Genomic DNA, 72,089 nt, shown 5'->3' on the forward strand with positions numbered 1-72,089 from the left:
TAAATATAATCATTTACAATCTGTTATTACTGGATCCAGTTAATGTATAACAATACTGAGGTGCACATGGGCCTAGTATGTATCTGCCAGTACAAAGTATAACTAGCATCTAATTATTATTTACACTTAGCCTGTTGCAAATAACTGCTACTTTTACATGGTAAATAGTATATATCACAATTTTCACTGTACATTTTTTCTGTAAATAGCATCTAGAGCTACTTGCACTTAGCCTACTGTAAAAAGGATCTATCGCTAAGAAAGTATGTTAATTCCACTTAGTGTAATAGCCACTGCCGTATTTTTCTTACTCTATTGGCAGATCATTTGTAAAATAAGAAAAATCCACTTAAAATATTAATAATATTATTATTGTATTATTTATTTATTTGCCTATGAGATACCATAAAATGATTAGCTATTAGTTCATTAATCTAACTTTCTGCCAGTTTTCACCTCTATTATTATAACACTGAGAAGAATTACATTTGTATTGAGTCTGAAGTATGCAGATGGCTTTTTTGGCGGGAGCTCTTGCCATGGTGAATCGTAATATCGGCACTCCATTGATAATGGCTTTTTATAGTTGTGGTGCACGATATAGTTGTGGTGCATCACACATTGATGACCTAATACAAGAAACGAGCGGTTTGTGCAAGAAAACGAACAGTATTTATATCTTTTTTACCTTTTGTACACAACCACGTCCAACTGATCAGAGTTCGCGAGTGCTTCCCGATGTGACGTGCGCGCGCGCTCAGGCTTAGTCTGCGCAAGCGCGGAAAGCCCCGGATGTGATGTCTCGCGTATGCACATCACTCATTGTTTACCACACGCTACGCTTTCAATCTGCGAACTCAGATCAGTTGGACGTGGTTGTGTACAAAAGGTAAAAAAGATATAAATACTGTTCGTTTTCTTACACAAACCGCTCGTTTCTTGTATTAGGTCATCAATGTGTACTTATGATGGGGAATTGTTTAATTTTGACTTCTCTGTCTATGCTCTTTTTAGGTGGTGACCATATCCATTATGTGAGTCACAGACAAGAATGGTTGGACCTAAAAATATCAAAATGGGAAATACTGAGGAAACAAAGAAACCTACATCTTGGATGTGCTTGAGGTAAGCTAAAACATATCAAAATTTAATTTGAGAGTGAACTATCTCTTTAACTCAGAGTCAGTCAATTTAGAGTTGATTAAACCAACTCATTTCAGCTGTTCTGTAACCGAAAACTCAAGAGTTTCCCATCTCAGGGTAAGCCAACTCAGAGTTCAAGATTAAACTCCGAGTTGGTTGAACCTACTTAGGCCTAGTCCACACAGACACGGGTATTTTTATAACCGGAGTTTTTCCTCCTGCGTTTAAAAAAAAAATCCCGTCCACATGAAAACGCAAAAACATACTATCTAGCGCTGTCAAGAGATATAACGATATAACCCAAATTGTAAAGTCACCTTGGCCAAACAGAAGCAGTCAGCGGCGCACAATCTGACGTCAAACACAGCGGATAACAGCGCACACTCTGACGTCGCAAGGCAAAAACCCTCAGCTTGGCCGTAGTTTTCAAAAATGTTCGGTTTCGGTGCCCTGAAACTGCGTTTTTGTGTGGACGAAAGGCCAAACCGCGTAAAAAAAAGTCACGGTTATAAAAATACCCGTGTCCGTGTGGACAGGGCCTTTGTGAAACGGGCCCCTGGTCTGGAGACTCTGCAGTCTCCTCCCTGATGGCAGCAGACTGAAGAAGCTGTGTGACGGGTGAGTGGGATCACCTGCGATCAAACATAAACTTCATGATAAATGCAAACAAATGACAGTCCTGTAGTACATAATGGACAAATGTCAGGACAAAATGGCAGTCCAGTGGTTGAAATGTAGTTTTTAAAATAAAATAATAAAAAAGTATTATATCAAATTATGTAATTGGCCAGCGAAGAAAGTCCGTACTGCTGGAGATACAGCCGGAAGTGCCGCTGCGAGATGCCAATGCTGCATTTTGTGTCAGCCCCTGCTAACAATGTACATGTACATTTCTTTTACTGTCTATGCTGATAACAGAGTTAATTTAGCAGAAATCAGCTAAAGCTAACAAATCATCCACAATCCCATTCCAAACACGTTCAGATTCCCCTGACATTTTGTGTCGCTTGAATCCGTCTTCATACTCCTGCTGTAATGACGTATAGCTCTTCTCACCGTCCAATGACAGTGCGTGTTACATTTACAAGCGAGAGAGGGGTTGGCTCGTCAAATCGAGGCGGAAGTTGATTGGTTGCCCCCACTTGTATACTGTCCAATGGCATTTATTTTGTAACTCGATTGACAAGTGGATAAAGAAAATCAATTGGCAAATGCATTTTTAAAAAGCGATTTAAAATGTGCATTTAACAAGATTTATCAATGTACTTTTTTATTGTTTTATTAATCCACGTTTTAAATTTAAAACATGAATTAAATATTTTTTTTTTTTAATTTGTCTATTTATTTATTTATACATTAAAAATATTTTTTTTTTATTTGATTTGTTTTATTAAACATTTAAAAAAAAGAATTAAATAAACATCTTTAAATATGTGTATTAAATTGTCAATTTTAAAAGTTATTTATTAATATACATTTTTATTTTTTAATTATCAAATCAATAAATGTATTCTTCGTTTTATTTTTTAAGTGACTCTTGGCCCTTCATAACTGTGTGTATTATGGTTGTTAAAATCAAGTAACCCATGTCTGTACATTTTAGGCTACAACGTAAAAAAAATAAAATTAAACACGTTTTGAGAAGTTTGTGGCATATTATTGCAGTAAGTGTTATCAACTCGGTATAAAAATCGAGTTAACTAGCTCTTTCTTTTCAATCTAGAGCTCGCTAACAAACATTGCCTGAATGATTCGTGAGGGAGTCAGTGAAACAGTCGCAGTCGTACGATTAAGAGAGTATTAAGGCTGTCTCTTTCTCAAAGGTAGACTTAGTTTAACTATAAAACATACCTGTATTAAAATACATATGTTTTACGTTTTACATAAGTAACCGCATCCTACTCCTGGGTTTATCGAGGGTGGAGAACGTGTTTCGGGAAGCTCGCGGAACTGGTTGTTTATCGGGCGTCACGGCACACTTTGGCACAACTTACACCGATTTAAATGTCGTAAAACTGTTACTCCGGTGGCCCTTATTCTTCCTGTAAGCTGAGAGTACACTCCTCCTTCGCCATGTGTTACCTGACAGGAGTTAGTTTCACCGAGTGTTGTTCTCAATGGGTGTGTCTCTTTCCTGCTTGGGAACTGCTTTATTCTTTCTTTCTCAATGCATTCATCTGTTCTAAAGCCGTCTCACCATCTCTTCCTCATTTGAACACAGGTAAACCCTACAGTTTTGCATTCCAGTCATAGTTCTGAATGTATGTTTGCCAGTTTTCACGTGGAAAACGGTGAGTAGCCTAGATTTAAACGTGTACTGCGCTATTTCAGTTGTCCTTTTGCCTTGGGGAGGTATTTGTCTTGGTATGTTAAGGGTGCACCTTAAGGCTGTAAGCTGGCATCAAACTCACAGGCTGTCTGAACGCTTTCAGTGCCAGTTAGGCTAACTGTTTTGTTGGGGCATGTTTATTTCAGATGTCTTCATGTGTTAGTTTTACCGTACATTCATTTGCTTGGAGAATATGCTTACAAAAATATACGTTTGCCTGAGTTAAATGATAAAGTTTGTTCTTTTAGTATTTATAAACAATTAGTTTGCATTTCATTGTTTGTTTGTTTAAATAATTTGTTGCATTTCATTTTCTCACAGATATTTAAATTTTTTTTTTCCTTGAAAGCACGTGTCATTTGGTAAACTGTGCTGTGCATTGAAATCATAGGCTGTATTTGTGGTCCATCAGTCAACTGTGTGAATGTGACATACATGTGAGAAAAGTGGCACATTTTTATGCTAAAAACTGTTGAATGAAATAAGATTTTTAGAATTTATTTACATCTAAATTTGTGTAAACAACATACTCTATGCACATGCATACAGTCCATTCTTTTAGGGTCACAAAGATTTTTCAAAAGAAAGATTTTTCTAAAATATCACAGAAATATACTAGATTAATTCACAATAGTTCTGTTTTTATTCTGTTTTATCGGACGTCTTTTGGAAACATTAAAAACCCTATAAGTGATTGTAAATCATTAATGTCTATTAATTCAGCTTATGCATTACCCCTAAACTGAGGAATGTTGCCACTGCACCACACTGCACCAAAAGTATTATTTCTACAGACTTACAATATTTCTGCTTCTAATTTTATTTTGACCCAGATTTGGTAAGAGTGGCACATCTTACCCCACTCTCCACAACCTTGTTGCCTGATTTGCTCAGATTCTCTGTTCTACTTATGTAGTTTGCTTGTGTTTTCTTGTACTTCAGAGCTTCAGCATGTCTGCTCCTGCCAGTGATGATGGTGCTGTGTCTCGCCATCTAACGGCCTGTGCTGATATGATATGCAAATATGGTAGATGTGTGCTGATGGATGGGAAGCCCACCTGTGAGTGTATGCTGGGCTACATTGGAGACACCTGTAACGAAACGATCAATAACTCTCTGTCTGTGCCGCTCACCCTCGGTTTCCTGGCTTTCATCATTGGCTTTATCATCCTGTTCTTTGGGATGGCTTTTTTCCGGCAAAGGCAAAAGGCGAAGAAGAGGTGAGACTGAGATCTTTTTTTTATCATTTAATTCAGGATTGCATTTGAAAATGCTGTTCATGCATACTGTGGAATGAATACACCTGATGTTTTTAGTTTAATGTGAATACATTGAAGAAAAAGCTTGAAAAATAAAACTATCAAGATCACTTGCTCACCAATGGATCCTCTGCAGTGAATGGGTGCCATCAGAATGAGAGTTCAAACAGCTGATAAAAACATCTCAATAATCCACAAGTAATGGATTCACCACTGGAGTCCAACAATTAACATCTTCTGAAGTGAAAAGCTGTGAGTTTGTAAGAAACAAATCCATTGTTAAAGTATGTTTAACTTCAAACTATTGCTTCTGGCAAAAAAAAAAAAAAAAGTTATTTTATCTGAATCAGGTGAGAAATATGCATAGATGAACAAAAACAGTCCAAAACAGCTCTAAAAAAATATGTGGGTGGATTTTGAGAACAACAGAGGATGGACCTTTTCACTGGAGGCGGCGTTATTATGGATCATGAACTCATATTTTGGCCAGAAGCAATGGTTTAAAGTTAAAATGAAGTTAATGATGGATTTGTTTCGTCCAAACATGCATCTTATATTTTTACAGGCCATTAATTGCTGGACTGGAGTAGTGTGAATTATTGTGATGTTTTTATCAGCTGTTGTGACTCTCATTCTGACGGCACCCATTCACTGCAGAGAATCGTATGCTTATAGCAAGTGATGGAATGCTACATTTCTACAAATCTGATGAACAAAAAACTCATCTACATCTCGAATGACCTGATGAGTAGATTTTCAACAAATTTTCATTTTCAGATGAACTACTCCTTTAAAGTGTGTGAACTAGCATACATTCAAAGTGTACAATTAATTTTTTTTACTTAAAGGTTACCCCTGTTTTTAAATTTTAAGTATAATTACATGAAATGTTATAACATTTATTACAAACTATAACTTAATGAAACTAGCATGAATACAAAAAGATAATTTCTAAGAATTTGGCATGTTTATTTAACCCTCTTTTTGCTGTACACACGTTTTTAAGGAAATTAATAGCATGATTTCAGTGTTGCGTGATGTGCAGTGATGGAATAGTCTGTAAACCAAATTTGTCATTTTGTCAACAGAGAAAAGGTAGCTGAAGAAGCCCTGTTAAGAAACGGAGCACATCTTTAACATGTTTTAATGCCAAAAAATAGGTTTGTGGTTCTACAACACAATGTCTCAAATGAACTCTATTATGATGGTAACTTACTCTTTTCTCTCTCTCTTTGTGTCCCTCTTCAAACTGTATCTTCAACACATGAAACACTTACACTCCAATTAAATACACTTTCCACCATGACACAGATACATTCTTCTCATGTTATACTGGTGTACATATGTCTTGACGTAGCACCGAATACACTCAGCATTAACTGAAAACTCTTGTATATAAAAAACGTGAAGTCCACAGCACATTTGAATGATTCTAGAACATTGGGTTGGTGTATACCTGCAGGGCAGATGAATGTTAATAATGTTAAACATGCATTGACTGGTTCCTGAAACATGCTCGGTATTTCAGTGCTGTTTTTCTGCTGTTATATTTAGCTCAGTCCTGAAAGCAGACTAGTTTCATAAACTGATAAGCCACAGACAAGTATCTTTCATGAAGAACACCATTTTTGTATGGGTTTTGGTCGTGTTTACTTTTACTTTTGGAGTTTCACAACAACTCTGCATTCAGCCTTTTTAATTTAGTTTAGTTGAGGCCTCATTCAACTGTTAAAGGGGTGGTTCGGGATTTTTGACATCGGACCTCATTTTTAGGTCAGCCTGGTTGTTATTCATCAGTGGAGACATTTTTTTTTTTTTAATTATCCAGTCCTTATATTTGGATAGTTGGCCGATGCTAGGCTAGCGCGAGTCAATTGGTATATGTTAGCCAGCCATTAAAAACCGTTTTACCCACTCCACAGTGCACCAAACGCAAATCAATTATAACACTAGACTATCGATGCAAATGTCCGTTGAGAGAATAATGTTAGAAATCAAACTTTCCTTTCATCTCAATGATCCTAAAGGAACTAGTTTCTCAGCCGCTGCGGAATTTTACTTTGCTCCGGTTAGTAATGATCAGTGTGCCAGCGGCAGGTAAATACACTTGTCATGTGTGGACCGGCTCACTCGGTTGCCTAGGTAATCAATATCACTCCGCTGCTGCTGTCGACAAGGCTTATGATTACAGGGAACAAATTATAACTAATGCAATGTGATGAAAGGTAAGTTTGATTTCTAACATTATTCTATCAACGGACATTTGCATCGATAGTCTAGTGTTATAATTGATTTGCGTTTGGTGCACTGTGGAGCGGGTAAAACGGTTTTTAATGGCTGGCTAACATATACCCATTGACTCGCGCTAGCCTAGCATCGGCTATCTATCCAAATATAAAGACTGGATAATTAAAAAAAAAAATGTCTCCACTGATGAATAACAACCAGGCTGACTTAAAAATTAGGTCCGATGTCAAAAATCCCAAACCACCCCTTTAACATGAATGTCTGTACAGGTTTCTTTCTTGTTCTTTTTTGAATAAAGATCTTTGTTTTTGTTTGTTTTTGTCTGCTTCTATTTCTCAGTCTGAATATCTGATTCAGTGCACTTCAACAATATTTGATATATGCGACTCTGGAGCACAAAACCAGTCTGATGTTCCTGGGGTATATTTGTAGCAATGGCCAAAAAAACATTGTATGGTTCAAAATTATCAATCTTTCTTTTATGCCAAAAATCATTATGACATTGAGGAAAGATCATGTTCCATGAAGATATTTTGTAAATTTCTTACCGTAAATATAACAACACTTAATTTTTTATTAGTAATATGCATTTCTAAGAACTACTTTGGACAACTTTAAAGGTGATTTTCTCAATATTTTTTTTGCACCCTCAGGTTCCAGATTTTCAAATAGTTGTATCTCAGGCAATTATTGTCTGATCCTTACAAACCATACATAAATGGAAAGCTGATTTATTTCCTAAGTATCTTTATCCATGTAAATTAATTAATTTCATTAGTTTGCTATATACTTCTGTTTTAATGCCCCTAGTTTCTATTATAATCAATGCACATGTACAACAGTGTTTTCTTTTAATAAATAGTACTTTAATACACAAACCTTGACCCCAATGGGAAATTACAGTCACATAAAGTCATTATAATCTGATTTACCCCATCTTCTTTTATCTGGATGCATGGCGTTAAGACCATTCCACCTCATTTTCACTGCTGCACTTATATGTATCTGTTTTATAGTTAATGATTAACTTTATTAATTTATAGTTGTAATACATTTCTCTTTTGTTGTGTAACAGACAAGTTTGTTTTGTACTTCCAGACTGGTATATGCTGTCTGCTTACTGTCATACAAGAAGCAGCTGATCATTTATTATGCAATGGCAGAAAGTATATATATGTGATATTAATGTACAGCAACAGGTTTAAATGTAAAAACAAATAAAACAAAAACTAGGTATTTAATACAACAAACTTGACGTTGTGGAGCAATGTACTTCATGTCTATCACTTCATTGTTCACATGACTCACGGATCAGCCGACAATTCAAACATGACCCAATAGAGATAAAACTGACACAACCAGTATTACTAGATACACTGCATCACAGACCTCTTTTGGGTAAAACTTTAGGCTGTTTTTCCACAGCAAAGGAAAATATTGCACAATTCATTGTTCAAATGAGCTTGTTTTATACAATCAAGCAGTATATATCGTGATATATCATTAGCTTACGTCTTCCATTAAGATGCATGAGTTGATTTTAACCTGCATTACAAACATCATCTTTAGGCAGGATTTTTACATTTAGTCTATTTACAACCTTCATGTTGCTTAACATAAGAGTGCAGCTGGCAAGCACAATCAGTAACTGTTGTAAACACGTAAAATACTTGTAAAAGCAAGAAAAAGTATATGGTCATCTACACTCTTAAAAATAAAGCGTTTCTTTTTTTAGTTTTTTTTTCATATTAAAACCTTTTTGGGAGCCTTTCAGTGAAAGCAAAACATTTCTTCTAAATTACCCTAAGAATAAAGAACTTTTGTGCAGTCGAAAGGATGTTAAAGGTTCTAAATGGAACCATAAGTGACAACAAAGAACCTCAATTTAGTGCAGCTGTTCAAACATCTCTCAGGTCTTTAACAGGTGTTACATCTTACAAAACATTCACAGTATGTACTGACTAGGTAAGCAGTTTCACAGGTCAGCATCGTACGGTCTTCCAGTGTAGGATGTGTTGACGGATCCTCTGTCTCGGGGTTTGGCTCTTGGGAAGTCCAGGTCATCGTCTAGTGACTTCTGCGAGTACGGCACGCTGCTATCAGTTCTCCTGCTGGAGCTTCTTGGTACGTTCATTCTCGGCAGAGGCATTGACCTGTCCGTTTTTGGCCGCTGTGTTGTGTAGGTCTGAGACTTTTCTCCGCGGAGGCATCCACCGCAGCAGGAGAAAATGCCGAGGAACATCACGAAACCCCCGAGGACCTCCATGATGCCTCCGATGTAGCCCAAAATGATGCAGTAGCCAACGCGAATGTCATCTGCTTTGTTTGGATCTCTTTTGACAAAGGTGGAATTGAGGCTGTTGAGGAGATAAGTGTACCACGCGATGGGAATAATGGTCAGGACTCCGGAGCAGAAGATAAGGAGGCCACCCAAAGAAGCCAGTATCCACCTGGGTCTTTCCTTCCAGCATCTGACTCCAGGTGTTGCCAATGCAAGGCCCAGCAGTGTCACAATCAACGACGCGACCATCAATCCTTTAGCGATCGGAATGATCTGGCTGTTAAAATAAATTTGGTCGTTGCCTTGCTGGTTGCACTGCTGGGATCTAGACGTTGTGGAGGTCAGGCAGATGTCCCAGATTCCCTGTTCCACCACCAGATCTGAAGGCTGGTTTGCTAGGTTGTTGATGGTGCGCCAGTTGGGTGCGACCGTGCTGGTAAGGTTCAGGATCCACCCGCAGGGGGCCAGGACCATGCCGAATATCAGGATCCCCGGAGTCCGCATGGTTGAGGGTCGAGCTACTGTCCGCTTTTGAAGAGAGATGAGTGTGTCAGCTGCTTAAGAAGAAACATACTGAAACTTGGAGGAGGTAGATCTGTATGATAAGCATCTGAAGGGCGTGGTGTTGAATGCCTGGTTCAAATACAGTCAAAACTGGTTTTCAATGCATGCCGTGTTTCAGCCGAACCTTGAACACCAGTATGCAGGGCTAGGGGATCAATAGAAGAGACTGGGGAAAGTTGTCTCAAAGAAAAGTTGTTTATATTGGAGAGACTATGAGGTTTCAGGTCAAAAGTTTATCTGCATTAAGTTTTGTTTAATAGCAAGTTGTCTTTGTTTGTTTTAACCAAATCAAAAATTGCCTTAAAATAAAATGTTTCACACACACACACACACACACACACACACACACATACATATGCCTTTTCATTTCAGTTTATTCATTTGGTTGATAATTGGGCCAAATAATGTTACAATAATGTTTCTCAACTGCTTTACAGTTTACATTATGCTGAAAGCTAACACGTGATCAGTAATTATAGATTTTATAATAATAATAATAAATTTTATAATGCTGACAAGTTAGTGAACATTCAAATATAATAGAATATAGATTCATAAATATAGAAAGCAATTTAAAAATATAATGTAAAATCACATTTAAATACAGCAAAAAGATGATAACATTCATTATTGCAACGCATATTATTGTATTCAAAATGAACAGTTCGTAAACTTATTTTTATTATATTAAAGCAGCTTAATATATAAGTATATTGTTCATCTATCACAATAATAATACATACAGAAAAATACACAGCCTTCAATCATTTGCCCAAAATTTGATGGGTGGACGTCAATTACAACATTACCGTTCACAAAAACTTCCACAGAGACATTCTGCATATGATTTTGTCCGTCGTAAACACCAGTGACACACATTTCTGCAAACATTCAAAGCCTATGTGAGCAGTGCTTGTGCTAAGATTAGCTTCCTTCAGAAGAATTGATTTGCTTTTTGTATTTGGAATAACTGTACAAACTCTAGAGCTTCCTGATAAGTTATATATTTACACATTAGTAGGCTTCTACAAAAAGACATGGAGGGAAGGCCTGATGCCACTGCAGTGATGAGGGCATCACAATATAAAGTACAATGTACAAAACCAAACTAATGGTGTTAGTGCTCTTCAGTAGAACTTCAAAACCTTACCAGGTTCAGTATTTATGATGGTATCCATCGTTTCCGCTAAAATATAGCTGACATGACTGATAACATCCATGATAACACAGGAGGTAAAACAAGAGGTCACATGATGAATTACAGTTCATCAAAATAGCCTTTCAGTGAACCACGGCTAATAAAAACACACACACACACTAAAATAATGTTTAACATGAACTAAACGTCGTAAAATGTAACGTAAAGCACATGACTCGCAATAAAAAAATATGTGTAAACACCTATGAAAAATCTAGGCCACTTCCTTTTACAATTTTCACTGTAAATTTTACAGGGACTCTTAAGAATTTGCTCAAATATAAGGCACTTACATTGTACATTTCAATGTTAACGCTAGTCTACCTGAAAAAATAAATAAATAAATAAAATCTTCCTTATTGTCTCAGAAAAATCGAGTTGCTCAAAACCCAATTTATGAAAACTTTAACATACATAGTAAACTTACTTTCTGAAGCAACACGTCTTTCTAGGTTAACAAATTATGATTTAGAGTGTACAAAATACATATTTTACCAAAATATTTTACATGAACCTCTTAACTGTCACACTTGTTTTTAAATACAGATGTGAAAGTGCACTATCCAAACTAATTCATGAACGAATACATTTTAATATGACTTTTCTTGGTAAAGCAATGTCAGATTTTAAAATGGTTCTCACATGAAGAATTTTGAGGTTTTAGTCTTTCAATTGATATATACTTTATGATGATGATAATAATAATAATAATAATTGTGACAAAGTTCAAAACTGTCATGGTTTAGATTTTTGAGGAGCAAAAAATTAATCTGTTCCTACATCAGTTGTAACAATAAACAATGGCAAAATATCTTTTTAGGAGACTTTTCCAACAATATAGAGGCTAGTTTGTCATGATTAGGATTTATTTGTAAAATCCTTTAATAAAGTAAATTTAGGCTTCCTCTGAGGGGACAGTAGACAGCTGAGAGGTTAAATGTCTTAATAAATCTAATATAGCCTATATTAACGGGATAACCACTAAACAGAACTGCTATTAAAAAGATAAACTAACTGATTTCATCTGATAGACAATCGCGCTTTTTTACGCGGGAAGCGATGGTTATCATAGTGATTTTCGTACATTCGCAGTTTGTTCACGAGGTTAAAAGTTAAGTTCTTTCACAAATCTGTGTCGCAAGGTCGTGCTCTGTAAGCAGTGCTAGTCGTCGGTCTGCTGTCCTGTTGTTGTCTCTTGGCCCGTGTGAAGTCCATCTCGCTTTGTTTGGAGTAATAGGGGACGCTGCTGACGCTGGGAACCGCGTCCACGCGCGCTGGAGCGGGATCGCGCTTCTGACCGCCGCAGCGCCGGCACAAACCGAGGGACATCACCAGCCCACCGAGGACCTCCATGATCCCGCCGATGAAGCCCAGCACCAGGCAGTATCCCACACGGACATCCGTGGATGTGGAGAAGATGGAGTTCATGATGTGAGTGTACCACGACACTGGGATGATGGTGAGGACTCCTGAGATGAAGATGAGGAGACCTCCGACCCCAGCGACCGTCCAGTGCGGTTTCTCAGTCCAGCATCGCACTCCAGCTGAGGCCACGCCGATGCCAATGAGATTGAGAATGAGCGAGGACAGCATCAGAGCTCGCGCGATTTGGATGATCTGCGCGCTGAAGTACTGCGTGTCCTGCTGGTTGCACTGAATGTCCCGGGACGATGTGGAAGTCCTGCAGATGTCCCATAATCCTTGCTGGAGGACCAGGTCGCTGGGTTCTCCCGGGATGTTGTTGATCGTGCGCCAGGCTGGTGCCACGGTGCTGGTCAGCTCCAGGACCCAGCCGCAGGGCGCGAGCACCATCCCGACAATAAAAATCCCGGGAGTTCGCATGGTGACGGCTTCAGGTCACAAAAATAGCCTTGCTGGCAATGGATGGATTTGTTTCCGGTTGTTTAAAAAAGTAGCTGGGCGGCAGAAACTTCTCGCAGGAGGATCCCGTAAAATCGGGCTATTGTTGAGCGTCACATGACTGTCTACGCTTGTCAACATCATAATCGCTCCAGGTTCGACAACCTGTCCTAGACGCACCTGTGGAGCCCCGCCCACTGAGTGTTACGTCACGCGAGACACGAAAGATTCAGGAGAGACTCTGGTGCTGATGATGATCATTTGTTCATTAAGTACTAGTAATTGGAAAATGCTTTAATATGCTTTCAATTACAAATTATACAGCCCACTTTTTTCTACTAAACTTGTAAAAATAAAAAGTATTTTTATAAATAATATTTTTGTATGGGGAGCCAAATTACTAAAAATTAAATCATTAAAAAATGCTGAAATATATAAATAAATCGTTAAGTACATAGTTAAATAATTCATTCATTGTTTAAACCATTTATTTATTTGTTTAAATAATTCATTTTCATTTAATTTCATTTTCAGAGTTATGTGCCGACAACCATAATCTTGAAAATTAAATGTGAACGAAATAAATGAAAGACAAAATAGATGAATTATTTATTTATAATATGTATTTAATGATTTAATTATGTATTTAACCATTTATTTACATATTTCAACATTGATTTAATTATTTAATTTTGAGTAATTTTGCCCCCCATATTTTTTTTGTTTTTCTTTTTTTAATTTGTCATTTATTTTATAACCTATATTTTTAATTTGAGGAAAACTATAGTTATTGTTTTGAACATTTTGTACATTTTTGAGAATAAAAAGGAAATAAAAGAAAAGAAAATGGCAAGAATTATATTATATTAGTTCAGTTTAAACAACAAGTTAAATGATCAGGTGCGCAAACCACGGCTGTGTTTGCCACCGCGGAGCCACCAGCAGCAGCTGTTCCACTCTGTCCAGCCGTATTCTGGATAATACTGCTGGGATCAAACAAATTGGGGGAAAAGCATACAAACTGGTCCTGGGCCAACAGTGAGCTAACTTATCCAAGCCCAGGGGCGATGGGGGGCATAGGGAGAACCATAGCGGGCAATGCGTAGTCATGTTCGACGCGAATAAATCCACTCTCTTCTCCGAAAATCTGCCATAAGAGATTCACCGTTTGGGGGTGTAATCTCCATTCCCCTTGCTCCAGAGTCTGTCTGGATCGCAAATCCGCTCCGAAGCTCAAACGTCCGGGGACATGAACAGCTCGGATCGACAGAAATTTGTTCTGAGACCAAAGAAGAACATGTCTCGCCAGCCTGCACAGGGGGCGAGAGCGTAATCCTCCCTGATGATTCAGGTATGACACAACCGCTGTGTTGTCTGATCTGAGCAGTACATGACGGCCGATCAGCAGATTCAAGAAATACTGGAGAGCCAGAAAAACTGCCAGTAATTCCAACCTGTTTATGTGCCAACTGCGTTGTGCCGCTGTCCACACTCCATGGGCTGGGCGCCCTTGACAAACAGCTCCCCAACCGGTCAAAGACGCATCCGTTGTGACAGTCTCTCGGAAAGCACAAATCCCCAGCCGTAGGAGAAATTCGGTTGACATCCATAGTTTTAATGACATCACACACCTCCGTGTCACCGAAATCGTCCGATGCGGAAGACAACGGGGTGAAATATTTCGTCTTTTCGTCCACCACTGAAAAGGGGCATGTGAAGTAATCCCAGACGAATTATGGGGAATGCCGCTGCCATTAGACCTTAAGTCTGAGGCACAATCTCGCTGTCACTGTGCGACCCACTTTGAAGTGCCACACGCATGACGCAATCGACTGTGCGCGCGGGAGAGAAAGCTTTGCTGTCATCGCGCGAGAGTCCAAGTCTATTCCCAGAAAGGTTATCCGTTGAGAGGGGATTAAACACTTTTCTGGAAATTCGTGTGTTTGAGTCTGCGATTGCGCTAACACCAGCCAATCGTCTATGTAGTTCAAAACATGAACGCCCTGGAGCCGCAACGGCGCCAGAGCTGCGTCCATGCATTTTGAGAAAGTACGGGGAGCCAGAGCCAAGCCAAAGGGAAGAACGCGGTACTGATACGCTTTGCCCTCTAAAGCGAATCTGAGGAACTTCCTATGTCTCCCGATGATCTGAATATGAAAGTATGCATCCTTCAGATCGATCGTGACAAACCAGTCGTTTGGTTGATTATGAGACAAAATAGACTTTACCGTCAACATCTTGAATTTGCTCGGCCTGAGTGCAAGATTCAGACGGCGTAAATCCAGAATGGGTCGCAATCCGCCGTCTTTTTTTTTTTTTTTTGGTACCACAAAATAACGGCTGTAAAATCCTGACTCCATCTGAGAGGGGTGTACTTCTTCTATAGCCCCTTTGCTCAGCAGAGCTGACATCTCCTGTCACAGCACCGCTATTTCCATCGGTTTCACCACCGTGGAAAGAATTCCGCGGAAAGAAGGCGGGCCTCTTCGAAACTGAATGGTGTATCCGTGACAAATTGTGCATAACACCCATTGAGAAATGTCGGGCAAGCGTTCCCCTGCGGTCCGAAACAATACTAGCGGTTTCCAAATTTCCGCTTCCTGCAACGCTGTCATACACGTTAAAATGTCCGGGCACGAAAAGCTCGTGGCGTTTTTGCACAGGGGAAGTCTATGCGTAAGAGCCGTTGTGTATAATCCTGAAACGTGTCCACGGCAGGAATTAGGCCAACAGATTGAACATCGGGATCTGCCGCTAGCGAAAAAGCAGCGGCTGTGCGAGCCGTCATAAAAGGGTAACTTGTGCAGGACCCTTGAATCCCCCCTCGAATTCTGAAAGCTGGATTACGCAGAGTGTCTGAGGGAACGTTTGGCGTTACAGCTCGATCCAATGCTGCTCGAAGCGCTGTTTGCGGCGGGATTTAATCCAACAAGATAAACATCGGGCCACGCCGCTAGCGAGAACGCGACGGCTGTGTGAGCCGTATAAACTGGCCGTCTTTGTCAGCCTCTTGTGCCGTCCCTCAAACTCTGAAGGCTGGATTGTGCAGAGTGGGGTAGGGTAGTTTATCCACCACGTGGGTAACCACATAAATAGCTCACTGAGTTAGGGGAGGCGCGTTTCTCCTGTCCGCTCGGAGGGAGAGAACCGCATGTTGGACAAACATAGTTTGAAAAAGCAAATCTGCTGATTAACACGCTCGAGTGGGGGAGAGCGAGCAAGTGGAAAAACTCCAGTGCATCACTGCATTCATGGTCAAGCCGCACATATCGCCCCTAACCAACACCTCGTGCGGGGCCTCGGCGACCGCAGAAGCGAAACGGTGGGGGTTAGACGCGAGGCGACCTATAGAAATACACTCCAGAGCTTGGATTCCTTTTTTTTTTTTTTTTACTGTAGCCGTAGGCTATCACGGATAGAACATGTAGAGAGGCTGCTAACGAACCTCTCATGAGTGCCTCCTCGTGATAAAACCATTATACGGCTCTTACCTTTCGTTGACTCATCGCGTCCGCGAAGAGGAGTTAACACTGCTCGTAGAAACCGCTGGAGAACGCGAGATGAATCCTAGGGCACAGATGATTCGCTTCCCTGAAGGAATGAAATCTGAGCGAAATGGCGCGCGGCACCCAGGTATACGATGCGTACGCATGCGTAGGGCGGTCTCAAGCGCTATTTGGCCAATAGGATTGGCGGGATGGTATAGGGCTTCAGACATTCGTCACACCGAGGGGTGTTCCCATAGCCGGTGACGTCACCGCAGCATCGAAGTGACCTATGAAAGGGAACTATGTTAGGCTGGGTTCTTTGGGTTATTTTTAATCTCTTTTATCTTTTTTTAAATCTCTTTTCTGAGTTTCTGTTATCTAAAAGGTTCAGTGATATGACTGTCATTGTCAGCCAGACAGTGCTTGTCAAGCTTGTCTGCTTTGCTCTGTAATCAATATTTTTCGAGTGCATTGTTTTCGCAATTTATGCTGCATTAAAACCAATCCAAACATTAAAATTAAATAAACGTTAAAATGGAATAAAAATATATAGAATAAACAAACATATTTTATTTCAGCTAGTCGCAAAGGCAACATTTATCATTATCGTTTATTTAAATTATTGTCTCTTTATCATTTAGTTAAACCTGATCTAGCATAAAAACCAGCAGTAGCAAATAAAACTATTATTAAAAAAAAAGTAGCAAATAAAACTATTATTAAAAAAATATTGCAGTTTTTTTGTTACAAGAAAATACTATTTTAGTCTTTATTTATCGCATTTAATTCAATGTGTTAATTAATAATTAGTGCTGTCAAACAATTAATCGCGATTAATCGCATTCAAAATAAATGTGTTTGTTTACAGAATATGTGTGTGTACTGTTTATATTTATTATGTATATGTAAATACACATGCATGCATATATTTAAGAAAAATATGTTATTTTCATATTTTAAATATATTTATAAATAATATTAATTATGAATATGCATACAGTATATGCATGTAAATACATAATATACAATATATACATGCATGTGTATATTTACATATATATAGTAAATATACCCAATACGCATACATATAAAACTTTATTTTAGATGCGATTAATCGCGATTAACCATTTGACAGCACTAATAATAATTAAGTATATAAAAACTATAAAGACATATTTAGTGGGGTAAAAATACACACAAAGCTAAAACTAATTTCAAATCTTAATCAGAAAATATTAGAGTAATGATACTAAAATAAGGGTGCTCTAGAATGCTTTATGTGCTGCATTCTGAATGTGCTGGCACGGTGTCATTTTCTGTACAGGTTGTTGCATCATTTTGGAGAAAGAAATGCGGATGCACACTCGAAACCATGAAAGCATGTTTGAAATAACATCCTGGCATTCAGTAACAGTCACTCTGAAACTACAGCCGTTCCATGAACACGCCTCTAAATCATGAATGAATGTACACTGCTTTATGTTTATACCTTCCTGTTTCATCACAGTTAACAGCTTATCTGCTGACAGAATTGCCTAAATGCATTTCTTTCCCTGCCCAAAATACTGGCTTAAACCAGTCTACGTTGATATGTTGTTCCTGGCTTGTTTAAGATAGTTTATCTGGTTACCCAGCCTAGCCAACCGGCGTTTAACTGATTAAACTGAAAGGCAAAAGCAGAGGAAACATATTTTACAACTTAGACCAGAAACCACCTCATGCTGGTCTTTTCAGCAGGTTACTTTCTTACTTTCTGACCGACTTGTTCTGTTTTGTACAATTATGTTCATCGCCATAATGCATTTGTGAGTTGCAAAACAAAGTCAGCAGGGCCTTTGTTCCTACTGTGCTCCACCTATATGACTCTCGACACATGTTGTGACATGTTTTGACAGATCATCACAGATTGTGGTTTGGAATGATGATAAACCTGACTAAGTAGTCTCAGCAAATGTAATAATGATACAACGAAAAGACAGCATGTCATTTTAGCCTGTTAGCCTTGATATGTCTAGCAACTGTGCCTAATCCTGACAGTGAACAGTAATCAGGATGTTATAATTAGGCTATACCCAGTGACTGATATTAATATCCGATACATTAACATTCTTATGATAATTTCGATGATATAGTCTAGTCTAATGTTAGGATTCATTGAGAAAGAAAAAAACAACATTTCCATTTAAGAACTATGATAATTTTCTCTGAAATTGGGCTACTACATAAATAGGCTGTACTTTTTTGGGACTCTCTGTTGTATTTATCCATGATCTTGTTTTCCACCAGTCATTTCAGATCTTCGAAATTAATAAATGTCATTGTATTTAACAGAATGTTTCTCTGAATTGTCTCTTCGGTGAATTCTCTTAAGATTTGCTTCCACCTAGTGGTTAGTTTTAGTCATAACACACTTTGCACATCGTATCATATGTTTGCATATACTTCCTATATGTTTATATTTGGTTCCCTCCCAACATTTGTGTATATTAATAACACCGTCTGCCTAGAAAGCACAGTTGCCGTCTCTTTATTTGCTCATCTTATATGACCCATTATAGATGGTCACAGTGCACCTGCGCGTGAGGATGTCCTCGTCACTCACACGAGAGCGATAGAGAAAGTGTTCAACAGTCGCAGCGGTACACGCAGAAAAAGGAAGAAAAAAATGATGCACTTTTCGACGCTGGTCATATTAGCAGGTATGTTTAAAATGGATTTTAGACACAAATTCAAGTGTTTATTTTTATATTATAGCCTATGTATTTTCTGTTATAACTGTTTATTATTTATAGGCAACAAATAGCCTGCTCATATCCATCCAAATTATTTAACAGGCCTTTAAATTTAAATTACACTGCTTCTGCTGTTGTAGTTATATTTATATGTGACGTGTAATAATGTGCAATATTAAAAAGTAGCCTACACTATTTCATTCAAAACACTTGTGCGACTAAAATCGTTTGACGAAACTGTAAAGTATGTGTAACTCATGAATGCGTGTTACTTTAGTTTTTTGTAAAGCGCAATGAAGGTAAAATCTATAAATGTATGAACTAACGTGTAACTAACTACTAAACATTTACAAAAGCGTTTCCTGTATTAAGAAACAGTTTCAGTTTTATTCTGCAGGTGTGTTTTGTTGACACTGGTTCAGAAATGCATTCACTAGCCTGTCAGTATATTGTGCGTGAGTTAATATAGGCTTCTCGTGGCTTGTTTGTGTTTGTGTGGCAGGTTGTGTGATGTTTGGAGGCTGCACAGAGAGCACTGTAACACGAACTACAGTTGCGACTACATTTACCTCAGATGTAGCGACATCTCCTTCACTAACGCACACAGCACCAGCAGATTCCTCTCAGACTCAGTCAACGAATGGATCCGTCTCCACCGTCCACAATACAAGTCAGACAACCACTGAGTCCACACATAATGTGAGCATGAGCACTACGAACAGCTCCACACCTGTCCAGAAAACATCAAACACAACCTCTGACTATAACGCTACCTCTCCAGCGACTGAGCTCAGCAACGCGACCAGCAACGCGACCAACGCGTCGACCAACGCGTCGCCCACAGTCACTTCGGGTTTGGAGACTAAAACGCTGACAACATCCTCCTCAGAGAACCATACCTCAGAGAAAACAACTCTGGGAAGCACAAAACCGGTGATTACTACTGCCAAAAACACAACTAACGTTACAACAATCATTTTTACGACTAAAACGGTGCCCACTACTTCTGTGTTAACATCACCAACAAAAACAACAGCAGCAACAACCTCAAAACCGGTCACAACCAAACCCCCAGCTTCTGCTGACCAAGAAAAGAAGCATCCAGAGGCCCTGAGCTCAGGTATGCATTTTTTGGAAATGCGTGTAAATATTTCATTTTATTTCAAAGAATATTCATATTTTAATACAGTGTGTTTCACGCAAGTTTTGGCCTGTTTACATATAGGTTAAATAAGCATAACCTTTTGATTGTTATTTGACCTTCTTCTCCAGATCTTAAGCAGGTCAAGGAGTATGTATTTTATTTCCTCATAAGGCTTTATATATTGTTGCGTATATGGTTATATAAACGGGGTCAGTTCTGGGAAATATACAACCTCTTTTATTCAAGGCACTTCAGTATTTTCCAAAGCGTAGCTGCTTTAAGCTGAAATGTATAACCATGCGTCCCTAAAATAGGTTTAGGATGAAATGTCTAGCATGAAATTCATTAGCTGAAAATTACAAAATGACAACCCTAAAGCCTGTAATAAAACTATATTGTCAAATGCAAAGTTCTTGGGTATCAATCAAGGTCAGAGATGGGTCACAACAGGTTAGTGTTTTCAACAACCGGATTTGTTATTTTGTACACATCCAAAGCACTGATTCCCAAACACTTTAGGAGTGTTAATATTTAATACAGTAACTGAGTGACTGAACCATTAACAGTTCACTAGCCTTTTCCTGTAAAGGTTCAATTGTTCCTCACCCTTTTCATAGGCATCTATGATGTTTGCACTTTGTGCTGTGTTGATGACTTATGTTCAGTGACAGCTAAGTGTCACTGTCTGAGATGTTTTGGAATTTGAATGAGAACTTACTGGAAAAGCTGTGGCTGAATGTGACAGTGTCATCTGGACACTTAAAACTATCTGAATGTCTTAGCACTGACTAACAAGTGTCATCTGCAAACAATATGTTCGAGCTTTTCTCAGAAGAACTCATTTTTGCTCAGTCAAGTTTAGTTAAATGGTGTTTGTCTTCAATTTGAACACTAGCTTATTTAAAAAAAAAAAAAATTTTTCATTTCAAATCTGACAGATTTCTTTTCGTGAATTTTTTTATGAACTTGAAAGGTTTCTGTTATCTTTTCTCAAAATTAATTACACCTTGTCTGATATTTTGTTAATGCGGTGACATTGACATCTTTAAGCATGTCTTATACATTTGGCCGCTGTATGTGAAAAGAACAGCTTTTTCGCTCAGCTGCGGTTTGATTAGCCTTTTCATTATACTGAATAATTGATAGTTTGTATTGCATACAAGCAAGTAATTTTACTAGTCATATATCTGAAATGGCTTTCATGACTGACTTCTGTATATGTCGTGTTTGATACATCAAATTACATATTTTCCTTATTCTTTTCTAGGAAGTGTTGCTGCCATTGTAATTTGCTTTATTGCCATTGTACTAATTTTACTTGGTGGTGCATACTACTTCAAAATGCGGTGAGTCAAGCAGTTTCCTTCCTTTTTTTACTTCCAAAGTATCTTATGGTGAATTTCACAAAGTTGATCAAATAAACTACAAATATAGTCTGATCTAGGACTATTGCATTTTTATTATTATTATTATTATTCAAAAAATGTATGACTTTAAAAGAGTGACATGACATACAGCCAAGTATGGTGACCCATACTCAGAATTCGTGCTCTGCATTTAACCCATCTAAAGTGCACACACACACACACACACACACACTGTGAACACACACACACACACCGTGAACACACACACACACACACACACACACTGTGAACACACACACAGGAGTGAGCATCATTCATGCTGCGGCACCTGGGGACCAGTTTGGGGTTCGGTGCCTTGCTCAAGGGCACCTCAGTCGTGTTATTGCTGGCCTGAGACTCGAACCCACAACTCTAGGATTAGGAGTCAAACCCTCTAACCACTAGGCCACAACTTCCCCGTAAAAGTAGTGCTGTCAAACGATTAATCCCAATTAACTGCATCCAAAATAAACGTTTTTGTTTACATAATATATGTGTGTATATTTGTTATATACACAAAAAAATATATATATACATACACACACACACACACACACACACATTCAGCATATATTTGGAAAATATTTACATGTATACATTTCTATTCATATATATATATTTTTATTAATTATATACATGCACGTGAGTGTATTTATATATACATAATAAATAAAACATAATACACACATATATATGTAAACAAAAACGTTTATTTTGGATGCGATTAATCACGATTAATCATTTGACAGCACTATTTAAAATAGACCTTTGTTTTTGTCATTAATTTTGTGGTAAATATTATAATGAGTTTGTGACTCCTTAACGTTTAATTAAATACTAAGGTATAACAGAGAGAGTGTTCATTTTCCTGATTATTGCTAATTGTCAGTATCTTATGATTTGTTTGTTTGTTGCAGACGCTCTTCTTACGGACGTCTCTTGGATGATAGTGAACACAGCTCTTTGGGGAATTTTCTTAACCCAGTGTTTGATGGCTAAATGGGGAAGCGTTCATGAAGAAACATTTTTTTTTTCTAAAGAAAACATCCTACACGTCTCTTGCAATTTATGGTAACATCAGATTCAGTATTTTGGATCTAAAATTAGATGCACTGACCAGAATCATCAGGACGTTTCAGAGTGTAGGCAAGACTTTCTGTGAGTATTAGTATGAAGGCAGGTTGCCGGGGCATTTTGGTCCCGTTAAAAGAAAATTTTAAGTGATGTTTTAATGTATGAAATGTAATGTTTGTGTAATGTATCGTCTTGGGTATATTTTTCAACTTCTTCATGTTGCTTGCTCTGTTTGTCAATGATAATATTTTTTTTTTATCAAAGCCTCACATCTCAAACAGGCCAAAATGTGATCATTATTGGTCTCAAAGAGTGACCTTATCATATACCATAATTACAGCTCTGGCCTCAGCTGTGGCCTCCTACTATTCATCCAAAGACAGTCTCTGTTTTAAAAGTGAAGACCATTTAACATTTCTGTAACCTCAACAATAACAGATTTTTCCCCTTGTCATTATAATGGCAGGGACTCAACAAGCAGCATGCAATTAAGCATTTAAACAGTCAAGACTGTTATTAGAGACATAAAAATAAGCCATCAAGCAAATTGAGGCACATTACCGAAACATCTGGTGTTCTTGGCTGTTTGAGATGGGGTTTAGTTAGTCGTGCTACAGCAGTTTGCCACGTCCAGATATGCGTTTTTGAATGTTTAAAACCATTTCTGTAGTTTCCTCTCCTAGTTTTTTGCTACCTGTTTAACAGAAACCACCGTTTCCTGTTTTTGCAAATGCTCTAGTTTCAAGAATGGTATAAACCACAGGAGCACTGCCTAAATCTCTGGTCTAAAGCAGCAGCAACTGATTGTAAAAAGGTCAATGTCTATGTAAAAGTATTAAAAATCACTAATATATCATATAATAGATTTGTTTTTCTTATTTCACGAGTACTTTATTGGACAGAACATTTGTTTAAAATCAGAGGAGTTCCTGTGTGTTATACATTTTCCTGTGTGATTAATGTTTCATGCCACTTTCCATGAAGATGTTTTAGACAAACTATATTTAGATGGTGTCCCAAATTTTTGTTGCAAAAATGGCAAAACTCATATGAATAAATGAGTGGAGAATAAAACAGCTCATATAAAACTGAATTTGACCTTCTGAGGTTGAAAGTTGCCATTTTTTGATGGACCTTATCTCTCAGGCCATTTGATTTCCATTTTGTCACCCAAAAATGAAAATCTGCTCAATATATACTCACTCTCAGGCCACTTAAGATGTAGATGAGTTTGTTTCTTCATCTGAAAATATTTGGAGAGATGTAGCATTCTATCACTTGCTCAGCAGTGGATCCTCTGCAGTGAATGGGTGCCGTCAGCATGAGAGTCCAAAGAGCTGAAAAAAACATCACAATAATCCACAAGGACCACTCCAGTCCATTAGTTAACATCTTTGTGAGGTTTTTTTTTTAATTCATTTTTTGTGGACTATTCCTTTAACGATTCCCTATTTTGTTCAGAAAATTTCAAATTGAACATTTTATGCAAAGACTATGCAGTTTGTGCCCTCCCAAATATAGCTGTGACCTTGATTATCAGAAACCTGACCTCATTTTAATACAGGACAAACAATAATTTTCTACTAAATTTAAAATCACATGTTAAACATTCAACGTTAACATACAGTAACTAAATCTAAATCTCAAGAAATGAAGCTAAAATCTGACAGACCTGTTTATTCTTGACTGCTTCTTATATATAATGCATAAAACAGTGATTCCAGATGATTAATAGAAGTGAAATTGAATGCTTCCCATTTTCAGATCAATGATCTAGGATGTTCAACATTATAAGCTAAATCACATTTATACCTAATTTCTCCTCCATTTCAGCAGTTTCATTATCTGATTGTCTGTTGGTGTAAAACAGCAGGGATGAGCAGACAGGTTCTGCTCATGCTGTTCTTATTCAGATGGCGGTGTCACGAGCATGGAGTGTTTTTTAGTGTGCTCTTGTAATAGGCTGATAATGAGTGGGCCTGTCATTAACACACAGCTGAGATCTAATTGCTGTCATGATCGAGCATCAAACTGTGCTAGCAAAGCCCCAGCATTCACTCCACTTCAACACCTCATAACCCTGAGTTTATTTTAGCTTTAACAATGCCTCATAATGTCATTTTCATTTAAAAACGAGGTTGAAATATTCTAAAATGTTTTTGTCTGTTTGACTTTTTCAACTTTTAAACATTTATTTTCACAATCACAGGCATTTCTGTCCCTATGGTCTGTACTGTATCAACTGTATGTAATTTTCTGTATTTTTATTTTAGAGCCCCCTGCAGTTAGGTGAGTGTATTTCACTGTTGTAAATATGCCATTCTCGAAATTACAGTGGATAGCTGGATATAAACTTACAATTCTGAGAAGAAAAGTCAGAATTGTGAGATTGTTGTAGTTGTAGTTACCTTTCATTGATTGCTGTGCATGTGCATTTGTTGCTGTTGTATACAGTAATCGTCTGTTTTCGCTGAATTTTAAAAGTTCACTTAGAACTGAATGGAGAAAGAGAACTTTGTTCAGAATGATTATGTTTCATGAAAGTTTAATATATTTAACCACATTATTTTTTTTACTGATACTTACTGGAGCACTGAGACAAAGACCAAGGATAACACTACAATGGCTGTCTTCAAATTCTACTGCTATTATCATAAAGCACATTCTAAATAATAATAATAAGTAGAATAATATCCTTGCAAAGTAATTAACAAAGCATAAAATAAAGAAAGAAATTGGTCAAAGGCCTATGTTCTTTACTTCAAAGATTATATTCCTAACTCAGAGCGAAAGCTGTCTGATATGGGGATATGGTGTCATCAGTCATATTAACTTGATTTACATCAAATTACAGACATTTTACATCAAGGTATAGACATTTAACTTGTATCACTTTGATGCGCAGCGGAGTGAAGTAAAGGTCGGTGGCGCCTATACATTGTAAAAAAAAAAGTTGCATCAACTTAAAAAAATAAGGCTTAAGTTGATGCAACTTTTTTTTTTACAGTGTATATATTATAACTTTTTTTTACTGCAAATATCCGTAAAAGCTATGGAAAGTTGCATTTTTTTCATAAAATTACTGTATAATTGACAAATATATTTGTTTTTTTCTACCATGATTTTGGTAGAAAAATACGTTGTTTACTGTAAAATTTAGGGTTACAAAACCAGTATACCGTATTGTCTTTTACAGATTCCACATTTTTTTTACGGTATATTCCTGGCAACCACAGCTGCCGGTATTTTACCGTAAATTTGACAGTTTTTTTTAACAGTGTAGGCTACCTTGTGTTTGTTGGGAAAATATCCAAAGCAAAGATTTTTGTATAAAAGGTCATATAGACGATTTACCCAGGAAGCTTTTATTCAGGGATATTGGTAAGGATATTGTTCAGTAAGATCCTTGAGAAGGCAGTATTTGATCAAATACATGATTATGTATCACAGAATAATCTGACATCAAATTATCAGCATGCTTTTAGAAAAAGCTCCACTCCACATGTACAGATTTAGCACAAATGACAGATGATTGGATCGAGGGTTGGATTAAAAAAAGATAATGTCTTATACAGCTGCATTTGACCTTATTGATCATAAGCTTCTTTTGGTAAATTGGAGAGTTATAGATTTAGACTATCAGTAATTGCTTGGATGGAAAGCTATTTGGATAATAGACCACTGAGGTTTTTTTTTAAAGGAAGTTATTCGTATAGATGGCGAATTGAATGTGGAGATCAACAAGAGTTCTATTTAGGACCACTTTTGTATTCCATTTTTACAAATGATTTATATCTGGTATTAAAAAGTGCAAAATTAACAATGTATGCAGACAATACAGCAGTTTATGCATCTGCACAAATGTCGGTTGAATTGATGGCTGTTTTGAATGAGGAGCTGGAGAGTATAGAAAATTGGGTTTTAGAAAACAAGTTGATACTAAATACATCTAAAACAAAGAGCATGGTATTTGGGTCTAATTATTCTCTATGGTCCAAACTGGAACTGAAATTATATATAAATAAAGCACTTATCCCGATAGTTCTTCTTCTCACAGCTGGACTGTTGTCAGATAATATGGGCTAATGCTACAAAAAAGGATTTGCAGAAACTCCAGTTGGTACAAAATAAGGCAGCAAGATAAATCCTCCAATGTCCGTATGGTACAAACATTAAAAGTATGCACTTTATCTTATATGGCTAAGAGTGGAAGATAAGATGATTGCTTCAGTATTGTTTTCAACATAGAAGGTTTTACGTTTTAAAAAACCAATGGATGAATATAATCAATTACAATCTAACGTTCAGTTACATGAATATGCTAGATGAGCAACAGAGGCTAGATTTCTACCCCCTAAAGCTAAAGCAAATTTTCTTAAATGTACAGTAACATTTAGGGCAATGAAATCATGAAATCTTTTACCATTGTCATTAATTAGGATTACACACACAAAAAAAAACTGATTTTAAAAGGCAGGTAAAGGCACACCTTGGAATTCTGTACTTATATGAGTTTTAGGTATAGGAATTAATTGAATGAGTAATACGTTTTTTATATAGCTCTAGATATTAGAAGGTGTGGAAGAAATGTTTATAGAGATGCTTTGGAATGTGGAGAATTTTATTTGCTTCTTTTTTCTTTATTTGTAATGTATGTAATAATGTATGAATGTTAAGTGTTGTGTGGATCCCAGGAAGACTAGCAATGCTTTAGGACATAGCTAATGGGGATCCAAATAAATAAACAAATAAATAAACATATATTAACCACATGACCTAAGGATGTCTAAAGATACCTGCATATATGTTGATGATGTTAACAATTTAAACAATATCTGTTTTATTTGTGTTTACCTGGAGAAATTTATATTTGTAAAAACAGGAGTGGCCCCAATACCAAGCCCTGGGGAACACCAAATGATTAATGAAGACACTTGATAATTTATAGCTACCACAAATTTTTGGTTTGACAGAAAATGGTGCTACTCCAATTATTCTGATGCATTGCCTCTATCTGTCAATTATAAATGAGTAAAAAACTGTGTCAAAAACCATGTTCAGAACAAATGTTGCAGTAGGTACATTTAAATGCCTTATGAGTAGTACATCAAAAATCTGTCCAATCAGATTACACCATAGATGAGACAATGAAGCAATCACAGGACTAATTAAATTTCAACACCAGTTTATTACTGTAGATCTTGAATGTTGTATAATGAAAACTGACATGTTTCATATCATTTTGTTTATTGAATTTACATCTTAAGATGTCTCAGAATAAGAAAGTTTTAAATTGTCAAGTCTAGACATCATTACTGTCTTGTTAATGTCTCTATAAAACTGCAGGTGTATTTGTCAAGACTTTCCTCAGTAATTATGGAAAACACTGCTGTCCTGTTATACAGCATCTTTGCATTCCAAAGCTCTTATGTAACATGTTTAATTCACTTGATGAAGATATACATTTTTGTTTATACTTCAGTTTATACCTACAATAACACACACACACACACACGTTTGTTTCTGTGAATTGTGGGGACTTTCCGTAGACTTGAATAACTTTTATACTGACCAAATTATATTTTCTATCCTCTAACCCAACCCTAAACCTACCTCTGTTTGCAGACATTTTCAGATAAACATAATTTTGTATTTGTGATATATTTTGTCCCTCGTCGTGGGACACACACAGGATGGTGTATATATATATATATATATATATATATATATATATATATATATATTATATATATATATATATATATATATATATTTTTTTTTTTTTTTTTTGTACCAATAGAGGTCAGCATCTCTCTTTCTAGAAATTTTCACATCTAACACCATTTATCTATCCATCTCTCTATCTCTCTATCTATTTTTTCATCCTTTCGTTCATTCATTCATACATTCAGGACTCAAATTAAACTAAAACAAGAAGAAATTTTGGCTGAAAAGACTTCTTGTATGCAGAAACCTCATCAAGCCACCCTCATTAAAAATTGGCTCTTTATCACTTCACATTTATGAAGAAAGAGATCTTTAGTCAGAAATATTGTATTTTAATTAGCTGAAGTGAACCTAATTATTTTGGAGGAACTCACGCATACTGTGGCATTGAGACAAAACCCCAGTTATAACACTACAATGTATTCATCACAAAATGATACATTTGTTTTTATTATATATGCAGTGTCAGATTATCACAAGTAATTAAAGAAATGAAAGAAAATATTGTGAATTGACTTATTTATTTTCTTGTGTAATAATGCACTATGCACGTCTTTACACAGAAAAGCATAAAATTCATTTTCCAATCAGACTGTCAAACTGTACATGTGATCACATTTTGTGTAATAATCACACATCTATTTAAATTGCAACATCAGCTCATTAGGACTTCCCAATAAAAACATAATAAAAAAACGACAACTGTGGAATAAACCTTTGGTAAATCTACAGTGTGGCCAAAAGTTTTGAGAATTACATAAATATTAGTTTTCAAAAAGTTTGCTGCTAAACTGCTTTTAGATCTTTGTTTCAGTTGTTTCTGTGATGTACTGAAATATAATTACAAGCACTTCATACGTTTCAAAGGCTTTTATTGACAATTACATGACATTTATGCAAAGAGTCAGTATTTGCAGTGTTGGCCCTTCTTTTTCAGGACCTCTGCAATTCGACTGGGCATGCTCTCAATCAACTTCTGGGCCAAATCCTGACTGATAGCAACCCATTCTTTCATAATCACTTCTCGGAGTTTGTCAGAATAAGTGGGTTTTTGTTTGTCCACCCGCCTCTTGAGGATTGACCACAAGTTCTCAATGGGATTAAGATCTGGGGAGTTTCCAGGCCATGGACCCAAAATTTCAACATTCTGGTCTCCGAGCCACTTAGTTATCACTTTTGCCTTATGGCACGGTGCTCCATCGTGCTGGAAAATGCATTGTTCTTCACCAAACTGTTGTTGGATTGTTGGAAGAAGTTGCTGTTGGAGGGTGTTTTGGTACCATTCTTTATTCATGGCTGTGTTTTTGGGCAGAATTGTGAGTGAGCCCACTCCCTTGGATCAGAAGCAACCCCACACATGAATGGTGTCAGGATGCTTGACTGTTGGCATTGACAGGACTGATGGTAGCGCTCACCTTTTCTTCTCCGGACAAGCCTCTTTCCAGATGCCTCAAACAATCGGAAGGGGCTTCTTCTGAGAATATGACTTTGCCCCAGTCCTCAGCAGTCATTCACTATACTTTCTGCAGAAGATCAATCTGTCCCTGATGTTTTTTTTTGGAGAGAAGTGGCTTCTTTGCTGCCCTTCTTGACACCAGGCCATCTTCCAAAAGTCTTGGCCTCACTGTGCGTGCAGATGCGCTCACACCTGCCTGCTGTCATTCCTGAGCAAGCTCTGCACTGGTGTCACTCCGATCCCGCAGCTGAATCCTCTTTAGGAGACGATCCTGGCGCTTGCTGGACTTTCTTGGATGCCCTGAAGCCTTCTTTACAAGAATTGAACCTCTTTCCTTGAAGTTCTTGATGATCCTATAAATTGTTGATTTAGGTGCAATCTTAGTAGCCACAATATCCTTGCCTGTGAAGCCATTTTTATGCAACGCAATGATGGCTGCACGTGTTTCTTTGCAGGTCACCATGGTTAACAATGGAAGAACAATGATTTCAAGCATCACCCTCCTTTTAACATGTCAAGTCTGCCATTCTAACCCAATCAGCCTGACATAATGATCTCCAGCCTTGTGCTCGTCAACATTCTCACCTGAGTTAACAAGACGATTACTGAAATGATCTCAGCAGGTCCTTTAATGACAGCAATGAAATGCAGTGGAAAGGTTTTTTTGGGATTAAGTTAATTTTCATGGCAAAGAAGGACTATGCAATTCATCTGACCACTCTTCATAACATTCTGGAGTATATGCAAATTGCTATTATAAAAACTTAAGCAGCAACTTTTCCAATTTCCAATATTTATGTCATTCTCAAAACTTTTGGCCACGACTGTATATATACCTGATACACCCAACAAAATAGAGGTTTACAGATGCCAGCTCAGTTTGCTTTATAATGTGGTACATGCATCAACATTGTGTATCACAGTGAGTAACTAAAATGTTAGTTTCTTACAGTTTTTCTCAGTCGCTTTGGTACATTTCTCGAATCATTCTTGACATTTGCAAAACAGTAAGTGTATTTCTCAAAACAACTCGTACAAATAGCAAAACACCATGGATTACCTGCAAAAGCCAGTCTCTTGCTCAAAATCCTTAGTTCATCTCTCAAAAATACATATCTATGTCAATGAACATGTCAGTGCCATCAAATGACAAGTCCTTGTGTCATTGTGTAAGGATAAGTCAAATTGCTTAGTCATGTTGTCAGTATAACAGTGTACTCTGGAGGGATGTTCTGATGTAAACTATGGCTACAGTTTTGATGACAATTATTGTAAATTGTAGGTTACACCTTAGTGGGAGTTTGATTGCAAGAGACTGCACAAGATTCACATTTATGCTTTTACTGTTTGTACTGTAATTTGTTGACAGACCATCTCATTGCGAAAGGAAAAGGAAAAGACAGCACTGCATAGTACAAAGAAAAAAAAAAGTAGAAATGTGAACATAGGACAGTCTCCTTAGGGAAAACTACATGCAGTGCTGTAGGAATCACAGTGCACTCTTCCTCCACTTCCTGACGTTCCGGTCTGTTGGGCCACAAATTCTCATCCACATCACAACAAATATCTTGTCTTGCGATGCAGCGTGGAAAGAATCTTTTAGAGTGTCTTATCCAGCCTCTGCAGGCATCTGCTGTGATGTCATCACATGCTGCATCCATGGCAGCCAGAAGGGTCATCTGTGTATGTGTTTTTTTTTATTAAAAAAACTGTAATAATGTTAATATGGTGAACATCTGATCTGGTGTCAGGTCTGGTGTCAAATCTACAGGTATGCTTGTATAGAAAATGGTTGTGTAACATGCTACAGAATTCACTCATGATCTCTCAAGATCATTTAAAATAAATGGTGCTGAACACTTACATGCCTTTTTTTTTTTTTTTAAATACAGTGTTTCTTTTTCAATGTGGTCTGTGGTGATCTGAAACCACAGGCATTTCAGCCTTTTTGTTTTATTTAGGACCTGGAATTTTTACACAAACAAACAGAACAAGTGATGTTCACAGCTATGCCTTCAAATTTAATATAGAATATTCACACAATCTAGTAATTAAAAGCCCATTTATGATGTTGATATATGTGTGCTTATATGATGCATTTGTTTCTGCTGATCTGAGCTGGTAATGTGCAACAACATTGAGGTAAACCTTTATCTCATGACTTTACAACAGTGTAAGTGCTAACAGTGAGGAAATCAAGTTAATTTTTTTCAGTCTTTGATCCATTTAACCACTTACTTATATAAAGTGTGCATTTCTTGCCAGATGTTGTTTGAGAAAAAAAAATGATGTGGTTACTGAAGATTTTACATTAGGTAACAAAATATTACATTATCTAAGCTTGCTGCAAGAGGTTGACTTTTCTCAGCCAAGCAGTTACGTTTAACCTGCTGGACTCTAGATGATTTTATTTTAGTGGATGTATAAAGTTTCAAGTTTTCAGGCAGCAACCACAGGTTTAGTTTTCCACTTGACGTTTGACATCCAGAAAATGTCACATTACCCTTTGTCTTAATTTTCAACAGTATTTCTATTGTTTCATGACTTAAAACATGGTGAAATACTTTGCTTTAACACATCTGTCTTTAAAACAAATGGCACTTGGTGGTTATGTAAGACAAAGACATTTACAGTTTTAGGTGTGTCTTTAGTTTCCAAATATTTTTTGGTCACACTGTATAAAAATAAAATAATGAAATGGTACCTGGTGCATTTTGATCTTCACTTTAAAGTTAGTAAAACTTATAGTGTCATATCAAGTTCACACCAATGAGGAAATGTACCAGGCGAATGTTAGATGACAGAAACATTTCACTTTTCTTTAAAATGTTTCATTAACTGTTTGTAAAGATGTTCAGTTTTTGAAACAGCTTACTAAATGTATGAACTCTTTAAAAGAACAGCACGTCAAAAAATGACTGTTTGACTTTATTTTGAAGTGCCCCTTTTATGGATTATGAAAGGTTCATATTTTGGTTTTGGGAGTCCCCAACAACAGGTTGGTGTGCATGCAAGGTCAAAAACACTTGCATTTTCTTATCATATGCATTTATTTCCACTTTACTTGCTCAACGATAAATTTTTCCAAACTGCTCCTTTGTGTGATGCTAATCTGCAGTGATTGGTCCGATTGGATCATGCCTGTAATGCATGATAAAGCACTGTCTGTGAGCAGCTGTGCTGCTTTGTGTACAGTGTTACTTGGAAAATAACAGCTATTTTTTACTACTCCAAAAGCTGCACCTACTGGCAAAGAATGAATTTGCATTTTCATTCAGACCAATGTGATAAGGCCCTCGCCGCCAGACTTTAAAATCTCTGCCTGGTGTGGAAGAGCACAGCTAAAGTGAGAGAAGGAGCCAGGAGACTGACAAGTAACATGTAACTAGAGGGTGTCTGCCCACTGACTGGCTACCGAGAGGGGCACAGTAGGCCGCAATGGCCCCCATGTAGATCTTCAGGGTGGAGTTGGTCAACCCTGTGGAGAGAACAGCCTGCAGGAACTCCAGAACTGTATATACCAGGCTGTTAACTGGGTCGAGCTGGCGGTCTCCGCACCAGGAGGTGAAAAGTTTCCACCTCAAAGCTCAAAGCGTACAGTTTCCTCCATCCTCAGAGAGTGTCTAATTCTTTTCCATTACCAGAGCCTGCTCAGGGCCCACCAGTGTGTGAAAGGCCCCGTTGAATTGAGGCGGAGAAGAACCAAACTGGATTCTGTGGCCTCTCACTACAATGTGCAGGACCCACTGAGACACGTTTTGCAGTAGTTTTCATGCTGCCAAATAGTCTACTAAGGGAATCAGCCTCTCGAGAGATCAGCCTCTTGATCTCTGGTGTCTTCAGAGCAGTTAGCTTGGTGCCCTGAACCGGCGCACCGGCAGGGGATGGCCGAACTAGCTGCTCTGGAAACCTCCATGGAGGTTGCGAGCCTCTTAGCACCGCTGCGTTTCCAGTTGGTAACTGAAAGAAACACTCGCCGGAGACCACTGCACCATCAAACACCAACAGGGTTGGCAGGTCGATCTCCTGAGACCGCTCTTCCCCAGAGGGAAGTACCCTCTGAGGTCCTGAGCCACAGCATCAGGACTCTCAAAGCTGAAGTCTCCTATTAAAAACGATGGTCCTCAGACCCACGTCATCTGTTAGGAAGACTAGACCAGAGCCTACTCGGGGCTGGACCAAATGAAGTGCACTTGGCAGGGGCTCCAACACCGCCTTGTGACCTCCAAAGGGAACCAGTCTCATGAGACTGGCCTCTGGTCCACCTAGAGCAGCTGTTCTAGCTGCTCTAGAGATCTCCGTAGAGGTAGCGAGCCTCTTACTACCACTATGTTTCCTGGTAGTAACTGAGAGATGCGCTCACCGGAGACCATTGCGCCCTGGAACACTGGCAAGGTAGGCAGATCAATCTCCAGAGGGCACTGGGAAGAGATGGGCACCGTGTAATGTGGTGTACACCACTCTCGCCAGAGGGAGCTATCCAGCGAGAATGATGGTCCGCAGAACCAAGTTCCGCTAGAAGCCTTTTTGCTTCTGACTCTAAACTCTGCAGAGTATGAGAAGTGACACCCCCAGAATGAGGGGCTGGAACACGGTAGGGTTAGAACTGCTCCCGCCCAGCAGCCCTTGCTGACCAGGAAGACAGGTAAACAAGTGCTCTCACTTGAGAAATAAACACATGTTAGGAAAAATTGTTAGCCTGAATGCAATGCAATGTAAGTCGCTTTGGATAAAAGCGTCTGCTAAATGCAAAATTTATTTAATTTATTTTTATTTAAAAACCAAAATGATGTAATATACACATGCCTCTGCAGCGTGCGAACGCTCAGTCACACAAACAACATCAGTCTCCTCAGAGAAAGATGGCCGCTGCAGCTCTCTCTCTCTCAGAACTTTCTTAACCAAGTGTTCAATGCATTTCGCTCTACAGCCCCGCACTTTCGCCACCGAGGAATCAAAGGTGGCGTTCACCCTCACGTTACTGTCGGGCAAGGCCGCCCTATGGGGGATGGCGGTGTGGGAGAATCAACATCCGTGTTGTGCCTCGTTCCACACCCTCTCAGAGGAAATGAGAAGGGTATTCGACCGTGCCGCGGCCGGCAGGGAAGTCGCTCATCAACTCTCTGAACTCCATCAAGGATCATCTTCGGTAACAGACTATTCCATCGAGTTCCGCACCCTGGCGGCCGAGTGCCAGTGGAACGAGGCTGCACAGTGGGATCGATTCCTGCATGGGTTATCCGACCGTGTTCAAAAGGAGATCTACCTCCTCGAGCTGCCCCCCACACTTAACGGACTCATAGACCTGGCTCTACGAGTGGATACATGGATTAACCGCCTGGGTCGCCAGCCCAGTCCAACATGACCAACCATCTCTCCTGTCAGGGGGTGCTCGAGTCGAGAGAACGCGGTCGGTCTCGTCGACGATCACGAGCCCATGCAGGTGGGTAGAGCTCGGCTGTCCCGGAGGGAGAGGGAACGGCGGAGGTCCCAAGGACTGTGCTTATACTGCGGAGGCTCAGCTCATAACATCTATTCATGCCCAGTTAAAAGAGCCAGCCCGGTAGTAAACTTGAGGCTACTATCGGGTGGGATCTCCGATGGGAAGTCCTCAACTACATCATCGACCCTCCTTCCGGTGAAACTGCGGTGGAGGAATCAATCTCACGAATGTCTCGCCCTTCTGGACTCCGGAGCCGAAGGTAATTTCATTGATTCTTCACTTGCACATCACTTGAACATTCCTTTCCTTCCTGTGTCTCTCCCCATCCATGTCACCACACTCAACGGCCAGGAACTGCCTCACGTCACTCACCATACTGAACCCATCACACTGCTCACGTCTGGAAACCATCCCGAAACCATATCCTTTTTTCTCATGGACTCCCCTGTTGATGGGCACTTTGAATACTTGATGATGCCGTTCGGGCTCTCCAACTCGCCCGGGATTTTCCAAGCGCTCGCTAATGACGTGTTGAGAGATATGGTAGATCAGTTTATATATGTTTACCTCGATGACATACTGATTTTTTCTTCATCTCTCCAGGAACACGTTCAACACGTCAGACGAGTGCTCCAGAGGTTACTTGAGAATGGGCTTTTTGTCAAGGCGGAGAAATGCATATTCCATGCACAGTCTGTTCCCTTCCAAGGATATATCGTCTCGTCCGAGGGAATACGAATGGACCCTGACAAGGTTAAGGCTGTGATAGATTGGCCATCCCCAGATTCCCGTAAGGACCTACAGCGGTTTCTGGGGTTCGCCAATTTCTATCGGCGTTTCATTCGCAATTTCAGCCAACTAGCCTTACCTCTGACAGCCTTGACCTCCCCCAGTACTCCGTTCAGGTGGTCTGCGTTCGCTAACCTCAAGAGCCACTTCGTTTCGGCTCCCATCTTTGTGGCCCTGATCCAACACGGCAGTTCGTGGTGGAGGTCGACGCGTCAGAGGTGGGGGTAGGAGCAGTGTTGTCCCAACGTGCTGCTTCGGACGATAAGGTACATCCTTGCGCGTTTTTCTCTCATCAACTATCTCCTGCTGAACGTAATTATGACATTGGCAATAGAGAGTTGTTGGCCGTCAAATTAGCATTAGAGGAGTGGCGTAACTGGCTGGAAGGTTCAGGGATTCCTTTTATTGTTTGGACCGATCATAAGAATTTAGAGTACATTAGAACTGCCAAGAGACTCAATTCCAGGCAGGCTCAGTGGGCACTTTTTTCGGTGACTCCCGAGTGTATTTTACCTGAGAAGTTAGTGGTCTCAGCACTCGTATGGGAGGTCGAGTCGAAGGTCAAGACGGCCTTACAAGGGGTAACGCCTCCGTCCGGTTGTCCACCGAAACCGTTTATTTGTGCTGGAGGAGTTAAGGTCCGAGGTTGTCCAGTGGGGTCATTGTTCTAATGTAGCTTGTCACCCAGGGATAAGTAGAACTAATGGGTTGGTTAGACAACGATTCTGGTGGCCACACTTTGTTCTTGCAGCTCGTGCATTTTCATGAATTGGTGTTCTTCCCAGGGTAAAAATCCTCAGAGATGGAATCGGATCTGTGCTATCTTTCCTCCAAGAGTGCCTGGACAGGCATCTGTCTGCCTCCACACCTTAGGTCTACGTAGCTGATATGGTGACAGACCAGTAGTTGGTAGATGGCTAAGAGGCACCCAAAGGATGCATCCTCTAAGGCTGCACCTCATCCCATCTTGGGATTTCTTTGTGGTCTTTCAGGCCTTGCAGAGATATTCAGTTGAGCCCCTTCAGTAAGTTGAACTAAGTGACCTCTTTATGAAGATGGCCTTCCTGACTTTGCTCACTTCTATCAAGAGGTTGGCGAGCTCCAAACCCTCTCCATTAGCGAATCATACCTTGAATTCGTACCGGCAAACTCTCACATTGTTCTGAGACCCCGGCCTGAGTGTTGTTCTCTGAGGAAATTTAGTTTGAAGGATGAAAATAACTATGTTTTTGCCAGCTATTTCATCTATGGAGCGCTGATTTCTGCTCATTCAAAATCGGACAACTATAACAAAAGAAGTAGCACTTTAAGATTGCATTTGTTTGAATGCATTATTGAGAGAGTGACTGTGTGTGAATAAGTGTTGTATCTGTTTAAATTATGCTTTCACTCGAGAATATTCAGTATCTTGAACGAACAAACAAATTCCTTGAGAGCTATAATTTATCCATTGCCATCATCATAACTTTCACATTCTTTCTGATTTGAGTGATCCATCTATATCAAGCTAGCTAAATATGCTGAACATGTAAATTCTTGCAAAATATGTAGTTATATTATGGATAATTAATAAATTATGCGTTTATTTAGCGCTTTATTGTGTATTGTTGTACACCCAAAGAGATTTACAATCATGTGGGGGGTCTCTCCTCAACCAACAGCAGTGTGCAGCATCCACTTGGATGATGCAATGGCAGCCACAGGACAACAGTGCCAGTGTGCTCACCACACACCAGCTACAGGAAAGCAGAGAGAGTCATAAAGCCAATCAAATGGTAGGGATTATTAGGAGGCCATGACTGATTAAGGCCAGGAGGGCAGTTTAGCCAGGACACTGTGGTTACACCCACTCTTTTACAAGAAGTGCCATGGAATTTTTTTTTAATGACCACAGAGTGTCAGGACCTAAGTTTAACGTCTCATCCGAAAGACGGTGCTTGTTGACACTATAGTGTCCCCGTCATCTGTGTATTAGGGTATTAGGTTCAATGTTACGCATATATAACTCCTGCCATTCATGTACTGTAGGTGGCTGGTATATAGGATGATGTCAGATTATATCATCCCCTTTGGACAATTACAATTCTGACTTTGACATCCTCATACATCACTGATGTTTTTGTGGTTGGTGAAGTATCCATCCTGAGCAGCTAAACTTGTTTGAGCTGTTTGCATGATACCAAAAACAGGAAATCTCACAGAAAAATCTGCATATCCATCATCATGTTTGCAGCCAGAATGATCTTACAACAATGAAATTCTGTTCACAGTTGTTTTCCATTTAAGTGAATGATACAAGCCGACTGACATGTAGGATTAAGTTGGTTTCACTGCAAAACTAGTTATACAAAGGAAATGTCTTTAATTTTTTTAAATGATGTCATAGACACTTGTGGCTGTTGGTTAATTAGGCTGGATAAATGAGGTTCAAGTTCTAAAACTTCTCAAAATACAATGTATTTCTTAATTAAAAATTCATACTAATTGTAAAAAAATACAGGTGTACAGGTGTATCTCAATAAATTATAATGTTGGGAAAAGTTTGTTTATTTCAGTAATTCAACTCAAATTGTGAAACTTGTGTATTAAATAAATTCAATGCACACAGACTGAAGTAGTTTAAGTCTTTGGTTCTTTTAATTGTGATGATTTTGGCTCACATTTAACAAAAACCCTATCAAACAAATTCACTCAATATTCTCAACTAATTAGAATATAGTGACATGCCAATCAGCTAATCAACTCAAAACACAAGGTTTCCTGAGCCTTCAAAAAGGTCTCTCAGTTTGGTTCACTAGGCTACACAATCATGGGGAACACTGCTGATCTGACAGTTGTCCAGAAGACAATCACTGACACCCTTCACAAGGAGGGTAAGCCACAAACATTCATTGCCAAAAAAGCTGGCTGTTCACAGAGTGCTGTATCCAAGCATGTTAACAGAGAGTTGAGTGGAAGGAAAAAGTGTGAAAGAAAAAGATGGACAACCAAACGAGAGAACCGCAGCCTTACGAGGATTGTCAAGGAAAATCGATTTAAGAATTTGAGTGAACTTCAGAAGGAATGGACTGAGGCTGGGGTCAAGGCATTAAGTGCCACCACACACAGATGTGTCAAGGAATTTGCCGAACCACAGACAATATCAGACGCGTCTTACCTGGGCTAAAGAGAAGAAGAACTGGACTGGGTTCCCTACGGGGTATTGTCAAAAGTAAATTGAGAAACAAGAGACCAAAAAATGCAGATGAGCTGAAGGCCACTGCCAAAGAAAGCTGGGCTTCCATACCACCTCAGCAGTGCCACAAACTGATCACCTCCATGCCACGCCGAATTGAGGCAGTAATTAAAGCAAAAGAAGCCCCTACCAAGTATTTAGTACGTGTACAGTAAATTAACATACTTTCCAGAAGGCTAACAATCCACTAAAAATGTTTTTTTTTAAATTGGTCTTATGAAGTATTCTAATTTGTTGAAATGATGAATTGGTGGGTTTTTGTTAAATGTGAGCCAAAATCATTTAATACATGAGTTTCACAATTTGAGTTGAATATCTGAAATAAACTTTTCCATGACATTCTAATTTTTTAAGATGCACCTGTACTTGTCATTTTTTTAAAGTGCCGGTACTGCCCATCACTGGTGGTAGATGACATCAAGTCAATTTAAGTGTTGTGTATTGCATTCCAAGAGTTGCACATTTTGTCCTTACGACACTCTGTATTATGGCACATGAGCAATAAGCTCATGTTACGTGTATACAAGTGATTAAGAAGAAAAATGTGATGTCAGTGTTTAAAACAGAACACAGTCATCTCATGAAGATATAACAAAACTGGCAACAAGGATAAGTGTAACGAATAAAAACTCCATAACTATGGGAAGAAGGAGGAGGGAACCGGCGGACAATCGAATAAAGACTTTAACAACAAAAAAAACACAAAACAGCGCAACAGCCCCTCGCGGACTGTCGCGCACAAATAAAAAGCAAACACAAACTAAAACCCAGGCCTGGTCCTCTCTCGTCCTTCACTGTTGTCGCTCCAGTTTTATATCCTTCCATCTCCTCCGTGGGACTCGAGACCGGTGGGTCGAACAGGTGTCATTCATCTCCAATCACTCCACCGGCCTCGCTCCTGTTCCCACGTCTCTCGGCCCCGCCCCACTCGTCACATACCCCCCTCGCAGGCCGGGGGGTACTCCCAAGACTGCGCTCTACACCCCCCCCCTCCCTCCAGAGGGACCGCTCACGGTGACCTGCGGGAACCTGGGGGTAGGACAGACGAGGTGAGAGAAAAGGAGATGGAAGGAGGAGCGACAGAGACGAGAGAGGGGAGAGAGGAGAAAAAAAAAAATTCCGGTTCCCAGACGCACTGCAGCTCGGCCCTACACCAGCTGGGTGATCTCCTCCGCGGTGCCTGGCGGTGGCACTGGACGGCCCTTGGTGGACGGCACGACACTCCTCCGCCGCCCGGTGGACGGCGACGGCTCCTCCGGTATTGGGCAGCCGGCAGGAGTCCCCCGTTCCCTGCTCCTCCGGATTCCTTCACGGAGGCAGAAGGCTCCGGCCCCCTGGCGAACAGCGCCGACTCCTCCGCTCCCTCACGGACCGCAGCCGCCCCTCCACATCACGGGCGGCTGGCCAGCCCCTCGCAAACGACTGTTGCGCACAAATAAAACGCAAACACAAAATAAAGTCCAGGCCTGGTCCTCTCTCGTCCTTCACTGTCGTCGCTCTAGTTTTATATCCTTCCATCTCCTCCGTGGGACTCGAGACCGGTGGGTCTAACAGGTGTCGTTCATCTCCAATCACTCCACGGGCCTCGCTCCTGTTCCCACGTCTCTCGGCCCCGCCCCACTCAGAAGCAAATAGGCAAAAGTTCATCAGAAGCAAATAGGCAAAACGCAAGTGCGGAGCTCATCGCACAGGGATAATAAATTGTGAACATCATGAAGATGAAACAAACCACTGTGGGAGGAAAGAGACAACTAGTAGAAACAGTAAAAGAGTAGAAACAGACCAAAATAGCAGGTCAAATCAACCGTTCAGCAATGGAACTTGTATAATAAGTGACTTAATATTTTGTCAAACATAATGAAGCAAAAAATAAAGTGTTAGTACCAACATTCTGCAGTTTAAATGTTATAGCATATTTTAACTGTGGAACAGTACCTCTTGCTGTTATTTGAATCTTTTTGTTGGTTTAACCAGAGGACGGAAATTCAACAAAATAGATTTACATCAAACTTACCTCTAAATTCAGGCTGATCCTGTTGCCCAAGAGCTGTTGAACATCATGACACACAAGGGCCTCCAGTATAAACTGTAGATATCAGTGGCTACCTTTCGGAATAACTTATGCCACGTTTCCACCGAAATTACCCGGAACATTTGTACCAGGAACTTTTTTTCCCAGGAACTTTTTTCCCCCCAGACCTGTTGCTTTCTGCGTTTCCACCGCGGTGTAAAGTACCGGGAAGATTAGGCAAATAGACTGGTGATGTAGATCTGCGCGCATTTCTCAATACAAAGTACGCTGATTTTGGACGTGCATTCTCGGTAGTGCGGACTTTGTGCATTCGACTCGGGAGTGTGATGTCCGCGACGACGCAAGTCCAGTAAATCTGCAAACAGCAGCGTACTTGATAACTTCAGTCAGCTGACCATGGCTACTGCTATTTTCCTCTCTGTATATTTACAATAAAACGAAATAGGATATCAAATACCACTGCCTCCTTTCATTTTCATTTAAGCATAATAACAGCTGCAGAAATGTACTTAGTTCAGGGATATGTGTACTGTATATATACAGCCATTACAATGAAACGAAATATTATATAGATTTGCCTTTTTTATTTTCATTTTAACATATAGATAAATTGAATACAGACCAAAGAAAACCTGTTAGATTTACCCCGCAGCTGAATGATATTTTATGTTTAACCACTAAAGAGACATCAGAGCCAGCGGCACACATCAGAAGGTCTAGCCGAGGTGAGGCTGCTTCTCGGCGGATACATGATCACTAAGCTCCCGCTGGCTAAATAAACCACAGATCTGAGTTTTAAACAACTACATTCTCGCCTGAAATACTTTCAAAATTACATTTCATGACACAAAAACAGTAATATTTTGAAAATGTTGATCCGAATAAATGGTGGTTGAACTCAACCAATGCTGCGTGAACTCAACCAATCAGGATGTTTAGCGGCCAAGTCCCGCCCCCGAAAGTTCCGGAACTTTGAAAAAGTACCACCTCGCCAGCAGGGACTTTCTGAGGGGCATTTTTTTTACCCGAACTTTATTTAGTTCCTGTGGTGGAAACACACCGAGTACCAGGCCAAAGTCCCTAGTTCCTGGGTAAAGTTCCTGCGGTGGAAACGCGGCATTAGGCTCCAGCATGGTTCCAGCATGCAATGGACAAGATCATGACTGTCTTGAATGGAGCACAGTGTTATTTCAATGACCTGTTAATCACAGAAAAGGATGATGAGGATCATCTCAGGAATCTTAATGCAACAATGCAGTGGCTAAAAGAGTTTGGCTTTCGGGTAAAGAAAGACAAATGTGAATTCTTCCAACCCACCACTGAATATCTTGGACATGTAATTGATAGCGCTGGTCTACACAAAGCACCATCAATGGTAAACGCTATTGTGGATGCACCATTTCCAAAGAACGTAAGCCAGCTGAGTTTATTCCTAGGGCTAGTAACTATTCAAAGTTCATGCCAAACCTGGCAAGCAGACAAAAACTGCCACAGATTTGTCATACCTTTTGGTCTAAATCTCTCATGGCAAGTGGGGAGAGATAACATACAAAGTCAAACCTTATTTGGTTAGACGAATTGAGCTGACAGTACAGTCAATGGTCCTAGAGCTGTAGTCATTGTGCTATTAATGTAAAGAACAGAGAAGCTAGCATTAGCTCAACAACTACTGAATGCGCATTTAATCTGCCATAGTTAGCATCTGTAACACATAGCATATATGTACTACTATGTGTATTTAGAAAATTCACTGTTTTATTTGCCTGTATGTTGCATGTAAAATGTATTATTATGAGTGGCCTTTTTTATTCTTAAATATGCATGAATTTTGTAACTATAAAACTTTACATTATAAACGGAGCTTATAGTTCATTGTTATGCATTAATAACTTCTGCCATTCATGTAGAGGCCAGTATATAGGATGATGTTAGATTATATCATTCATTTGGAAAATTACAATTCTGACTGTTTCACATCCTCAGTCATCACTGACGTCTTTGGGGTTGGTGAAATATCTGTCTGAGCAGCTAATCTTGTTTGCTCTGGGCATATGAGCTGTTACGCGACATCAAAAACAGGAAATCTCACAGAAAAATGTGCGAATTCATCATCATATTTGCAATCAACAATAAAGAACAATGAAATTCTGTTCACATTTGTTTCCATTAAAGTATGTGATACACACCGATGGTCATGTAGGCCAGTGGTTTAGGCTGATTTTGTTGTAAGACAAAATCAAAGCGGAAAAAAGTATATGTCTAAAATCTATGAGCGTGTCTTTAACTTTGGTAAATGATTTCATAGGCCCTTGTGAATCTTATAAGTGTTTATCCATTTTATGACAAGACAAGATTCAGGTTGTATAATGTTGAGGTACAACTTCTAAAAAATGCAATGGATAATGCAATTCATAGTATCTGTATTATTTTTATTTATTTTTTTACTTTGAAAACACACATACTCGGGTTGGGTTTCCAGATTTTCTCGGGACATTCCATAAACGTAATAGTTTTTACATTGCACAAACAGTATTTTCTGTCCTCTTCCCCTAACCCTAAACAGCTTAAAAACCAGTGGTCCATCAAGATCCCTCAAGCTGTTTTTAGAGCACTGGAGCGTGTCCAAAAAAAATTTAAATAAATAAATACAGTCACAGATCTGTCAAGTACAATATAGTAAATCCTGTAAATAAGTATAAGTAAATTCTAATAAGTAAATAAGTAAATAAGTTCTGAGCCTTTCACTGTTACCAAACTAAACAAATAGCAGTGTGTGGTTTGTCTAGATAATTCAGTGAGCCAGTGGCATTGCGTGATTTAAACTCTTGTTTGGATTACTATGCACTGATTGTAGTAGGGATTTTGCTAGGCATTGTGCAAGGTTTGGTAGAGTCAGGAAGTTGCATAAATGTTTACTTGTCACATCGTCATCATGGGAATTTACTGGACAAAGCCGGTTTACTCACATCCATCCAGTATTTAAGACACAGTACCACAGATGCCTGAGTAAATACAGACTGTGACATTGTAATAACTTGACAAGAACATCTCTTCAAGGTAAACATTCATCTCTGAGTTATATTATGTTATGTTTATGACTTCTATCTTTGTATCTGTATCTTTATTAGTGGTAACTTAATAATCAATTAATAAAAGCAAGCTTCTAAATACAGTTTTAATCTATGGTAAACATAATTTCACTTAACCAGAGAATAATCATTTCACATTAGGTTCTTTTGATGCTTTTATTTTTCAGGATGAAGACATTACGTGCAATGCTACTGATGCTGTTTGTTGCATCAGTCTTTTCAAAACCAGTACGTTTTTTTTCTGTTAATCACATACAACATGCAGTACTATTATCAATGAAATTATGTATTAATAATTGTAATTATAACTGTTTAAATCCTCAGTTTGGTTTGCGCAGAAGATTTGATTCATCGGACTCTGTGCGATCTAGATTCAGTTCAGGGGAAAATGATTCAAGCAGAGAAGACAGGAAGGATTCACAGTCTGATGGGAATTCTGAATCAAACGGGTGTAAATCAAGTGATTCTGAATCTTCGGAGGAAGTTATCAGCGTTGTGTCAAGCACATTCCCTCCAGCTAGCACAGCAAGTCCATCGACCGCTGGCAAGACAACAACAACAACAACACCAGCTACCACAACACAAGCCATCACACAATGTGTTACTGAAAGAAGGGGTGATGATAGTGTTGTTATAATATCTTGCAGTACTTCTCCATAATCATCAGTTGAATGTTTAAAGATGTACAGTTCATTACAATATAAAGTCAAGTTTATGTACTGATAATGAAGGTCTTGATACTGAATGATGTAACTTTTAAAATGATTTACTTTTAAACTTCATGTCACTATTATGGTTTTAATTGCTTATTTGGAATTTTTAAAATCTTTCAAATACAATTGTCACAACAGTTGTATGATTTAACACCCTTTAACACACTGTTTTCCGATGGGATTTATTATTGGTTGTACTTTGTCTGAAGCAATAAAATACTATTTACCAGCATACTGAAATGAGAGTTCAATACATTTTTTGCAAATTTTTCAGCAACCAAATGAATTATAATAGTTATTATTATTATAACATTTGTGTAAATGGCATGGAACCCACTATATGCTATTTTTCTAATTCAGTAAAATAATTTACATTTGTTAATATTATTATTATTTGTAGTAAGTTCATGTGGGCAAGGAAGAGGACAAAGGGGTCGGCAGGACTGCTGACGTATTTATTAAACAGAAAATAACTTAAACTTTGCAAACACCAAATGGTGACTTCTATTCTGACACGTTGTCACAGCACTTTCGATTTACTCCTTCCGGTTTCCGTTTCCGGCTTCGCGTCAGCAGTCCGTCTCTCTCTCACTTGCTTCCGTCTCCCCTGGCGTTTTATACTCTCTCCACGCCAATTACTGGAACAAGAAACAGGTGATGATAATTTCTGCCCAAACCACTCACTTACCGCTCGTCTCCTGATTCTCTCTCCCGCTGCAGACTTCGCTAAACCTGGTGGCTGGAGATCAGATGAGCAAATGAGGAAGCCAGGGTGGAGCAGGCGGAACTAGAACCCTTCCCGGGCTTAACTGGGGAACAGGAGCCCCTTCCTGGGCCTTACATGGGAAACAGGAGCCTTTCCTGTGCCTAACATGGGGAACAGGAGCCCACCGTGGGCTTAACTCGGGGAACAGGGGCCCACCGTGGGCCTAACTCGGGAACAGGGGCCCGCCGAGGGCCTAACTCGGGAACAGGGGCCCGCCGAGGGCCTAACTCGGGAACAGGGGCCCACCAGGGCGGAGCAGGTGGCGTGGGATTCCACCAGGGCGGAGCAGGTGGCGTGGGAGCCCACCAGGGTGGAGCTGGTGGCGTGGGAGCCCACCAGGGTGGAGCAGATGGGACAGAATCCCACCAGGGCGGAGCAGGTGGAGCTGGAACCCACCAGGGCGGAGCACAGGACCACCACAGCCAAGCAGACGAGACAGAAGCCCACCAGGGCGGAGCAGAGGACCACCACAGTGGTGTCGATTGCACAGGAGAGCAGGTCTGGTCAGGTAGGACTGAAACAGAGAACATAAACAGGTTAATGGCGGCCTCCGTGGCCGTGATGAGATGGTAGATGGCCTCCGTGGCCATGACAGGGCAGGTGGTGAGTTCATGGATGGCCTCTGTGGCCATGACAGGACAGACAGTGAGTTGGTGGATGGCCTCCATAGCCATGACAGGACACGACGAGAGTTCATGGATGGCTTCTGTGGCCAAGACAGGGCAGGCAATGATGTTAATAGACGGCCTCCTTAGCCATGACAGAGCAGAACAAGAGTTCATTGATGGCTACTACTGACACCTCAGAAGGTTCTGCAGCATTTGCTGGTACCTCTGGAGGTTCCACAGAAATAACAGTCTCCTTGACAACAACACAACAGGCTGAGAGAACATTGCTGGGTACAACAGATAGGATGTGACGAGGGTCTGGAAGTTCAGCTGAGACAGGATGAGGCTCTGGATGATCTGTGGTGGTACGATGAAGCTCTGGAAGACCTGCTGAGATGGGTTGAATTTCTTTGAGAGCTGCTGAGACATGACAAAGCTCTGGAAGGTCGGTGGGGATTTGACTTTGCTCATGAAGACCAACGGTGACTTGATTTGACTCATGAAGTTTACCTCTGGCTTTACTTGACTTATGGAGATTAATGGTGACTTGGCTTGATTCACAAAGATCATTGGTAACTTGACTTTGTTCATGAAGATCAACTGTGGCTTGACTTGACTCATGAAGATCAACTGTGGCTTGACTTGACTAACGGAGATTAATGTGACTTGGCTTGATTCACAAAGATCATTGGTGACTTGACTTTGTTCATGGAGATCATTGGTGACTTAACTTGACTTGACTCATGGAGTTTAACTGTGGTGTTACTTGACTAATGGATGTTAATGGTGACTTGACCGGACACTGGAAAGTCCACGGGGACCTGACCGGACTCTGGAAAGTCAACGGAGACATGACCGGACTCTGAAGGATCAACGGGGACCTGACAGGACTCTGAAGGATCAACGGGGACCTGATCAGACTCTGAGGGATCAACGGGTCCTGACCGGACTCTGAAGGATCAACGGGGAACTGACCGGACTCTGAAGGTTCAATGGGGAACTGACCTGACTCTGAAGGATCAACGGGGAACTGACCTGACTCTGAAGGATCAACGTGGAACTGACCTGACTCTGAAGGATCAACGGGGAACTGACCTGACTCTAAAGGATCAACGGGGAACTGACTTGACTCCAAAAGAGTTTATTAGGTCAGTAAACACAAGTCCTTATGCATCATTTGTATTATCAGCAAGAATGTTAAAATCTCTGACAATTAGCATTTTATCAATGTCAACCAAAAGGTCTGAGGGGAAATCTGTAATTGATTTTAGGAATTCTATATACAGCCCTGATGGTCTACATACAGTAGCTAGAGCAAGAGATACAATAGATTTATTATGCATATCTGAAAGTGTAACATTAAGTAGAAGTATTTTGAATAAGTGTGACGAGTCAGCTGCCTCCTCCCTGATTTTCACCGGCACCCCGTCCTAAATCGCCGCCCTTCACCAGGCTCCCGACTGGAGTGGGTGTGTGAGAGGAGGGGCGCTGGACGAGTCAGGGCTGGCGGCGTGTGATGGGGCACACCTGAAGGAAATGGAGCCTCATCACCAAAAGCCCAACGCGCCTCTCCACGGGAGACCGGTCTCTTCCCCGTGCATGCACACTGGTGTATAATATTTGGTTTCTGTATTCCCTCATCCCAATCATTACCTGTCTCTAGACAGTACTTTTGCAACATAGATTTCAGTGTCTGGTGAAATCTTTCCAGCGCGCCTTGACTGTCCGGATGATAAGCACTAGACGTGCGATGGGTAATTACTAGGGTCTTCATTACCTGATTAAATACATTGGACATACAATTTGTACCCTGGTCACTTTGTACAATTTTAGGCAACCGAAATGTCGAGAAAAGTCTCACAAGTGCTTTCACAATGCTCGGTGCCGTAATTTTTCTTTAAAAAATCGCCTCTGAAAACCTAGTAGATAAACACATCACAGTTAGTAAAAATTGATTACCACTTTTTTTGGGAAAGGGCCAACACAGTCTACTAGTACATTTTCAAACGGATCTCCTAGCACAGGGATTGGTTTCAATGGAACAGGTTGAACAATCTGGTTTGGTTTTCCAACAACTTGACATGTGTGACAAGAACGACGATAGCAAACTACGTCCTTTTTCAGTCCGGGCCAAAAAAATGCTTTAAGATCCGACTATAAGTTTTCCGAACACCAAGATGTCCTGACAGTGGATGATCATGCGCCAAACATAGCACATGTGGTCGATATAAAACAGGAACCACAATCTGATAAGAAACCTCCCAATCGAAATCTTGCTTTGGTGATGCACACCATTTTCGAAGCAACAAACCATTTTCAACAAAATAAGCATTCTGCTTACTCTTAGTCAGATCAAAAGAGACAACGGAGTTAAAAGCGATGGTGAGACTTTCATCCTCTTTTTGGGCAGAAATTAATTTCTCTCGTGAAACTTTTAAAATCAACGAATCTGAATCAGTCAGTAGTTCTTGAGATTGTTCCATTTTCTTTTGTTTAGGAAAGTCAGAAATAAGTTATTTTTCTCCATTAACTACAGCAGGAAAAAATTAGTCATTCAACTCCACTTCTTTTAAACTTCGCAACTGTGCACGGGTAACCGAGCACATGGGAAAAACATGAGGGTATGTTTCACCCACCTCATTTGTCACACTGACTTCTGGTTTATCCTAAAACCTCCAACAAGGGCATAACTTTCCCTCCAGCCAAGTCATTTCCCAATATGAAATCCACTCCTTTCACAGGAAACGAAGTACAAACTGCCACTCGAACAAACCCAGTACACAGATCACTTTGCAAATGCACATTATGCAAAGGCACTTTTACACATCCCATCTCAATGCCTTGTACAATTACACTGGATCTACATGAAGTTACATCAGAAAACTGCAACTTATTCTCCACGACAAAAGATTGCATCGAACCAGTATCCCTAAGCATCTTAATTTCCTTTGTAGCTCGCAGTGAATTAGCTTTCGAGCACACAAACTGGACTCCGGGAACATCAACAATCGGTTGCAAATTTTCAGAACGTGTAGGTACAAAAACATTTTTGTGAGTTAAGATAAACTCATCAGCTAGCACAGCAGCAGATGACATCGAAGTTACCTTTTGTTCATTCAGGTAAACTACCACTTTCTCAGGCAAACAATTTTTAAGCTCTTCTTGTAAAACTAGCTCACGCGACAAATTAAAATCATTTACTTTGTTTGCCGCACACCACTTATCAAAGAGTGTACCTTTATCTCGAGCAAATTCTACAAATGTCTGGCTAGAAGTTTTCTTATAAGTTCTGAATTTCTGCCTATACGCTTCAGGTACTAACTGATATGCACGAAGTATGGCAGACTTTACAGAATCATTCTTCAGACTATCTTCAACAGATAACGTAGAATAAACTTCCAAAGCCTTGCCTACCAATTTACTTTGAAGCAACAATGACCAAACTTCACTAGGCCAATGGAGTGACTTAGCAATCCGCTCAAAGGCATTAAAATAGGAGTCTATTTCTGATTCTCTGAATTGAGGAACAAGAGCAATGTGCTTACTCACGTCAAATTTGCAGTGGGATGACTCAGCCACCGGAGAAACAGCAGATAAAGGAGCTGAAACTGGCCGTGCAACAGGCTCTCTAGCAACCTTAGCGTCAAGTTCAAGCTGGCGCAGCCTCACCTGCGTCCTCTCTGGAACCCAAAGAAACAGGAGATAACGGATCAAAGGGTGGCAAACCAGCCTTCGTATCTGCTTCAGCCTCCACCTCCACTTCAACGTTAATTCCGCCACTACATACGTCTTCATCTCCCAAGCTAAAAGAAGCCACTGCCACATCGCTAGGGCTGAGTACACCGGCATTTTCATCCGTCACAACTCCTGACGTCAGAAGGACATTTAGCTCGACTAATTTATCTATTATTCGACTCTTTATATCAGCCTTACGATTCTGTCTATTGACTGTCAAACTAAAATGATCAGCTATCGCAAACAAATCCTGTTTCCGACATAAGTTAAGGTGTTCCAACGAAGGACCCTTAACAAACTCTTCTAAACTAAACATATTTCAAGTGCATTACAAATGGAAATACCTTCAAAAAAACATTACTCACTGCCTTTTACCACATTTCACAACTACTCAAATCAACACTTCCCTTTGCCACCACTCCAACATCTTTTAACATGCAAAATTATATAAAGGCATACTTGACCACTTCTCTTTCCTAAACAGGGAAAAAAGAGATAAGATATAAAATCCTCTGATGAAATTGTTTTTACTAGGGGTTAAAGGAGGTAACATTAAGTTGCATATTAAAGAAATGAGGCAGGGAAAAAGGTGGCAATGAAATACATGACACAACTGCACTACAAGAAATATTTATTGCCCTCAAGGAACAACAAGTTAAACAGACAAGACAAAGGAGAGAAGGGAAGTTAAAGTGGCACTTAAATCATAAAATGAAATATAAGCCCCACTAACTAACTAACTTCCCAAACCCCTAAACTAATAAAGAAAGAAAAGAAAAGAAAAGTCTTCTACGCAAAAGCGTCATAAACTAAACTAACTGCACTAAAGCCAAAACATACAAAAACAAGCGCACACAACTAAACTAGTGTTTCTAATACATCCAAGATCACTACGTGCAGATATGTAGGTCACGTTACTCACTAAACTCTTCCACTCCTTCCTTGTCTTCCAAACCATCAACAAGCTGACAAAACATCAGATCAGAAAGCAGTAAAACGACAAACGCACACAATAGTCTTAGCAGAAAACGTCCTTCCCGCTCTTTCTCCTTTTAAACCTCTTGGATGAGAGCATGATTGACAAAGGAAACGATGTTAATGATGATTGACAGCAAAGATATCCAATAGAATCCAAGGAAGGTGGTACCTAAGAGCATGAGAGTGAAAATGGAGAAAAGAAAAAAAAAACAGCACAAAAGATCACGGACCATAACAAGCACGCTCTGGGAAGCTTCCTGTGTTGGCAAGACGGCGTTTCAGCGGCGGTCGTTCCAGTGTCGAGTGGGTTGCACACTTCAGGCTGCACTACCCCCTGTCATGTTGCAAGCGGCCATCTCCCCTGTGCACCTCTGCACTAAAAGAGCATTTCCTAAGAGCAAATTTCCTCTAAAAGAGCGCCATTCTCTGGCTGTGTCTGGCAGACATGAGGGACACCGACAAGGTCTGGTTCCTCAATGCCCCTGTGTCCCAGACCGGCCTCTCGACATGGTCGAGAGCTTTGCCCAGCAGTTCTCGGCTGCCCAGAAGCAGACTGAGGCAATACGACACAACCTGCCCCGGCGGGCACCTGCTGCCTCCTCCCATCCGCCGGCCGCAGTGCCCCAGCCTGCTCGTCGAGGGCGGCCCCCTGCATCTGCCCCCGCTCCTGCGCCGCATCCGCAGCAGCCTCCAGCAAAGCAGCGCTGTGGAGCCAGGCATGGGCAAGCTGGCGGTAAACGAAAGAGCAAGCGGCACTTTTTACACCGCTCGGCCTGTTACATATGAGACCGCTCCAGCACTGGCTTTATGGCCGAGTCCCAAGGTGGGCGTGGAAGCGCGGCCCTCACCGGGTCCAAGACACCGGCCTGTCGCCAAACCCTCACCCTGTGGTCAGATCTTGCGTTTCTCCGGCCAGGGGTGCCCCTAGAGCAGATCTCCAGGCATGCTGTGGTTTGCACAGATGCCTCCACCACCGGCTCGGGGGCCACGTACGACGGGCATGCAGTATCAGGGGTTTGGACGGGCCCGCAGCTGCAGTGGCACATCAATTGCCTAGAGTTGTTAGCAGTGCACCTTGCCTTGAACCATCTCAAAGGTCTCTTACGAGGCAAGCATGTGCTGGACCATGTGCTGTCTCGAGCAATGCTCCCGGGAGAATGGCGACTCCATCCCCTGACGGTCCAGCTGATTTGGAGACGATTTGGAGCCACTCAGGTAGACCTGTTTGCTTCTCCAGAGACCTCTCACTGCCAGATGTTCTACTCCCTGACCGAAGGAACTCTCTGCACAGACGTCGCGAGGAGCACTAGTTCGGGGAACCAGGTCTGAGTGGGCCAGTACAGCGGCACCAGTCGACGATTTGTGCCTAGAGTTTGGGCCGGCTGACTCCCAGGTAATTCTGAGGCCCCGGCCTAGCTACGTGCCCAAGGTTCCCACTACACCCTTCAAAGACCAAGTGGTGAACCTGCAAGCGCTGCCCCTGGAGGAGGCAGACCCAGCCCTGGCTTTGCTCTGTCCCGTCCGAGCATTAAGGTGCTACGTAGACCGGACACAAAGCTTCAGGACCTCATACCAGCTCTTTGTCTGTCCAGTGTTATCCAGTCTCACCCAGTGAGGTAGTGCTTTGACAATGGTGAGTGGAATTACTTGTTCTGAGCTCCAGCCTACCCCTTATAGGGGCCAGGCGGCTCGCACAGGGCACTGGAAGAGGCAGCACCCATGCCGCTTTGGTAGATCCCATTTTGCGTCGATCACCGACGTGGCCGAGAGCGAGAGTGATCGACTGAAAGGGAACGTCTCGGTTACGTATGGTAACCCTCGTTCCCTGAAGGAGGGAACGGAGACGCCATGTCCCGTCGCCATGGTTGCTGTACTGCCGCTGAGTTAACGGGTCTCCGGCTAGTAGTAACACTCGAGTTGCTTCTTTGATGTTGTTCAGATAAGAGAAATAATTACTGCTCTCTAAAACTCACTGGTATCAGAGTAATTTACATATAACTCATAGATGACAATGCAGCGTCTAACCATTAATATATTGTTGTTAAAGTAAAGAACAGAGATGCTAACACTAGCTCAACAACTACTGAATGCGCATTTAATCTGCCATAGTTAGCTTCTGTAGTACATAGCATATGTACTGTACTATGTGCATTTAGAAAATTCACCATTTTATTTGCCAAATGATGTTGCATGTAAAATATAAAATGAGTGCCCAAAAAATATGCATATTTTTATGCTTACAATATGTGAGCATGAATTTTGTTTCTATAGAACTTAATTTAAATTGAGCTTATAGTTAATTTTTATGCATTCATAACTTCTACCATTCATGTAGAGGCTGGTATATAGGATGATGTCAGATTATCAGATCATCCATTTGGAAAATTACAATTCTGACTGTTTCACATCCTCAGTCATCACTGACGTCTTTGGGGTTGGTGAAATATCTGTCTGAGCAGCTAAACTTGTTTGCTCTGGGCATATGAGCTGTTACGCGACATCAAAAACAGGATATCTGAACAGAGATTTTTTTCCTTTTCTTGATCAGGGACACTCTTATGTGTCATTGACCGACATGTTAACCATTAATTGGCTTATTTACATCAGATTTTAAATTGCATTTCAGTTGTTAGCATGCGTCATACTTTAAAGTATAAAACCAGTGGTCCACTGAGTTCTCTCAAGCTGTTATTAGAGCACTGGAGCGTGTCCAAAATATAAAAATACAGTCACAGGCCATACTTTCACATTTGTGGATCTGACAGTTCTGTATAGTAAATGCTGGACATATGTTTATACAGATTACGTTTAAGTTCTGAGCCTTTCACTGTTACCAAACTAAACAAATAGCAGTGTGTGGTTTTTCTAAACAATGCAGTGAGGCAGTTGTGTTGTGTGATTTACAAGCTTGTTTGGATTACTACACACTAGTAGGCATTTTGCAAGGCATTGTGAAAGGTTTGATAGAGACTTGGAAGTTGCACTAATGATTACTTGTCATGTCATTATCATGGGAATTTACTGGACCAAGCCCTGGTTTACTCACATCTATCCAGTATTTAAGAAACGGTACCACAGATGCCAGAATAAATACAGACTGTGACATTCCAGCAACTGGACACGAACATCTACACAAGGTAATCTCTTTGTTATATGTTATGTTATGTTATGTTATGTTATGTTATGTTATGTTATGTTATAGTTATGTTATAATCATGTTATGTTATGTTATGTTATAGTTATGTTATAATCATGTTATGTTATGTTATGTTATGTTTATGGCTTTTAAATGTATCTTTACTGGTAAAAACTGAATAAACAATGAATACAAGCAAGCAGAACTTATTACAACCATTTTTAATCTGTGGCAAACACTATATAATATATATAATATATTTATTTTTTCAGGATGAAGACATTACATGCAATGCTACTGATGCTGTTTGTTGCATCAGTCTTTTCAAAAGCGGTAAGTATCAAGCAATATGGTTTATTTGTTTGTTTTAAATAAAGTGTTACTGTTAATAACATACAGCCTATTATTATTAATGAAATTATCAAATGTTTAAATCCTCAGTTTGATTTGCGCAGAAGATTTGATTCATCAGACTCTGTGCGATCTAGATTCAGTTCAGAGGAAAATGATTCAAGCAGAGAAGACAGGAAGGATTCACAGTCCGATGAGAGTTCTGAATCAAATGAGTCTAAATCAAGTGAATCTGAATCTTCGGAAGAAGTTATCAGAGTTGTGTCAAGCACAACATCAGCTACCACAACACAAGACATCACACACTGTGTTACTGTGGATTTGACAACTGTAAGAAGGGGTGATAATGATAATGTCAATATAATACCTTGCAGTAATACTATTTAATCATCTTTTCATGCAAAACAAACAAAAGTTGAATGGTGTTCTGTATTTTACAGTATAAAGTAATGTTTATGTTCTGATAATGAAGGTCTTGATACTGAATGATGTAACTTTTAAAATTACTTTTAAATTGCATGTCCCCATTATGGTTTTAAGTGTTCATTCAGAATAAAAATATTTCAAGTGCAATTGTTATAACAATTTTATGGTTTCAAATCTTTCAATATTATGCAAGAAGAAATAAGCCCATGTTTTCTAGTGGGGTTCATTATTGGTAGTACTTGGTCTAAAAGTCTTGGTAGTACTTGGTAATATGAGAGTTCAGTATATTTTGGAACTTTTTCAGTAACCAAATTAATTTTTATTATTATTATTATTATTATTATTATTATTAATTATAGCATTAGTTTAAATGACATTTTTTTTATATAAGTTTATTTGTATAGGGACAGTACAAAAGAAACATTATCCCAGTCAAAACTATGTTAAATAGAAACAAAGAATAAAACTACTACTCAGAATAAAACTACCACAATATTTCCCTTACATACATTCAAATACCTCCCTGAATTATACCTTACATTACACTTATACATACAAAAATTCTTACATTTAAATATGTTTGCAATTCTGGTTTATTTTAAACCACCGCTTTACCTTCAATGTTAAGGACTTTATTTCAAGTATTGCCTTAAACTCAATTGGCAACAGGTTCCAGAGTTTGGAGCCCTCAATAGAAAAGGCTCTTTGCCCTTGTGTAGTTCTACAAAAATGTATCCTACAATTCCCACCTGACGAACTGCTAGTAATTCTACTTGTATCATCCTGTCTCTTTATCAATTTACATAGAACAGATGGTGCTTTATTATGCAAACATTTAAAAATCAATTTTATATATGACAGCTTTTTAAAATGTGTGAAACTTAACATATTACATTTGTTAAAGACGTTGTAATGATGCCATCGATTTGGCTTTTTATCCATTCTTTTTAGAGCACGATTATACAACATTTCAATTTTTTTGATTAAGGAGTCACTTGTTTGAGTCCAAACTGTTATACAGTATGAGATGCGGGACAAGATCATTGCATGCATAAAAAGATGAGCTCCCTCATTTGAGATATATTTTCTAATAATTCTAAAACCGTTTAGGTTACTCCTTACCATTTTTGATAGCTTTTTTATATGTTTATCAAATTTAAGTTGTGAATCTAAAACAGTACCTAAAAAATTAAGCTCATCTACCTCCTCTATTTCTTTATTATTTACTCGAATTATTACTTTTTCTTTTTGCTTTCTATTAGAAAAGCACATAAAGACAGTTTTCTTAACATTCAGCGTAAGATGATTTTCCTGGAGCCATATAGATATCCTTTCCATTTGTTTATCTAAAACTGCAGCAACCTTGGCAGATGACTTAGCCGATGTATAAATTACTGTGCCATCAGCATAAAGCTGACATTCAACATCTGGGCAATAACATGGTAGATCATTTATAAACAAACTAAAAATCAAGGGGCTTAAGATTGAGCCTTGTGGTAGCCCCATTTTATTTCTCATAGACAATGATTTTGTATCCTCAATTTTAACACACTGATCTCTTAGATTTAAATATGAGGTAAACCACTCAATTGAATGTTTACTAAAATTAAATGCACTTAGTTTAGATAAGAGAATAGTGTGGTTAACTGTATCAAATGCCTTTCTTAGATCAATAAATACTGCTCCCATCACATGTAACCTACTATATACCAATTTTCTAATTTAATAACCCAAATAACTTTATTTATTTACTTGTCTGTTTATTTATTTATTTATGTTTGTGCATGTGTGTGTGTGTCTGTGTGTGTTTGTGTGTATGTGTGTGTGTGTGTGTCTGTGTGTGTGTGTGTGTGTGTGTTTGTGAGAGAGAGAGAGAGAGAGAGAGAGAGAGAGACAGAGAGGGAGAGATCAAAAAAGTAGGACCATCTTATGAAGAGTTTTGTCTCAACAATTTACATCACAGTAGATTAGTTTAGCATGATCTGCATGAACAGTATGAGCTGAAGATATAACTATACTTATTAATTATTAATACTCATAATTAAAATGTGAAATCTATGAAATTGAAAAAGTTTGAAATGGCTTTTAAAGGAAGCATAAATAGTTTTGCCAGTATTGGACTTTGTATCTTACCTTTTTTGCTTGTTTGCTTGGTTTTTAGTAGCAAGTAGACTGCTTTATTTTACATCTTGGCCTCATACTCAAATCGAAAGGTCTGTTTTTGTTTTTAGTTTAATTATATATGAAAAGTGTCTGCTAAACATTACCAGACGGTGGAGGAACACAGTAGTTTGGTTTGGTTTGATAGCTCTATGATTACCAGACTTAATTAAACAAACTGTACGCCGAGAAGAGCATCACATTAGTGAAGCAGAACTAATGTGCACCATGCTGTTACTTTGTCAACACCAATGTCATTTGTGGTAAAGAATTAAACATTTTATTTAGTATAGTATTTATATTCATAATAAATGGCCCAGACTATCTACACACCCACAGCAGGCTAATTACAGAGCACTAGACTCCTCCAAACTTCAAAGTTTGACAAATATTTGTCTGGAGCCTGCACATCCAGACACTGGCAAAAGAATGTTCACTTTCAGAAATCAAAAGGGTTTTGATATATCTAAAGGTAAGTCTTGTAATTTAGACACTCGTATTGCTCTAACTATTTGAAAGGTATTTCTGTGTGCTTTTTTCACATTTTATTATTTCAATAGTCAAGTCACCTTTATTTAGATAGCGCTTTAAACAAAATACATTGCGTCAAAGCAACTGAACAACATTCATTAGGAAAACAGTGTGTCAATAATGCAAAATGATAGTTAAAGGCAGTTCATCATTGAAACCAGGCTCAGTTGGGGGCCAGTTCTCCTCTGACCAGACGAAACCAGTAGTTCAATTCCAGGCTGCAGCAAAGTCAGATTGTGCAGAAGAATCATCTGTTTCCTGTGGTCTTGTCCTGTTGGTCCTCTGAGACAAGGTCTTTACAGGGGATCTGTATCTGGGGCTCTAGTTGTCCTGGTCTCCGCTGTGTTTCAGGGATGTAGAGGTCCTTTCTAGGTGCTGATCCAGCATCTGGTCTGGATACGTACTGGATCCAGGTGACTGCAGTGACCCTCTGATCTGGATACAGACTGGATCTGGTGGCTACGGTGACCACGGAATAAGAGAGAAACAGACAAATATTAGCGTAGATGCCATTCTTCTAATGATGTAGCAGGTACATAGGGTGTTATGGGAAGTGATCCCGGTTTCGGTTTACCTAATTAATGCAGCCTAAAAATCCTTTAACGGATTTAGATATTAAAAGCATATTAGTATGTTATGTGTAAGCCAGGTTAAAGAGATGGGTCTTTAATCTAGATTTAAGCTGCAAGAGTGTGTCTGCCTCCCGAACAATGTTAGGTAGGTTATTCCAGAGTTAAGGCGCCAAATAGGAAAAGGATCTGCCGCCCGCAGTTGATTTTGATATTCTAGGTATTATCAAATTGCCTGAGTTTTGAGAACGTAGCGGACGTAGAGGATTATAATGTAAAAGGAGCTCATTCAAATACTGAGGTGCTAAACCATTCAGGGCTTTATAAGTAATAAGCAATATTTTAAAATCTATACGATGTTTGATAGGGAGCCAGTGCAGTGTTGACAGGACCGGGCTAATATGGTCATACTTCCTGGTTCTAGTAAAAACTCTTGCTGATGCATTTTGGACTAGCTGTAGTTTGTTTACTAAGCGTGCAGAACAACCACCCAATAAAGCATTACAATAATCTAACCTTGAGGTCATAAATGCATGGATTAACATTTCTGCATTTGACATTGAGAGCATAGGCCGTAATTTAGATATATTTTTGAGATGGAAAAATGCAGTTTTACAAATGCTAGAAACGTGGCTTTCTAAGGAAAGATTGCGATCAAATAGCACACCTACGTTCCTAACTGATGACGAAGAATTGACAGAGCAACCATCAAGTCTTAGACAGTGTTCTAGGTTATTACAAGCAGAGTTTTTAGGTCCTATAATTAACACCTCTGTTTTTTCAGAATTTAGCAGTAAGAAATTACTCGTCATCCAGTTTTTTATATCGACTATGCAGCCAGGTTTCTAAGGCTTTCTAAGGAAAGATTGCGATCAAATAGCACACCTAGGTTCCTAACTGATGACGAAGAATTGACAGAGCAACCATCAAGTCTTAGACAGTGTTCTAGGTTATTACAAGCAGAGTTTTTAGGTCCTATAATTAACACCTCTGTTTTTTCAGAATTTAGCAGTAAGAAATTACTCGTCATCCAGTTTTTTATATCGACTATGCATTCCATTAGTTTTTCAAATTGGTGTGTTTCACCGGGCCGCGGAGAAATATAGAGCTGAGTATCATCAGCATAACAGTGAAAGCTAACACCATGTTTCCTGATGATATCTCCCAAGGGTAACATATAAAGCGTGAAGAGTAGCAGCCCTAGTACTGAACCTTGAGGTACTCCATACTGCACTTGTGATTGATATGATACATCTTCATTCACTGCTACAAACTGATGGCGGTCATATAAGTACGATTTAAACCATGCTAATGCACTTCCATTAATACCAACAAAGTGTTCAAGTCTATGCAAAAGAATGTTGTGGTCAATTGTGTTAAACACAGCACTAAGATCCAATAAAACTAATAGAGAGATACACCCACAATCAGATGATAAGAGCAAGAGCAGATCATTTGTAACTCTAAGGAGAGCAGTCTCAGTACTATGATATGGTCTAAATCCTAGCTGGAAATCCTCACATATACCATTTTTCTCTAAGAAGGAATATAATTGTGAAGATACCACCTTTTCTTGTATCAGAAAAGGGAGATTCGAGATTGGTCTATAATTAACTAGTTCTTTGGGGTCAAGTTTTGGTTTTTTGATGAGAGGCTTAATAACAGCCAGTTTGAAGGTTTTGGGGACATATCCTAATGACAATGAGGAATTAATAATAGTCAGAAGAGGATCTTTGACTTCTGGAAGCACTTCTTTTAGGAGCTTAGATGGTATAGGGTCTAACATACATGTTGTTGCTTTAGATGATTTAACAAGTTTATACAATTCTTCCTCTCCTATAGTAGAGAATGAGTGGAACTGTGCACTGTCTGATGCAATACTGTAGCTGACGGCTGAATGGTTGCAATTTTATCTCTAATAGTATCGATTTTAGAAGTAAAGTAGTTCATAAAGTCATTACTGCTGTGGTGTTGGGAAATGTCAACACTTGTTGAGGCTTTTTTTTTTTGTTAATTTAGCCACTGTATTGAATAAATACCTGGGGTTATGTTTGTTTTCTTCTAAAAGAGAAGAAAAGTAATCGGATCTAGCAGTTTTTAATGCTTTTTCTGTAGGATAGGTTACTTTCCCGCCAAGCAATACGAAATACCTCTAGTTTTGTTTTCCTCCAGCTGCGCTCCATTTCTCGGGCTGCTCTCTTTAGGGTGCGATTATGCTCATTATACAATGGTGTCAAACGGTTTTCCTTAACCTTCCTTAAGCGTAAAGGAGCAACTGTATTTAAAGTGCTAGTAAAGAGAGAGTCCATAGTTTCTGTTACATCATCAAGTTGTTCTGAGGTTTTGGAAATGCTAAGGAATTTGGATACATCAGGAAGATAATAAAAGCAGTCTTTTGTGGTAGAAGTGATGGTTCTTCCAAAGTTGTAACAAGAAGTAGAATTTACAATTTTGGCTATATGAAGTTTGCACAAAACTAAATAATGATCTGAGAAATCATCACTTGGCTGCATAATTTTAACAAAACAGCAATTTCAACAATAAAATCACCAAACTCTTTAATAAAGTCTGTATGGTGCCCTGGTGGCCTGTATACAGTAGCCAGTACAAACATAACAGGGGATTTATCATTAACATTTGATTCTCTGGATAATGTTATATGAAGCACCAATACTTCAAACAAGTTATACTTGAAGCCTGAAAACGCTGTTATAAATTAAAGCAACACCTCCCCCTTTGCCTTTAAGACGCAGCTGATGTTTATAACAGTAATCTTGGGGGGTGGACTCGTTTAAAATAATGTAATCATCAGGTTTTAGCCAGGTTTCTGTCAAACAGAGCACATCTATATTATGATCAGTGATCATATTATTTACAAAAAGTGTTTTCGTAGAAAGGGATCTGATATTCAATAAGCCAAGCTTTATCATTTGTTTATCCATGTTGCATCTGTTTTTTATTTGTTGAACCTCAATTAAATTGTTAATCTTAACTTGGTTTGCATGTTTTTTGTATTTTCTAGTTCGGGGAACAGACACAGTCTCTATAGTGTGAAATCTAGGTGAAAGAGTCTCTATGTGCTGAGAATTAACTGACCTCTGTGACGTGAGGCAGCTAGCAGACGGTCGGTTTAGCCAGTCTGTCCGCTTCCTGACCTGGGCCCCAGTTAGTCAAGTATAATAATTAATATATTATATCAAAGTAAATTTGACAAAAGTGTTTACAGTTTATATGTGGTTTAGAGTGTTCTAGATCATAACATTTCTTACAAGTGTAGACGCTAAAGTGTTGATGATTATATTACACACACACACACACACACACACACACTTCCCCCCCAATAACTGTTGTTTTAGACAAGAACATACAGAATTGAAAGCTGGAATCTGAAATCACAAAATTAATCATATGTAATTATTTCAATATATCAGCACTCCCTGTTTCTGTTAGTCTGTCATAGTTACTGCAGAAATACCATCTTAGCCAATATGGAGGCCTTTATATGTTGTGTTGGATCTTGAAAAGATCTTGATAATATGGCTGGGTTGGTGAAAAAAAAAACATGTTTGCTGGTCTGAGCTGGTTTAATCTGACCTCCCAATGGGATCATCTGAAAGCCAAAACCCCTCTCAACATATAAAGTGAATTTAGCCCAGCAAATCAGTTTAGCCAGGGTAAGAATGTTTTTTTTTTTTCTTGTTTTTTTTTGGGGGGGGGGGGGGGGGATGTTAAGCTCAAGCTGTTGTAAGAAACTGCACTTTTCCAGGAGACAAACTGATAATGTGAATGGTTTACTGCATGAGGAAACACTGCAAAACTGATATAGGTCAAAATTTATTCATAAATGATCAGTCAATTACATACATAAATCAGTACAAAATTACATTTACATTAAGTTCGTTAATAATTGTGCAATGAACAGGAAGAGATTGTTGAGATGAAACTGTATCTTAACAGGTTCGGCAGCAGTTCAAGGACTTGTATGAACCGTATCTTTGTGCTCTGCTGTTCGTCTAACTCACACTAATGTCAGGTGGAGTGAGTCACCAAGCACCATGCAATTAATACATTTGCATTCGTTTCTGTCGACAACCCGTTGAGGGTTTGAGCTCGGATGTGTTTACTTTGCTATGATAACAGTAGCGTCGGTGGTCTGGGTGGTCTCCTCACTCGAATCGCTCTCCTGGCTCTCTGTGCTCTCCTCACCATCTGCAGCTCCAGGTGTGGCTGTGGTCTCCTCGCTGCTCGGGCTGCTGTCTGACTCCTCTTCATTTTGCTCCTGGCTGGCACTGCCGCTCGCGCTGTTGCTGGGTGTGTCGCCAGCACTTGCCCCCTCGCTGTCTGATTCTGCTGTAGTGTCCTGGTTTCCAGTGGGAACGATCTCTTGGGTTCCCAGAGCAGCCTGGCGGTCATTTGGCTCCATGTTCTCCATCTCTGGGGTGCTGGTGTCGTCCTCCTCCAGAGGAGTATCATGCACCTGCAGAGCCTGAGAAACAAAAGAACATCTCAGATACGCTAGCTATGTTTCCATCCAAAGTTAAACTTATGTGCAAAATTGGAATATCGCATAAAACCTTTGTGAATAAAGCACTGTTTCCATCCATCGAGTTGTTTTTTTAGTTGCAATAAAAACAATAAATTATGAGCTTCAGAGCACGCAGACGAAACACAGTCATATTATATTATTATCTGATCCTGCTGTTTTTTGTTAATTTGAGGTTTGCTGAAGCTGTACTCATTGTTGGGGAAGCTATTTTGAAAGTGTAACATCCTAATCAACACACTAATTATAATTAAAAGTTGTAAAACTACAGTCAAGCTACTGCTTAAAAATGTTATCTGATCTATAAGTTATCAACAACAAATAGCTAACTAGAATGGCAGTAAATTTTTATATGTAAGTTTAAACACGTACAACGATAACAAAAACTAATTTGCATCACAGAGTCAAAACATAGTAGATATTTAAGAACAGGGAGTCAAACTGGAGAATAATTTTTGTGAACATGTTAAGTGAATCTTCCGTGGAATCTTAAGTGACTAGATTCACTGGAATGAATCAGATTTTCCAATATTATATAGCAAAGAGCCAAGTTTAGGATTAATCTATTCCCTAAAACATTGAGGAAACATTGAGGTTTCCAACATTCCTAGAACAAATCGGACTTCCCAATGCTAATTCTACATACAGTATGGCAGAGAACCATTTAAGATTAATCGATATAATAATTGATTCACACATTCCTTACGCTATAAGACAGAGGAGAGAGAGAGAGAGAGAGAGAGAGGACTGTTCAGGTGGTTGCTTTTGATTTTTCCCTGAAATGAAGCTTGTTAACATAAAAAGCTGAACTTCTTGCACGGCACTGAAACAAAGTTTCTTGATCACAACCGACCATTCAGCCCCATTAAATAAGTACCATTTGATAACATGTTCTGCCACAGTATTCTTGTACTGTAAGTGTTTTTAACATTTGTACATGTATGTTTTCCTGTTCTTTTCTATTAATCGTCAAACTTTACCGACTTAAAAGTAACCTATGTATGTACCTTGTACAGTTTAATCTCTTTCTCCACATCATTGATGCTCTGGTCATCATAGGCAGAGGACTTCTTGCTCACGAATGTCAAACCCAACTTGTCACTGCTGTAGGACTTGTATGGGGAAGGTATTTTTTCCAAGTCGTTTGTGTCCACGTAGATGATGGTTTTTTTGTAGTCGCTAGGATAACCCATGCTGTCTCCCCGGCCTGTGTTGATGATGGGGACCAGCGAAGGTTCCACTGTGGATGGGACAACGGTGGTCGCAGATTCTCCAGATTCACTCTCACTGGAGTCAGTGTCCTAAATGGATAATATTCAAGATTCAAACAATATCTGTCAATTTAATTGGCATGGTGGTCACAGTTGCTGCGGCGTCAAGCTGGGTAGCACAATGAAATTTCACTGGTCCAAACTCCTTTTTCTTGTAATGGTTTGTTAAACATCAAATAGCCTATGTTGTCATTCACTGTGACTGTTTCTCATCCTACAGCAGTTTTGCACTCAGTTTTGACAGGCTAATTGTTTGGTAATGGAAACTTCTTGTGTAAAAGGTTCTGTATGTAGGCTTGACACTGAGTGTTTGAACTAGGTCTAGAAGTCCAATTTAAAAACATTGGAGATCATCGGCCCCTCCTCCTCAGACTTGACACACGCAGGTTGCCAGATTGATGACACCAACAGGAATGGGCACATATGGTGATGAATGAAATTAAATGTGCTTTTTTTCCTCCAACTGGCAACCAGGGGTGCCGAACTACAATTGGGTAAACTGGCAGTGGGCGGGTTTCACAAACCAAAACAGAGACTGACATTCCGGCCTGGAACGCACATTTTCAAAGGAGAATAACTGACTGTAGCATTGTTTTTCAGATAAACAGGTATGTTAGCTTAGCATGTTTATTAAATACCTGCAAACATATTATGGTATTTTTATGCTTTAGGAGAGTCAAAAACACATACAGCACCTTTGAATACAGTGTCAACAGATGAGTTAAGATCCAAAACAGGGCTATGCACAGCATGGAAAATGGCAAATGCATATCATAAAATGTAACCATGCAATAATTAGGATCTTAAAAGAAATACATATTAGGAGAAACTTCCTGTGTATTCCTTATAACGGCCAAGGTACTTTCACTTTTACTTTTATTTGTAATACATTTTTGTTTACTGCTGTATGATAAACAGTTTTGTTACTTTGTTTGCTTTTGTATTTTACATGAATGCATATGGCAGATGCTTAGATCCAAAGCAAATTTAAGTCATATTTTTTATGAGTTCTTGCTTTCTGTGGAACTCAAACCCATACCTTTTGGTGTTGCTAGAAAACATGCTCTACTGCTGGAATCCAGCACTTGGTACCCATGATCAATTCTGGGTTTTGAACCACAACCAGTTAATAACTACTGGTTTAGTCCATTGTTTGGCAGTTGTGTGCAATGGTACTACATGACAGAAAACATAAGTATTTTAGTATGATCAGAGTGACTCACGTTCTCCTTTTCATTTACATCTGTTTCAGATTCCTCATCTGCATCCTGAAAATGAAAGAAACAGTATTGAGATTCGCAGAATGATCACTTACAGTGCGTCTAGACCAGCAGAAGGGTATTTTTAGAGCTTGTTGTATTTTATTGACTATAGTGGGAGTGCAGTGACGTGTGATGTGGTTAGAGGATGAGTTTTCATTTACCTCACTGTCATCTGCACTGTCTGTGCTTTCATTGGATTCTGCTGGCGTGGTCTGAAACACAATCAAATGTCTTGGCATAAATATAACAATACTCACTGTATTTCTCATATACATGCCATTTACCACGTCCTTGAATTTAACTAGTTCATAGGTGCAAGTTTATATCAGTATTTTGAGATTAAAGGAAAAGTTCATCCAGTTTACTAGAGTTCACCTATCATTTATTCACCCTTGCATTTACCGAAACCTGTGCAACTTCCTTTTTTCAGTGTAATACTAAAAGGAAAACAATTTAAATATGTACTTGTTTCCATGCAATGAAATTGAAAAGCACCATAAAATTATTTTCAAAGGTGGTTCAACTTGAGAACAGTTAAAAAATAATAATAATAAAAATAGCCAGATTCATGAACAAATGATTTAGACAATTTGCAGCTGCTATCATAAAATCTCATTCACAGCAAAGTGAATTTGGGCATATGTAATGATTTTTATTAAATAATAACACTTATGTTTGTTCCTCATACAAATCTATTGGGGCACTTCAAATACACTGACTTTTTTCTAGCGTTTTGTAGCATTTTGCAGCTTAACAGCCCCGGTCCTTATTTTCTTTAAAAAAAAAACGTATTTTTTTCTCCACAAACAAAAGAAAGGGTGATTAAATACTGACAGAACTTTCATGTATGTGGTGAACTGTTCAGTTATAGATGAAATACAGGCTAGTGGACATGTTTTACCTGTGTAGTTTCTGCCTTGAACATAACAGCAGCAGCTTTTCGTAGAATAGGAGGTGGCTGTATAAGACAGATGTTTAGTTAAAATCACAATATTGTTTTCTGCGCAGTATTAATTTCAAAGCAGTGTCCATTCTGTCCATATCAAACAAGATACTTGCCCGTTGAGCAACCACAAGTTCTTCTGAGCTCTCTGAACTGCTAGCCGAGCGCTTCACCTGAGAAATAAATGAAAATGTATATGGGAGTGTACAAGAAGTAAAAAAAATGGGAGTGTACAACTTTAAAGCCCATTAAAATGACAGTGAACTTACAGGTAGACAGAAAACTGTGGCGATGAGGAGCATTAAAACGATGACAGTCTTCATTTTTGTGTAAAGTATTCTAAGAAAAAAGAAGAAAAACAACACAGTAATAGAGAGCATCAGTTTTGACTAGGGGTGTAACGATTCACTCGTTTTCTCGATGCATCGATTACAAACCCTGTCGATTCATATGCATCGATCTTGAAACATGATTTTTGAATCGTGAATCGCCGATCTTGGACAGTAATCGATTCAAAATGCTAAGAATCGAATGAATCCCGATTTCTATAGCGATTCAATGCTTTCAAAATGTATACACATTAAATTACTACACGCACGAATTAATGGAGACCTTGAAGAGTGTTCGTGAATCGTGCCTCTTATCTGTCCTTCACGCGCTCCACTGTTTACCGCCTGAACAGACTGTCACAGGATTGCGCTCGCGCTCCGTTCGTCTCTGACGCAGCTGACGTAGCTGACGTGTGATCTATAGGACTCGTGGCCAGTAGTTTTACTTTTCTATAGTTTGTCAATGGCTCTCTGCATCTTACCGACGGAGTTACCGGAGCCGTCGAAAGCTGTATTTATTGCATGGACGGAGCAGAAATGTAAGTGTCTAAATCATACGCACAGTTCCATTGAATTATAAATGTGTTTAAACAATGCGGATGAACCGAATATACGAAGGAAACTTTTAAAATTAACCACAGCATTAACAACGACCTTGAAATAAGAGCGCGAGATTTATCTGATAATATGCATGAAAGTAACGTTTGTTTCATTAGCAAACAGACATCTGGCACGTTTTCCCTCAGGATCATTCGCTGATGGAGAGGAAAAGTTAAATAGAGATGAAGACGTTTTCACACTGAAAGAGAAGCGATCTCGCTCTCATAGACGTGCCAGGCTGTATCTGCAGCTAAACTGAATAAAAGCAGAATGAACTGATGAAACCCACAAACAATTTATGAATGATGCAGTGCTAATTGACATTTATTACAGTACAGAAACTATAAAGTATATTTTCTACCTTATTCTGTGCAGAAAAAATTAAATAATTGCTAATTAAATGTAGCCTAGTATATAAAACAATCATAAAATTGCCATTAGGAAAAAAATATCGATTACAAATGATTGATTATTGTCCAGCAGTGTATTTGATTTATTACAGCTAATTAAAAGTAATTAAAAAAGAAGATAATTCCTTGAAAATAATAATAATAATAATAATAATTATTATTATTATTATTATTATATAGGCTACATACATAAAATGATTGTATTTGACATTTCTGTCACTTCTGAAATTATGGCTACGCCCCTGGTGTGACAAAATGTTAGCTTATACATAATACTCTTTAAGCTCTTTTTTAAAAACTTGGCTTACATACATTTATGTACATTCATGTCGCATCATTAAACTATCATTTAACAATGGACAAAAGTTTTTTTTTTGTTTTTTTTTTAACCTATGGTTCTCTAACCATAAAGGCTGCTGTAATTTGCCCCCTGACTAAGCATTTAAAGAATTTAGTAGAAGCATTTAAATAATCCCATGAATGCACTTAAAGAATGCAGAATCGAATCGTTATAATCGAATCGAATCAAATTTAATTGTGAATCGAATCAAATTGAATCGTTCTAAATTTGCAAAAATCGTTCTTGAATCGAATCGAAAACCTATGAATCGTAATCGAATCGAATCGCTGCCTTGCCAAAGATTCACAGCCCTAGTTTTGACCTTATAAATGTAAGGCTGATGCAGCCTACACCAGTTACAAGAAAAGTTTTACAGAGAGGATTGCCTGTGCTCTTCTACTTTAATGTTCTAACTATAAAATGCCTCTAGTCTGTATTTTTGGAATTAACGCATTTACAGACTCGGAAGGAAGCATGCCTTTTGAGGGCGCTCTGAAACATGTTGGCAAATGCCAAAAGACTTCCTGCCAGTCCTCACCATGAAACATCTCGTTTGTTTTCAGCTGCAATTGCATAAAGTATAAGTTGAGGTAGTGCGTGTTTAGCTATAGCTATAATGAACTCCTCTGGTGTATAATTCCAGAGGTTATATGTAGACTATATAGCAGCCACAATCCCAAGAAATAGCACGCCTCTGGCTCCAGACTTAGTTTCTCATTAGAATCTTCACTGTTTGCAAGCCAAAGCCTAAAATTTGTGGCGTCAAAGAAAATATGAAGTGCAGCGCAAAACACTAAGTGTGGAAGTGTTCTGTTGGGGCTGCAGGCAGAAGTAATGGTGGCATCTGTCAGTCAGCCAGTATTATTATTCTTTTGTATGCAACTTTAATTTAGTGGTTGTGTCGCTGGAATAAATGAGTCAGTTGACAAATTAGTGAGGCCTTTATGTGCCATAGCCGCAACTTCCTCTTCCGTCTGTCAAGTTCATGTTAATCTTCTCTGCCTATAATAAACTGTGGTCAGAATCATTAAAAGCCTTCATAACATCAGTCTTGTACTTACATTGACTGCATTTTCAGAACTTTGATGCTTATTCTACAAGAACTGCATTTGATGTATGAATTATTTGTCATGATTAAAGGTTAAAATTGCCTGTAGCTACATGATCTCAAATCACTACTACTCCTAAAAAAAAAATAAAAAAAAACTCCAATCAAGTAAATACACTGCATGAATTACTTAAAGCTTCTTCCAACATCTGCATACTTAAAACCAATTGTTTTTTAACATCAAGATCAAAATACATACTGATTAATGAGAGTTGTGACTTACCTCTCTCTCTTTGAGATATCTGAAGTTCTTTGAAGACTTAAGTTGGAGGATAGACTGAGGTCCGTTTATCAGTTCAGATCTTGTTATGTTTTGAGGCTAGTGAGAGATGGCTGCTGGTTGGCTTTTTAAACCCTGTTCCCTCTGGAAACAGCCAATGGCAGTGGAGCTTGTGATGTCATGAGGTTTACCGCTGCTGTCCCACCTTTTTGCTCCCACTCTTCCTGTGGTTTATATGGCCAGGGAAAGCAAACATTCACCAACAGGCATGACAAGCAGAAAAAAATAAAACATCCTGTATTAGGATCCTAGATATAATGTTGTCATGCTTATTATCAATAAAATATTATGTATTTACAATGGAAAGACTCAATGTCCTCTTTAATTGTTATTATATTGTAAAACAAGGCAAATAATTGTTTAATGGCTTCAATTCATGCCTTTGGTTGCAAAGTAGAATGAAGTGTAAAGTGTATAATCAGTTCAAACTTGAACAGTGTGTCACAAAATCACAGAAAGTCCAGTTTATGTTACAAATATTAAAATATAGTCTATAGTAGTGTTTGCTGGGCATAATTACTTTTAAATTTTGTGCAAACTTAAGGTTAGGGATTCAAATTCCATTTGTGCTACAAACATGATTGGTAACCTCAAATTGTATGTCTGGGATGAGTGGAATTTTGAAATTAATAAAAAACTGAATTAGTCATATATCTGCACTGAATGACAGCATGTAAATAAACATGCTCTCATAGAATGAATTGTAATATAAATGAATTGTATATTATTAATAACATGTTACAAGCCAATATTAATAACTTTTAATATTGTGCGTGCATGTGTGTGCGTGTGCCCAAATGCCTCTGTGTGTGTGAGTGTGTGCATGTGAGTTTGTGGGTTAGTGGTTGAGAGCCAGATGTACAAATAAAATCTGTGGCAAGCACCACTCAGAATTTCATCTAGGTTCTTATTTTTGTATTGCCAATTTCAGTTTAAACTAATAGATAACAAATAAGCTCTAGGTCTAATAGTTAATCACACTGATATTTAGGTGAGATATATGTATATTTTCATGTGTTTTTCACATAAAAAGAAAAAACCAGAAGAACATTGTAAAGTTTATTTGAGTAGAATAATGGTGTGTCATACCAGAATCACATGAATTTCCCCTCAGTCTGTATGATTCACAGTCTGTTTGTAGCATTGCAGTCAGATGCTCAGAATCTGCAGTCAACAGTATTTTAAAAGTGTGTGCCTCTCCGGTGGCCTTTCATGTCATTCTGTGCATTAACAGTGTTCAGCTGTCTTGTATATTGTTTGGGGGGAGACCAGACAATTTAGCATTCCCTAACTTTTACTATACAATTATTCACCATTAACAAGCAGCACATGAACATAAATAAACCCCTGAAAACGATAGTTAGTGTTCATGATTCATGATTGTGAGATGTAACTCAGGGCAGCAATTAAAGAGACTGAATATCAGTGCTAATGATTGACAGGCAGTGTATAGACTTGAAGCACTATACATCACTTACAGTAGCTGGTAGAATGATTCATATATAGAGAGTGAAGAAAAAATAGTCAAAGGGACTTTAAAGGTAGAAGTAAAATGGGAAACCATCATAAAACATAAAGCTACATCAGACATGCTAATCGTAGGTTGTCATCTAGAAAGCTTGAGAACACGTGCTAAGACATGCAGCACTGAACCACCATTCATATAAGTGAAATGTTTTTCATTTCTTCACTCAGGCAAAAGTTGTAAGAACAAAAGAAGTCTATAGTTTGTGTCTGGAATTTTCTTTAATGTAAAAATAAGCGCCTTGCTGTCATGCATGGCGGCCAAACTGCCTATGGCTCATGGATGGATTAACAAAAAAACACCACCACAACGCCACAAGATTACAGAAACTTTCTAATTTCTGTAAGAAATAATCACGCAGACTGGTGTGTTTTCACCCAATGTAATAATTCACAGTCAAGGCTGTGTTTTGATTTAGTGATAAATGAGTCCTTTATTATCTAGGTTTTTTTTTTTAGCAAGGCATTAATGCTATATGGTGTAAAATTGATAAGTAATTTGTCAGTCCACACTGAAAAGGAAAATACTACATAACATACAGCAAATCAGAGCATATTTTATCAGAATATTTTATCCACTAATGCTTTTTGGAGTGTAATTTTGCAAGGAATGTTTTTGAGGGAGAGTTGAAAGTGGTGGTATTCCCAAATGGTATTCCCATTACCAAAACAAACTTAAGTTCTTAAAAGTAAAAGAAAAAAAATTATAAGTGTAAAATACTACTGAAAAATTTATAGAGGCTATTTCAACTTTAAAAACTCTTTTGTACAATTGAAAGTTTCAATGGATTTTAAAGGGATAGTTCACCCCCCTAAAAAATGAAAATTCTGTCGTTAATTACTCACCTTCATTTCGTTCCAAACCGATAAGACAAATTAAGATATTTTTGATCAAATCTGAAAGCTCTCTGACCCTCCCATAGACAGCAATGTTACTACCACGATCAAGGTCCAGGTATCAAGGTAGAAGATAGAAGATGTTCTGAAGATGAATGGAGGTCATACGGGTT

At 39.0% G+C, this 72,089-nt stretch overlaps 4 protein-coding genes and 3 long non-coding RNA genes across 10 annotated transcripts; 4 read left to right on the top strand and 3 right to left on the bottom strand.

The window, feature by feature from the left end:
* The first annotated feature begins 2,947 nt into the window (after window positions 1-2,947).
* Window positions 2,948-5,990, top strand: LOC132127660 (uncharacterized). Of its 4 annotated transcripts, none has more exons than XR_009427568.1 (4): window positions 2,948-2,966; window positions 3,365-3,434; window positions 4,415-4,692; window positions 5,820-5,990. It is a non-coding gene; the product is annotated as an uncharacterized LOC132127660 (long non-coding RNA). The 4 variants fall into 4 exon arrangements; XR_009427567.1 differs by lacking the exon at window positions 2,948-2,966 and adding an exon at window positions 3,080-3,264; XR_009427566.1 differs by lacking the exon at window positions 2,948-2,966 and having other exon boundaries at window positions 3,087-3,434.
* A 1,832-nt stretch (window positions 5,991-7,822) lies between these two features.
* LOC132127656 (claudin-23-like) lies at window positions 7,823-9,832 on the bottom strand. The gene has a single exon (XM_059539642.1). The coding sequence runs from the start codon at window positions 9,761-9,763 to the stop codon at window positions 8,954-8,956; it is 810 nt and encodes a 269-aa protein (XP_059395625.1). The 5' UTR covers window positions 9,764-9,832; the 3' UTR covers window positions 7,823-8,953.
* A 347-nt stretch (window positions 9,833-10,179) lies between these two features.
* On the bottom strand, window positions 10,180-12,985 carry LOC132127657 (claudin-23-like). Its single transcript, XM_059539643.1, has one exon. It carries the CDS (start codon window positions 12,861-12,863, stop codon window positions 12,144-12,146), a length of 720 nt encoding a protein of 239 aa, XP_059395626.1. The 5' UTR covers window positions 12,864-12,985; the 3' UTR covers window positions 10,180-12,143.
* Window positions 12,986-18,876: 5,891 nt separating this feature from the next.
* LOC132127655 (prostate androgen-regulated mucin-like protein 1 homolog) lies at window positions 18,877-25,115 on the top strand. Its single transcript, XM_059539641.1, has 4 exons — window positions 18,877-19,068; window positions 19,604-20,221; window positions 21,513-21,591; window positions 22,569-25,115. Exons 1-4 carry the CDS (start codon window positions 19,035-19,037, stop codon window positions 22,648-22,650), a joined length of 813 nt encoding a protein of 270 aa, XP_059395624.1. The 5' UTR covers window positions 18,877-19,034; the 3' UTR covers window positions 22,651-25,115.
* Window positions 25,116-44,517: 19,402 nt separating this feature from the next.
* LOC132127662 (uncharacterized) lies at window positions 44,518-45,306 on the top strand. Its single transcript, XR_009427570.1, has 2 exons — window positions 44,518-44,724; window positions 44,821-45,306. It is a non-coding gene; the product is annotated as an uncharacterized LOC132127662 (long non-coding RNA).
* Window positions 45,307-54,307: 9,001 nt separating this feature from the next.
* LOC132127661 (uncharacterized) lies at window positions 54,308-55,348 on the top strand. The gene is made up of 3 exons (XR_009427569.1): window positions 54,308-54,433; window positions 54,705-54,765; window positions 54,874-55,348. It is a non-coding gene; the product is annotated as an uncharacterized LOC132127661 (long non-coding RNA).
* Window positions 55,349-62,287: 6,939 nt separating this feature from the next.
* spp1 (secreted phosphoprotein 1) lies at window positions 62,288-69,581 on the bottom strand. Its single transcript, XM_059539640.1, has 8 exons — window positions 69,495-69,581; window positions 66,758-66,827; window positions 66,605-66,661; window positions 66,447-66,503; window positions 65,707-65,757; window positions 65,507-65,551; window positions 64,020-64,313; window positions 62,288-62,955 (listed from the first exon to the last, which is right to left on the bottom strand). Exons 2-8 carry the CDS (start codon window positions 66,809-66,811, stop codon window positions 62,590-62,592), a joined length of 924 nt encoding a protein of 307 aa, XP_059395623.1. The 5' UTR covers window positions 66,812-66,827; window positions 69,495-69,581; the 3' UTR covers window positions 62,288-62,589.
* Between the last annotated feature and the right edge of the window lie 2,508 nt (window positions 69,582-72,089).

This window comes from Carassius carassius, chromosome 45 (genome assembly GCF_963082965.1).
Source record: "Carassius carassius chromosome 45, fCarCar2.1, whole genome shotgun sequence".
NCBI classification, from domain to species: Eukaryota; Metazoa; Chordata; class Actinopteri; order Cypriniformes; family Cyprinidae; genus Carassius; species Carassius carassius.

What these genes read in the sequence shown, in the direction of transcription:
- LOC132127656 (XM_059539642.1), bottom strand. Translation starts at nt 9,763, where the DNA reads ATGCGGACTCCGGGGATCCTGATATTCGGCATGGTCCTGGCCCCCTGC.
- LOC132127657 (XM_059539643.1), bottom strand. Translation starts at nt 12,863, where the DNA reads ATGCGAACTCCCGGGATTTTTATTGTCGGGATGGTGCTCGCGCCCTGC.
- LOC132127655 (XM_059539641.1), top strand. Translation starts at nt 19,035, where the DNA reads ATGATGCACTTTTCGACGCTGGTCATATTAGCAG. An exon ending in TCCAGAGGCCCTGAGCTCAG is followed by an intron (nt 20,222 to 21,512) that starts GTATGCATTTTT and finishes ATTCTTTTCTAG; the next exon opens with GAAGTGTTGCTGCCATTGTA. An exon ending in GCATACTACTTCAAAATGCG is followed by an intron (nt 21,592 to 22,568) that starts GTGAGTCAAGCA and finishes TGTTTGTTGCAG; the next exon opens with ACGCTCTTCTTACGGACGTC.
- spp1 (XM_059539640.1), bottom strand. Translation starts at nt 66,811, where the DNA reads ATGAAGACTGTCATCGTTTTAATGCTCCTCATCGCCACAGTTTTCTGT. An exon ending in CCACAGTTTTCTGTCTACCT is followed by an intron (nt 66,662 to 66,757) that starts GTAAGTTCACTG and finishes TTTATTTCTCAG; the next exon opens with GTGAAGCGCTCGGCTAGCAG. An exon ending in TCAAGGCAGAAACTACACAG is followed by an intron (nt 65,758 to 66,446) that starts GTAAAACATGTC and finishes ATTGTGTTTCAG; the next exon opens with ACCACGCCAGCAGAATCCAA.